At 32.7% G+C, this 61,286-nt stretch overlaps 2 protein-coding genes and 1 long non-coding RNA gene across 15 annotated transcripts; 2 read left to right on the forward strand and 1 right to left on the reverse strand.

Moving 5' to 3' along the window:
• Positions 1-2,184: 2,184 nt before the first annotated feature.
• LOC138855868 (uncharacterized) lies at positions 2,185-13,253 on the forward strand. Its single transcript, XR_011394990.1, has 3 exons — positions 2,185-3,063; positions 3,121-4,513; positions 13,060-13,253. It is a non-coding gene; the product is annotated as an uncharacterized lncRNA (long non-coding RNA).
• Positions 13,254-13,924: 671 nt separating this feature from the next.
• Mtl (Rac family small GTPase Mtl) lies at positions 13,925-19,243 on the forward strand. Of its 4 annotated transcripts, XM_036357215.2 has the most exons (6): positions 13,925-14,228; positions 15,793-15,908; positions 15,968-16,200; positions 16,265-16,425; positions 16,485-16,558; positions 19,025-19,243. In XM_036357215.2, exons 2-6 carry the CDS (start codon positions 15,793-15,795, stop codon positions 19,206-19,208), a joined length of 768 nt encoding a protein of 255 aa, XP_036213108.1. In that variant the 5' UTR covers positions 13,925-14,228; the 3' UTR covers positions 19,209-19,243. The 4 variants fall into 4 exon arrangements, with proteins under 4 accessions (XP_036213108.1, XP_014092150.1, XP_014092149.1 ...); XM_014236675.3 differs by lacking the exon at positions 19,025-19,243 and having other exon boundaries at positions 13,932-14,223; positions 16,485-18,336; XM_014236674.3 differs by lacking the exon at positions 19,025-19,243 and having other exon boundaries at positions 13,933-14,228; positions 16,485-18,336.
• A 3,908-nt stretch (positions 19,244-23,151) lies between these two features.
• On the reverse strand, positions 23,152-39,070 carry tau (microtubule-associated protein tau). 10 transcript variants are annotated; one of them, XR_004975397.2, is made up of 10 exons: positions 38,224-39,070; positions 37,990-38,033; positions 35,452-35,638; positions 34,686-34,888; positions 33,774-33,959; positions 30,794-30,832; positions 30,139-30,294; positions 27,893-27,955; positions 24,273-24,416; positions 23,152-23,667 (listed from the first exon to the last, which is right to left on the reverse strand). XR_004975397.2 is itself a non-coding variant. In XM_036357208.2 (8 exons), exons 1-8 carry the CDS (start codon positions 39,053-39,055, stop codon positions 23,602-23,604), a joined length of 1,695 nt encoding a protein of 564 aa, XP_036213101.2. In that variant the 5' UTR covers positions 39,056-39,070; the 3' UTR covers positions 23,152-23,601. The 10 variants fall into 10 exon arrangements, 7 of the variants coding, with proteins under 7 accessions (XP_036213101.2, XP_036213099.2, XP_036213102.2 ...); XR_004975398.2 differs by lacking the exon at positions 27,893-27,955; XM_036357208.2 differs by lacking the exons at positions 24,273-24,416; positions 27,893-27,955 and having other exon boundaries at positions 30,794-30,814.
• Positions 39,071-61,286: the final 22,216 nt, after the last annotated feature.

Genomic DNA, 61,286 nt, shown 5'->3' on the forward strand with positions numbered 1-61,286 from the left:
CACATATTCTTATAGGAAATTTACCGATCTACAAAAAAGGTCTGAAACTTTTTTTGGTTGTGTCAACTCAGTTGACCAGGCCTGAACTTTTTTGTAAAAAATTTTTTTTGGCCCACCCTAATATATAATATACAATATATTGTATGGTATGTGGGAATGTTTTTCAAAATTTGGTTAATATTATATCATTCATCTAATTGGATGATGTCTTAATCGCCTTTCAGTTTACGAGTACATCCATAATTTATACTAATCATAATACTTGCCGCCTGATTTCACATGTCTGCTATTAGGTCGTAGCATAGTACATACATAGATGGTGAAATGAAGTATTTTCCCCGTACTTTACTCCTAAAACCAATTTGTCTCAATATACATACCTTAACCCTATTAAAGTGTGGATTACGACCACTTTTCCTAATTTCCACAATTCTTCTTTGTGTAATGACTGAATTCGAACATTTTACGCGGCTATATGAAGATCCGTTTTGAAGGTTTAATTCCTCATAATGTTACCAATCTATACAGAGTGTCAAGCAGTATGTGTCACAATTTCTATAAAATTATCATTATTTTTTACTGAGACAAATAAACATAGCTGGGAAAACAATTTTTCTCATTACTCGGATGATGTAAATAGGTGAAGCCGTACTTATATTTTCCTTGATTAATTTAAATTTTTAAAAGTTTCCCATTCATAAAAAACAAAAAATTCCGATGAATGAAAAATTTTATTAATTTGCAAATGGGTTAAAAATATTTACAGATTTATATTAAATAAGAAGAAAATTGAAATATCAATATTTTCTTCTGTTTTTTTCAAACATGACAGAGGAGATATTTTGAACATATGAAATCAGAAAAACTCATTTGGTAAATATATGTCATATAAAGTACGATAGCGGTATTCTCACTGCTTTGAATACGTATTTGATTGATCATTTTTTATATTTTCTTCAACCCACTTCCTAGCAATAAGCTTTTATTAAAAAATACCGCTCGTTGTAAACAAATTGCATTGTAGCATTGTAACTCACGCATAAAACATGCAATTCAATACCATATTTGCAACTATTGTGTGAAGTATTTACCGGATAGAAATACATATTAAAAACCATATTTTTATCATACGCATGCATTCATACTAATAACAGCTTTCATACTCACTAATAAAAACATTCACGCATACACCCGTATGCCAAATAGTTTCAATGGAAGAATGCACAATATTTTCATCATTTCCACATGCGTATTCATCACAGAATGCACTTTTTATTGACAAACTTTTCACAATCAACTTAAGAAGCGACGACATCATAAGAACCAGCTCGAACGCTCAAGCGATATTGTGTGAAGAATTTTATGGCAATTCTATAAGCTTGAAGTTCTGCTATCCACTCGAATACTTGTGCCTTCGCACACTACTATCTCAGTTGAATTTAACGATATTCAGCAATTTGCGCAAAACTCACATAATTTGCCATTTTCCACGAAGCAAACTGTTTATATGCGCCAACACATACACACATACATGACGGCATATACATATGTATGCGTACCTGTATGCAAAGGATAACTGTGTATTATTTTATGTCAGTGTCTCGTTACCGCATTAGTTTAAAAGATATTGTCGCCGGCAAGTCTCCATGAGACAATAATGGGTAATATTTCTTTTTTATAACCGACTATTTCCGGTTTCACTTAAGGTGGGTAAAGGACAACTTCGCAATGGAAAGTTAGTTGAGGTGTGGAGTGGGAAATGTTAATAGTGGAACCACTCACGCATGCAGATATTTATAGTGAACTATGGAGTGCTCACAATTATCGTCCTTTACCGTTATATTTATATATATATAACTACCAACACATGAGTCTAAGTTATGCTTTTTCTGTTCACCGTCGTTTTCGATTTGCTTGTCAAATTCGCTGAGACTTGCAAAATAGTTTTTTGTCTTCGCAATAAATTGTGTAAGAAATTTGATAAATTACGCAATTCTTTGCGCACAAGTCAAATCTGACTTAAGTAATTTTAATAAGTCCACCCACTAAATTGCCTAAACATGGCAATTGTGCTATGCCGCGACAATCTAGTATAACAATTTCGCAAACTAACTCACATAAATTCTCAACCCGCAAAAGTGTTTAATTTACACTGTCGAAAAAAGTGTGTACCTGCATTCCAGCAACCAAATAAAGGCAACACAAAACGTCAAAAAAAAAGAAAAATTAATTGCTCAACATAATTAATCTACGCCACAGTAGTGTAGTCTCAGTCACTCCACTCTGGACCACCTAATCACCTGAGCGCACAGCTTACGTGCAGCCATGCGCACCAAGCCAGCAGCTACCCGACAATAAGTCACTCGGTCACTTGGATCAATAGAAAAACCGAAAAATATTAGAGAGCGAGAAAAAAAGAGCTGTGATGCCAAATTGTATGAAAAAGTGAAAAGAAACGACTAACAAAAATCGCTATTCATCATTTGAGCAATCAATCAATTTGAGCATATATTATCCGTAAGAATCGTGTTGCACGCGGCGCAGCAGAGTAACCAAAAACCAGAGACGAAACGAAACGAAACAAACGAGCTAAAACTGAAGCAAAAACCAAAAAGCGGAGCAAAAACGAAAAGTTCCAAAATAATCAAGTGCCGACTACACCATATAATCCTCATTATTAATCAGTCTATTAGACACAATTTGTTCCAGTCGGCAAGTCGCTTCCATTCAGCAGCAGTAAAATTTCTGACAACAGACGCCAAAGGCCAAGTGAGTGGACAAGAATCGATGGACGCTTTAGCAGTTTAGATTTGAGTTTAATGGTATTGTACGCTCTCAGTATAGTCTACAACCCCTTACGTAACTAAGTATAAATGCAATGCCTTTCGCGAGAGGCTTTCAAATTGTTGAAGAAAGTATAGACAAGTAACAGTCATGACTTAAACGTTAGAATCATTTCTGTTAAAATGAGCATAGATTATATTAGGAGGTACTCCAATATTTTGGGACCATAACAAAGATGACATTTTAAATATGTGAAATTAGTTTGCGGACATTTAAAAAGTAAGCAAATTTTCTTTGGTTTCTTTAATATTAGTTCCGATCAAAGAATAATTTCAGATATAATACAGTTACACCAACGCTTCTTTCAAGTTTCATAGCTCTGCTGATGAGAACTATGGTATTTCATAGAAGAGACATACTGAAAAATTCCCACATTCCAACATAAGGTATAACATCTTGAGTGACGCAAGTTTTGGTACTTGAAAAAAATGGATAAAAAGCCTATGAAGCTAAAAACATAAAAAAAAAACACGGAACGATTTTGGAATATTGGTTCGAAATGCAGTGACTGGGTTTGTTAAGATATCACTATAGTGTTTCTCTCCCTAAAATCACACGGGAGCACAATGAATCTAATAATGACATAAGTGCGGCCGCCTACGGTCTGAAGCTCCTGCGCTTCCCCTTTCAACCAACCAACCAACCTACACACGTGGGCTGCTTTTTTCAATCGTGACTCTTCTGAAATTGAGATTTAGTTTCGAAATTGATACAAAATCATGATCAATTTTCTTTTAGTGAATCGCTGCCGAATTGACAATGTTTACGCGTTATTACGGACGTTTGCGGATGCTTACGTAGCCCTAATTGCAGTGAGAACAGTCTAAATGTCGTCTGATTCGCCGCCATATGTGATCAACTCAGGATCATCACTAAGGCTCATGACCGTCACTCAGCGATTATTATTTTTTTCGAAACTAGGGACTTTTTAATACGACTATCAGACGCCTAGTGACCCAGATCTGAGTTGTGGGTCATCTTCCTTTCTTTCTTATATTTTCAATATGCATAGGTCTGCAGACAGCAACTTAATCACGTTAAATTTTTCATTCTAATCGCTTAAGCCCTTTTATTATATTCTTGACATGGTTATGAGTTACAGAATTTGGATAAACCACTCGGGAAATTTCGAGCCAATATTTCGGACAAGCATTATTTGCCAGTTTGTCATAGGAAAATCATTTTAAAATTAAAAAAGAAATTTTAAAACAAATAAAAGTTTAGTAAATCACAAAAACAGCTGGTCAACTGCATAAATATTACAAGTAATTTAATGGGTAAACGGAGGATATCAACAACTGAAGTCGACACTCACACAAAGTTCCTTTAGCGAAAAATTGGCATGTTTATTGAGACAGCTTTGCTAACGGTGATTCCAACTTAAACTGCTCCAAACAAATGCCAAACCACCAACGGAACACACATAAACACATACACACACACATTAGCAAACATGCACATCAACTCACACCAAAGCGCAAGGCAAAGAAATCTTCAGAAGTTGGAGCAGCAACAGAAGCAGGAAAGATGATGGCAACTTTAATCGATTAAAACAAATTTCCACGCCATTGTGGCGCCACGAAAACTAGGAAAAATCAAGAGGCAAGAATATTACAAGAAACGCCAGCGAACACACACACGCTGACGAGCTGTGGGAAAAACGGAAAAGGTGAGTTCCAAACTTAACACACTTCAAGCTGCAACTTGGAGCAACACTGCCGCTGCCAGGTTGACGCTTGCGTAAGTTTCGCAAGTTGCTTGTAGACAACGTTTAAATGGATGACCCTCGCTTCCGCTGCGATATCCTAGCAATGCGTTGCGCAGCTCAGCGTTCAAGCACTGTCCGTCCACACCAATCCATTCCTTCTGCGTGCAATTGTGCACTGGAGCATTGCGTTGGTTGGCGCTGTTGCCACGACATTCCAAGTTGTTGGATCGACTAGTCAACCGTTTAGCAGCAACAATACTAACAATGACAACAACATCCACAATAATGACAGAAGCAAAAGCAGTAACATAACAATTAGAGATGAGTGGCAGCATTGGCCATCCATTTTCGCTTGGCTGCGGTCAGGACAGTTTCGCACATCCTGAATTTGTTGCTGCGTGCGCACTGCCAACACAGATTATAGTTTATGACTGGCAATAAAGGTCGTCAGCAGGTCGGGCCAGCCGGTCAGCGTTTCGCACACATGCATACCACCACATAGCCAGTTACCGAGTGTGTGTCGTGAGCGCACTCACAAACTACTTGAACAAGTAGATAACTTACGGTATTCTTGTCGTATACTTAGGTGCTCAAGCGCTCACTGGAGCAGTTAGTCCACCGACCAATCCGTTTGGTTCGTTGTCCGCCTATTGTCCACTTTATCATGGTTGGAAATTGAACGCCAAGAATGGGTTGTAGAAGGATGTTAAGAGGAGTGGAAGTGCATACTTATCCGCGGTCTTCAGAAAATATAGACCAAGTAGGAATCAGCAGCTTTATCTAGATTATAATTGATCTAAGAGATAGAGATCAAGCATAGAGTCTATGTTAACATTAATGTTGGGGGCTGTCGAATATTATGTCAATATAATTGCTCACTTTACTCCAAAAACACATTTAACTTTGGTCAAAGTATAATACATCCTACCCCAACTCCTACAATAAATAAGTACCACTTTCAACAGCTATAAGTACAATAACTTTGAGAGAACTTGAACTGCAAAATATCTAATAGGCCTAACTCAAAAAGGCTATTAGTCAATGGTTCCTTCAGGTCGAGCTTTTAGCTATCTAGATCCGCCTTAAAATTTTTTTCGACAATCATATTCAATTTTTCTGATGGCCAACGGTTTTCTCGCTCTACTACATAGCTTTATGAACATTCCTTCAGCTCTTATATGATCTAAAAAGGTATGGATGAGCATATATTGTATCAGAAACAAGAAGAAACGTTAAATTTAATTGCACCGGTACACTTCACAAATAAAAAAATTTCAATACAATATCTTCATTTTGATTAGTCAGTTTGTATGGCAGCTTAATACTATATCTTGTCAAATAATAAATATTTTCATACAAGGACTTACAGCTATGTGCTAGACTGAAGATTGTCCCGTTCCCTTGGACAATTATTCGCGCCAAATTTCGTGAAGATAACTTGTCAAATAAAAATATTTTCCATACAAGGACTTGATATCGTTCGATGTTTGTATGGCGACTATATGCTAAAGAGGTCCGATTTGATATCGGCGATTCCGGCAAATGAGCCGGTTCTTGAGGAGAAAAGGATGTTTACAGATTTTCAGATCGTTATGCCAAAAACTAAGATTCTAGTTCGCTTATATGTTTGACAGACGGTCAAAAATAAGCGGTCGGTAGTACCTCCGACGTTTCTTTTCTTACAAACTTCGTGACAAACTAATTGTACCCTGTTCAGGGTGGAAAAATGTGGCTGCAGATTTTTCTCATAGACTCAAATCATTGAATCGGTGCATTTAAGATGTTATATGTAAAGTTATTTGATTACCAAATATTTACAGTTATTTTTGTGATATGTGGATAATACTATCATCTGAAATATGTACCGCGAGATCTTTCGTAAGAGAAGGGTATAATTTAAAGCTGTGAACAATGAAATATATGATATTAAATTATATAATTTTACAAATTGGTTCGCTGAAATATATAGTCACATATTGGATATTCAAGTGCTGCTTTGGATTAACACACTATTATTTGACACTTAAAATGTGCCTTATTTTGAATACACAATTCTCTCGAGATCTTTATCGAGGAGTGAAGTTTTAAAAAAATCAAAGGATTGCAACAATATCAAGAAAAATTGACTTGAAACTGCACACTCATAGCAAATTTTTCCTACCGAGACACAACCCACACCAATACACACTCAATCACACACAAAGGAGTGTCGAAAGGACATGGAAGAAGACAAAGTTTTTTTGCGTTGTCTTCAGCATTGCCACATGAATTGCTCAATTATTTGTAGTCAATTTGCGAATTAGGTTTCTTCGCCAGTAACTTTTCTAACGGAGAGAACTTCAAAGTTATTGTCGTGTGTGTACATAATTCCTGGATAGCTTTGTTTCTGCACTTTTTTACGCCAATTCATTTTTACTATGCTTCCTAAGTAATACATAAGCGTATACACATGGGCAAGACGAGACGAGAGATAACTCCAAATCTACAACTGAGCCGCCAAGGAGCACAGGCAAAAGCGCAAAACTCAATTGGATGTAAATAAGTTGATGATATAAATGATATAAATAAATGTAGGCAATTGATTATTATTGCGCTAATATGTAATTTTATCTGCTGCTTATATGAGTACAGTTATAAATATATGTACATGTAAGCATATTAAATATTATAATAGCGTACTTAACTAAATTGCATGAATGCTTAAATAAATCAAGTGTGCAAAGGTCCAAGTCATATTTTTACTTTATCACGAAATTATATATACATGTGTGTATACGAGTATATATCACATAAATGTATTATTAAAGCACAAAGAGTATAACCCTTAAATCAGCCCATTCAAATAACTCATGTTTTATATAAAATCATAACGAAATGTGAAACATCAAATGCAGTCGAGATCTCGCCGCTCTTAAGTATGTATATACATATATGTACTTATGTAAATTCCATCATTCCGAATGGTTTGAGATATTCATACGTCTCGTTACATATCCGTTTTAATTTGAAATAGAAGACTTTGCATTTGCATTGATTTACTATGTAAATTTATTTATTGCATAAGGGTCAATTTAATCCTGAAATTGCATCAGTCATTCGGCATTGAGTGAGTTTATAATTTGAATATTCGTCATGTACGTACATATGTACCCACATATACGAATTTGGAAAGGAAATATGCCTAATTTTTATTCATAATATATTTTATTAATTTTAAAGTCGTAAGCTTAAAACTTTTCTTCTTCTTCCAACAAATTAATGTGTCGCCTCATCGTGTTTTCCATGTCCCTTAAATATTAATTTTCCTTCTATATAGTACTAAACTTCGCGACCAATAAGTGTTAAGAGTTTAAGCCTGGCCCACACATACCTAAAAGCCTATTAAATTTATATACCATTATCTAGTTATCTGCTCCACATACAACCGATTAAGTATGTTGAAGAAAGCGGAATTTAAAAGGAGGAAAATCCAATTAATAGCTGTAAAAGCAATCTATCTCAATTAAATTGGCAAGCTAACCTATACATACACACACACGAGTATATGCCTTAAAAACCACACACGCACACATACATAGACGTATGGACCATAGAGCTTACTGTCAAAAAAGGAATTCAGCACAAAATTTACTGTGTGAAATGGAACAAATGCAAACATTCTGCACTCCAGAACCGAACACACACACACACACCCGTTATGTGTGCTTACAAAAGGAATTAGGCCAAACCATAGCGGATTTGCCACAAATGAGCTAGTAATTTGTTGCCTCAAGCGTAATAAAGCGCAACTTTGAGCCACCAAACTCTGAAAAAATTAAATTTTACTTGAATTTTCATAGAGTGCATTTAGCCTGTGAACCTGTTGCATTGCAATGCGTTTGAGAACCTTCGCACGCTCCACCAACCGCCGTTCACTCTCTACTTTGCGCTGCATGCAGGACGTCATTGAAATTATCAGCTCTTGTGTCCGCATAAATATATGTATTTATTGTCCTTATTTCATTGGGGCTAATAATTTCAGTGCCACAGCGGCAACTTAATTTAATTTCTCCAATTTTGGCTTTGATTGCTGTGGCAAGGATAATCACATGCAAAACAGCACTTACACACACAACAATAAATGCGGCAATACAAATACGGGTGCACAAATGGACGTACATACTTGTATATACTTATTGTATTTTATACGCCTGTCACATGGGCGACAAGCGAATAATTTGAATATAAATAGTGATGTACCGAATCTTTTTGGAATTTCGCTGTTCGAATACTTAAGTTTATATATAAGTTTATAGTTTCCTGTGCCCTTCGCTGATGTATTTCGTTTGGCATAAAAAATAGATAAAATTATGAACGCTCGTTTGTGGCTTATCAATTCTGTCTGTGAGTCGAAGAAATACAAAAAAACCGAATAAAAACCACTCTAAGCCAAATTGCTTATTTGTAGTCCATATGACAATAATGAAATATATTGCGCAATAAAATTGTCTGAAAAATATTTGAATAAATGATTTTTACGGGTAAGTTTTCTACAAATAAAATACGTTTAGTATGTTTTTCAAAAAAAAAATTATAAGAAAATGTTAAAATATTCGGAAGAATTTTTTTTTTATTTTATTTTAACCTTTTTCTTTCCCTCGAGAATTTTTTCTTATGGAAATTGAATCATTTAATAAAGCAACTAAATATTCGAGCGTAAATACCATATTTACATAAAACGTAGCGAATATTACCGAAATTCAGCAAATCACTGTTAAAAATTTCACATACATACATATGTAAATGCGCAGTTGCCTGTGAAAAGTTGAGCAAATAAATAAATATCCACAAACAGCGAGAGTTTTTTGCGCACATGTGTGCGTGTCAATGGTGAAAGGAATTCGTGAATCGAAATTTTAATAAGCCACCATTGGCAGGCAAAACCACAAAATCACTGTCAATAAAAGCTGCGAGGAGAAAAAGATGGCGCAATGCAATACCATACAAAAAAAAAAAGCGTAGAGGCGCAAAATTATATTTGCCATACGACTTTTTGCACACTTTTCGGCTTTTTTTCACACAGCAAAGATATGCACAGATGAATGGTGAACAAACGCATTTGATACGCAGTTTTTCTGCCTTTTGGCTACAATCATGAAACAAAGGTGGAAAGACACACGTGCACACAAACATACATACATATGTACATATATAATCAACAAATGAGCTGAATACCAGAGCGTGGAGACTTCGGTAGTGTGCGGGTGGTGGGCTTTTGGTGTGTGCCGAAATTAAAATTGCCATTGTTTGACATTCGAGCAATAAGCAGAATCCAGTGATGGTGCGTATCAGTTATACATACATATATGTGCTTGTGTGTGTGTGTGTGCACTAGCGCCTGTTGCATGCACCAAACAGCCATATAACCAAATTATGACAACAATTTTTTGTGTCGAGTTTTTTCGGGTGTCGCTCGACTGTTTTCGCATACGAATGAGTTAATATTGCATTTGGTGGCGAAGGAGGATATCATGAATGCAGTTTAAATGGTTGGAGGCCGTCGTAGTTTATTAAATTTTAACAACATCAAGCTAATATTTATATACAATATGTATGCAAGTGTGCGCGTGCAATTAATGGCGCATATTGTTCACTTTTGACAATATTGAGATATATTTTTGAGAGCCTGTTGGTGAAAAGTGATGTATTTGGTTGATCAAATTGTGAGTTTATTAAAGTGAAGAAATTTCTACTAATGTTGATATATTATTTTATTGATTTGAAGGAGCAAATAATTTTCAGCATACATTAGGGTGGTCCTTAAAAATTGATTGAAAGAATATAACATACTAAAAACTGTCAAGACATGTCACAGAGAATCTGGTGCGCAGATATTTCTATAGAGATTCAAAAAAACAAAAACGAAATCGAGTTGCTGAGTTATGAGATTTCACTAAAAAGTAACTAGTTAAATTTTTAAACTAATTCGTATGATATTCTACTTATCTTATTAATTCTATTTATCTTGTGTTTTTTATACTTTTGTCATAACTGTTCAAAGTGAGAGAGAGAGAGAGAGCACAGTAAGCAGTTTACTTATATATAGGAGGTTTATACAGTAAATTATCAATTTTTTGTGAGTAGTGATATTCAATGTTTTCAGCCAATATTTCTAAGAGCATTAGCAGAGGTCTTTTCCACGATAGTCAAGTTCACGCTACCTGAATAAGCCCCAATTTATTAAACTAACTGTCGACTCGCAGCATTCGTCAAAATTGTTAAATATTTGGAAATTTTTTCTTTCACTCAATAACAACAACGGAAAGACCTTGTTCAGTCTTGTAAATTGTTAAAACCGCACGCATTCTCTGGGTTTCATGTCTCGCAAAGTCTACAGGGTCTTTCTTGCTCATTAATTAAAAATAAAAATAACATAAAATACATTTTATGGCCCGAATTCTCAATGAGTAATTCGATTTTAGGAGTCTCAAGTCAACGAACCTTTTAATTTCTTCACCTAAAAATTGCAATAGTGAAAGTCCAGCGGCAAAAAAAATCGTGAAATATATAATAAAATGTATGAAAATTTTAAAAAGACTTTTTTTTACAAATAACAAAATAGCAATTAACGTACACACTTGCACATTCCTACAAGGCTATAGCTTTATCTTTCTCAAATATACATATATATGTACCTACATATTTTTATTTTTTTGTTTTTGTAATTTTTTGCACTTATCTTTTCCTTGTATTTGTAATATCAATTAACTTGCACTTTCAGTTTAGCATTCATAGAAAATTAAGTTCACTTGCGTCTAATTTAATAAAAAGCAGTTAACACGATAAGATTTGCATTTGTATTATCAGCTTTTAATTAAAGACAAGTTTAATCTACGATAATCGTATATACGAGTGCAAACATACATATGTATGTACATATATGTTCTCACATACTACATAAGCGCAAATCTACCATATACAGCGCAGCGTCACCCAAGTAGTACGAGCACAGATCGCCAAGGCTGCATGTTGCACACATTCTTTCCCACAAGTTCTAACTGTTAATTGGAACACAAAACTTTTAAATTAAAATCGTCACCAGCATCTCCCACTGGTGCATGTCTATTCAACTCCATTGCAATTAAACATATATACACTTGCTAATAGAACGTTATACATATGTATTTAAGAAGACAAAAATTATTGTAAAACAAAAAATTGTGGCCAAAAGGATGTTAATGTTTGCGCCTGAAGCATTTTTAATTAGTTTTTGCGGTCAAATGGCAACACTTGAAATTTTGAACGGGTTAGAAGTTTGTGTAGAAAAAAATAAATGTTTAAATTCAGGAAAAAAAAGAAAAAAATGTTAACTTTGGCTGTTTCGAAGCTATGATACCCTTCACACGTCAATTTGTAGGACAGCTATATGCTATAGTGGTCCGATCTTAACAATATTTCGGTAATTATAGCACTGCCCTGAACAATAATCTGTGCCAAATTTCGTGAGTAAAAGGTTGGCAAATGAAAAAGTTTTCCATACAAAAACTTAATGTTTATCACTGAAGTTGTATGACAGCTAATTGTTACAAACATTCGAACAAAAGTATATACTCTGTTCAGGGTATAAGGACATAGAAGTTTGTTGAAGAAAAAATGTTTAATTTATAAAGAAAAATCGTAAAGAGATCCTTATTCAATACTCTGAGTCCACCGTTAGTTATACCACTTACACACATGTATACATATATTTACATAGCGACACTGTGTGCAACTCGATGACAATTGACAGTACGAAGTAACACATTAATCGCCTGCTGCACCACTACCATTACTTTTACCACCCCCTTCAACTGCGCGTCTTTTATGGCACACTCATGTGTACCACCAAGTGACCCGTTGTAATTTGTCCAAATCACATCAACGCCAATAATAAAATCCTGCACCCTTCGTCGCACAGTCGACAGTTTGCGTAAGTGGTGGGGCCACAAAGTTACCAACCGGTGTGTGTCCATCAATCACAATTTAGCTAAAGTGTGGACATATGTTGGGAATCAGCAAATTTTTGGGGAGGAGTTGTTAGTTGTTCCACACAAGCATACATGTATAAGTTAGCACAGAAAGTTTTATTTCAAAGTAGACTTTTCGCGCGAAGAATTATTGGAGGCTGGGAAAATTACAAAACTTGTCTGCGATTCGAAGTTCGAACAAACATACATTATAAGCACATTTATAGTTGCTTGTAGCTGTTATTATCGTCAGTAGAATGCTGATAGACGCTTCATAGAAATAGTTCGGTTTATATATATTATAAAAAGTTTTAAATTCAATATTTAATAAAAGTAATTTTTTTATATTATAATTATTAAGAGAAATGATGTTGGAAGTTATGTTGGCTCTCGTGACAATTCCGACAATAAATAAATACTTATTGCGAATAGAAAGACTAAATGCCGGCACATAACTAATTTCCAACTATAGTATTATTTATATTATAAAAATTATTTATTTACGTACTTACATATTTTTAGTTGTATGCAATACTGGAATTAAGAACAGTATGGCAAACACATTCATAGCTCCGTGAAAGTGAACTTACTCGGGAAGGAGTCTTTAATGTCACGCAACTGCAGAAATCAGCATTACTTACGGAGCAGTTCAACTCAGCTTCTACTCACGCGAATGTAAGGAAATAACACGAAAAAGCTAATAAATGATTATCTGTACACACTATTTGTGGTATATTATTTTTAAAAAACACAATAAAAAGCTGGATATATTAAAAATTTATTTTTTAATATAGGCGCAAAGAACGGAATTTAATTTCGTTAAAGACAACTGTCAAATGTGAAGGAAAAGGAAATGGAAATAAACTACAGTACCGAACATACCCACCCATATACAAGCCAGAGAATGTAGATATAAAATTTAAATTTACATTCTCTGCAAACATGTTTTGAATTTATTTCATTATGAGTTTTATTTATTTTAATTGTTCATCATTAAGTTATTAAGTAACAGAAATAAAAAGTAATCATTATACACTACCTCATCAGTTGATCAAACAATTACATATTAATTTCTCAATATTTGCTTTCATATGATTATATTTCATTATGGGGCTTATGCGTAGTGCACTTTAGGTCACTCGGTCAATAAAACATTTCCATATTGTATATTAAACATTTTTTTATATTTGTACGAAACGTTTTAACTGGTTTTAATATATACGTTTAATTATTAAAATAATTAATTTTTCTAAATTATTTTTCGCAAAAATGCCTCAAATAAACACACCACAACTCGTGACTTGGCAGCACTGCATGCCGAAAAGGGTGTGTGTAAATGTGTGTGTATGAGTGCGCACACGCATTAATAAGTAAATCCAAACTGCGATAAAGGAAGTCATAAAAGCGAAGTAAGAAACAAAAAAAGTAGCAAAGCTAAAGTTGCAGCAGCATTTATTTTACACAGTTTTTTATATAAAATTAAATAAAAATTAATATATTATCAACGAATTTTATAGTAAACAATCAGTTAAGCGATTGGGTAAAGTAAATCGAAAACATTTTAGTACAAAATTGTGGGGCTAAAGTGAAAGGAACGACGTAGCAACACCACCAGTAGCAGCACGCAAAAAAGTGGATTAAGAAAACAAAAGATTGTGCAGCGGAGGAGCTGAGTGCGTTGCAAAAGTAAGGTAATAGGAAAAAATACTCGACAAAAGAACTATATTTATATACATATGCAAATGGCTGTGTGTATATGGTAAAAATTGTGACCATTGCCGGACCACTCCTGTCCATTTTCCGTATATGTATGCACATACATATATGTATATAAATGTATATGGTGAAATTGTAAATACTGCCGTTGATGAAGGAGTAGTGGCTTAAATAACGAAAATTAATTTCTCAATACGCTGACTAACAACATATAACACTTGAATCCAATCAGCCTTCAAACGCTGGAATGAAAACGTTGGTGCCACATTGTCGCATTGCCACAACCTACCCTCTACACCAGGCGCTTCAGTATGTTTGTGTTGTTGCGGAAAACTATCGCTTTTAGGTGACTTCGATGTTGTGATAGTCGCAATGATTATGGCGCTGATAGTAAACCTAATTGCGTTCGTTTCGAAAATAGAAAATTTGGCCGACAATAATGTGTCTCCCCCCATCGGGCTGACGTCGCTGGCAGAAATAGAACATTAATGCTGCCACTACAATCGCCGGCTGACGCTCTCGCTTTGGCGTCCAGGGCGGCGTGCTTAACTTATAGGGGGACAAGATCTATTTCGGTTGGTGTGCCGCTATATTTTTTTGTGTGTTTCGCGAATCATGTCGCTGGCGGCCGTTGGCGTTTTGCTTTTTAACCAGCTATTCACTCAAACAGATGCCCATTATATTTCGTCGTCTTTTATTGCTCTTTTGATTTGTTATTCTTTTTGTGGTGTTGTGTTTGATTTCCTCATTTGTTGTTTGTGGTGTAGGCGTGTTTTTATTTCTCGTTATCGTTAATTTTTTAAAGCTGTTTTGCGTTCATTGCACATTATTTTGGTAGAGTATCGTTGGTTCATAAAGTCAAAGTTGTGTGTAGACTTTGATAATTTAGGGATCGGTGAATACATACTCTTATATAGCTTCTAAAATGTGATATTACATTTTTTGCGATAATGACACATCGGCGCACCTTTTCTTCATTATTCCTTCTAGCAATATAAACTGATGAATGTGCATGTGTTTTCGAATGAGAAGGATATTGTGCGAAATTATTACTGAATTTCTAATTAATTTCAACGTGCTTATAACTGAACAACAATTAAAACACACCTTGATAAACTTTTTTATTTTGAAATACTTATAATAGTTAATGTGCCTTAAAATAAAATAGAAGGTTAATATCCTTAAACTTCTATTAAAATGTCATATGATTTCCTCTTAATACAAGGCATACGAATGCATACATATATACATACATATGCGTTTGCTAATAATCATTCTGACATTCCATGCAAAGAAAAACGAAAGACAATAAATGTGCTCAAGTGGCAAATTGTATTTAATTAACTGTACCACACTCCACCAACGCTGCAGGCTATATATGTACATTTCATTGTTCCACATTCGCTGCTGAAGTTTAATTTATTTGATTACACAATTTCCACAGGCCACACTGTCTTGCATTCATACCCAACTTACTAATACATGTTTACAATTGATAAATATATTTTACAATACGTTTTTTGCTTTGTTTTTTCGCAGATGTCGACAGGAAGGCCCATTAAATGTGTCGTCGTTGGCGATGGCACCGTTGGCAAAACATGCATGTTAATTTCATACACCACAGACAGTTTTCCCGGCGAATATGTGCCTACAGTGTAAGCTTTGTTCAAGTCCATAAAAGTCATTTATTTAACTTGGTATACTTTCCGTCCAGCTTTGATAACTACTCTGCGCCCATGACTGTAGATACAATACAAGTGTCGCTGGGATTATGGGATACAGCGGGTCAAGAGGACTACGATCGTCTGCGCCCGCTTTCATATCCACAAACGGATGTATTTCTCATATGCTTCAGCGTGGCCAGTCCATCCTCATTCGAAAATGTCACATCGAAATGGTATCCTGAAATAAAGCATCACTGCCCGGATGCACCGATAATATTAGTCGGTTAGTTGCACAAAATGCTTCAACTACTTCAAATTCATTTAATGATTATTGTCGTTTTATACAGGTACCAAAATTGATTTGCGTGATGATCGCGAAACGCTCAGCACACTAGCCGAACAGGGTTTGGCACCGTTAAAACGTGAGCAGGGTCAAAAGTTGGCGAATAAAATACGCGCCGTCAAATACATGGAGTGCTCGGCACTTACGCAAAGAGGATTGAAGCAGGTATGTTGCGCTGGTGAAATAGATGAAGGCGATTTTTGTTATATATTACATATTTGCAGGTCTTCGAAGAAGCTGTGAGAGCTGTGCTCAGGCCAGAACCACAAAAGCGTCGTCAACGAAAGTGTATAGTTATGTAAGATATGCACCTTTTTTCTATAGGGAAACGAAACATCAAATATTTAACAAAAGCAAACCACTCATTTACCTTAAACGGCAACAAACACACAAACACAATCAAGGAGTCAACTCGTGTCTAAGAAATCCAACTCGAATATTTATTAACTAACTGATATAAGTTTAAAGTCCGCCATTATCAAATGTGTAGGCAGCGGACAACTTGAGAAATGTGTTGTGTATACATTTTTTTTACGTTATTTTTCCTTGTTTAAAAAGTTTTAATTTTTTTATTAATTTGCGAAATAATGATTATTTTCGCTCTCCATCATTCTGCATTTTATGTTTGCAGCTTTTGCTATGGGCAATAGATGTTCCAGCGCAGATTTTCCGAATTAAAAACTGTCTTAGAATAAGGTTATTTACACACACATATGTATGTAAACCAAGAGCAGCTTATTACCGTTGTGCAGCTAGTATTGGTTTGGAAAATATTGCCTGCATAGAAGCAGCAACAAAACAAATTTTAGTTTAACTCTCAAATTTATTCAGCTGATTACTCTTTGTTACGAACTGCAACTGGACAAAAGAAAATAGCTTATCTAGTCAATTGAGTAATGAAAAAAGCAAAAAATATAAAAATAAAAATTAAGTGAAAAGTTGAAGCTAAATAACAGCTAAGTATATAAAGTTGTTGTATAAAAAATATTGAACGGATAGAAAGTTGGTTGAGCGCATTGTGGCGCATACCGAATTGAGCTTAGACAAAAGAAACAAAAACAAATTGTCACTATGTGTTGTGACAAAGCAAATTATAGCACCCACTTTAGTTAATATCCTAACATTTATTTTAGTGACTTATTTTTGTTGTAGACACCTACATATTAACATTTGTAGAACGATGCACAAATGTACACTCTATTAGTAAACTATTGAAAAGAATTAGTTTCGTTAAGGATTAAAAAATTAAAAAAAAATTCTGTCTTTCAAACGCCGCTGCACACATCGTCCCCCAGCGCATGCGCTCACACAGCTGCAGCGGTATTTTTTTTTTTTTTTAATAAGCTACACTATTCAAACTTGCATTTTATATTAATGATATCAATTTTTTTTTACGGTTTTAGTATGTTAACGTACATATACATATGTATGTATTTATAAACTAAAATGCACGTTACAATTAAACATTAACGACTGTTTATTATAATATTTTTTATTTTTATAACAAATATATTTTCATTTGCCATTTTAACTATTTATTATGTATGCATAAACATTATGATTTAATTATTGCTTATTGCAAAACAGTTACTATGTAGAATGTGAAGATATAATGTAAAAATCTATTTAAAAAAAGTTCGTTACACGAATTTTATATAACTGAACAAAAATAAATAAACGCAAATAAAAAATTCAATATATAATCTCTCCTTTATCTTATACATTCAACAACACACACTCATGCATTACTCCGATTTTATAATATTTTACATCTTGTAAACAAATTTTTGAAATTATAACCTCAAAAAATTTTGAAAAATGTATTTAAATGTTATTTGTAATTTTGTATGAGTAAACAAAGATAAAGAGAAAAACAAATGAATACATATTTACTTTATATATTATTGTAATAATAGTAAAAAAATCAAAAATAAGAAAAGTAACGGCAGTGAAGTAGATTTAATAATGTACGTATAAACAAAATGGAGGAGAAGAGCTACTGTGAAACGAAGCGAATATATATGTATACTATATACATATATGTATATGTAAGTGAATAAAGTAAAATGAACAAAAGCGAATGGTGAATTTATTCCAAATATTAAACTAGAAATTGGGATATTGTTTAACAATATAAAATTTTTTTTTAATAAGTATATTTTCATACTCACTTGATGCCAGTAGGAATGTTCGTTACCATATTTTCAATAACCTACAAATTTGAGGAAACATTTTTTCACCTATTTTTATTCACCAAAGTCTAAAGTCTAAGTACTAAAAAAATTTCTGTTTTCACCTCTTCTTATGCAAATTCAGCAAACTAATTCCTTAGTACAAAAACAAAGTCCGATTAACGTTATTTATGTTTCTTGCTTTATTTCAACATCTTGATTGTAATTTAATGACATATTTATTTTATGCAAATTTGGTGAATATTTAAGGTTTTTTTATTGTATTTAATGAAACTCGTTGCCCTTTTATTCAATTTCGTCTCTTACACATCGCGACTTGTATTGATGAAGTCTCCTTTGCGGCTGCGCAAATGATTTTCACAAAACACGATGAAATTTTTTTAGAATTTGTGTGTATGTATGCACTGGTGTTGTCATTTAATGTATATTGTATGCATTTAAATTCTTGAAGACATGTCTGGCGCATCTTGGAACTCGAAACGGTGCTGCTGACTAGTTTCTTTCATATAATTTATATTTTTGTGTACATATGTACATATGTATGTATACCATAATATCTCTAACTAGTATAGACGGAAGGGCTTTGGATGTACCGCTTGTCCTTGTTTTTTCTTGGGCCCAGCACTTTTGGGACGTTTTTGTTCCGCATTCAGTGAAGGCATTGATACCGAGAGCACCAGGCACTCAGCAGGCAGCGACATGGATGAGGTGATTGTGGTGGCGCGTTGCACCTTTTGCACCTTCCAGTGCTATTAGAAGCGTCATCGTGTTTGAAGAGGGATGTAGAAAAGTAGAAGAATTAGATTTCATTTCTAAATATGCATTCAAAAATCATTAAGAGTTTTTTAAACTATTATATGTAAATTAAAATGCATGCAATGTAATTTTTTTTATTTTAAATGTTTATTTTTTATTATTGTTTAACAATTAATATGAAGGAAAATATTTTCTTCTTATTAGTTTTATTTTTTTTTACCTTTACTTTTACTATTTATTTCATTTCACTTTAATGATATTTCTCATTTTTTACTTTTATTAATTTTCTTAATATTTGTTATTTCAACTTAATCAACTTCGTTAAATTATTATATGATATATATATATATATATATATTTCGATTTTAACACTATTTTGCTTTGCCGGCTTGTTTAATAATATTTAACAACATTTATTATGTTTAATAATTAGAATGTGTAAACATTTTATGTTCATAATTAATTTAGTTAATTTTATTATATTGTTATTAGTTTGTTTGCAGAATTTCATGTGTAATATTGATTATTGCATATTATGTAAAAAAAAAATTTTGTTTTAATTATTAAATTTTTTTTCTTAATGTTTTGGCTTTATTTTAGTTAATTTATTAAAAATTTATTTGATAATTTTATTGTTTTACTAATATTTTTTTTATTTGTAATTTTATATCTTTATTTTTAGTTTTATTTTCCCAATACAATTTTTTAAATTTATTGAAGGCAGAAAAATATTTGAAACTGCGTTTTTAAATTTATTTTAAACAAATTATTGGGTTCTATTTATTAATTTTTTTTATTGTAGATAAAAAACATTTTAGATTGTTTGAATGTAAAAATAATAATTTTTTTAAATTAACTAGAATACAATTAATAATGTTGATTGTAATAAAACAAAGCGAAAACCATTTTTGAGAAAGGTAAACAAAAATAATTTATTTAAAAATTTTTTATTTAAATTTAAAAAAAATATTTTTTATTAAATTAAAAAAAAAAATTTTTACTCTTTTCAATAACGGGTTTCGCTTTGTTTTATTAATATTAAAATTATTTTTTGTATTGTTTTTTTAATTTAATTAATTATATTATTATTTTATTTTTTGAATATAATTAGTTTTTTACTTCTTTAATTTTTTTTTTATTTATATATATTTTTCGCGTTATTTAATAAAATTAAAGTTTATTTTAATATTATTATTTTGTATTTTTATGATTTCAATACAAATATACAACGTTAAAAATATTTTAAAAAAGTATACAATGAAAAAAACTTACTACCTTAGCGTGTTGCAGCAAATTGTTTACCAATACATTTCAAGTTGGCCGAATTTTTATTTGCCTTGGCTTGCAAATACATAGAGATTTTTGCTGGTGTGGTTCATTTTATTTACTAACGGTGATTTGCAGAAATTTGCCATAGCTTAAATACAAATGTTGCTAATAATTTTTGATGACGACGAGGTGGCTAAATTAAGCTACAAAACTAAAGCAAGACTAATTTTTCTTCAAAAATCGTACTTTTTTATGCATAAATTTAAATATATTTATAATAAAGAAAAAGTGCAATTTTGATAATTTTTTTAGACAAATCAATTTTATTTGTAGCAATGTTAGTTTACAATTTTCCACATGAATATGAATGAAGTTTTCGGTTTTCTTGGTTTTAGTTTTTTTTTTTGCTTGTTTTATTTTATATTATATAAATGTATCTAAATTGAATTAATTCTGCATTGTGTAGTTTCCATAATACACATTTTGTTAAAATATTATAAATTTTACAAAAATTGGATTTGTTTTTATGCAAAAAAAAAATAATAATATTATTAAAACTGACTAATGGCAAAGGCGCGGGTGTGAAGAATGTAGCGGAAACTATTTTTGTCGTTTTTTAATAATTTCATTATAACTTCCTATTGAGGCTCTTTCAGCATAATTACAATATTTTCTTTTTTCCAAATGTTATTAGATTATTTATGTAGCTTCCCTATTTGAGTGCATAAATATGCATAGCGATCCAAACAAAAACAAAAATTATTTTGAGAATTTTCGTCATATACTAAAGATTTCATATAAGACTGAAAACGAAGTGAAGCAAGATGCCAAGCAGATATGGATCCACTATGTTCTCAGTCTAACGCAAATTGAGCTTATAATTGAAAATCAGTAAGACATAACAGTCGCCAAATTTTCAAAATCGTAGGGCTAATAAATTGTCAGAAAGTGTCAATGTATGTGTGTGATTGAATTACTTTTGGTGGTTTGAAAGCAATACATCTTGCTGTAATATTATAAACTGTGTCTATGTAGTAGGTATAATTGAAGCCCTGCAAGGAATATCTAACTGAAATTTGAAAGTACTAATAATTTAAACCATTGAGTTAAGTATTGTAATAAAAATTCATAAATAGCACAATAAAATATTCTCTACAAAAAATGTAAAATTTTTTTTAAATTTTCCCAAATAGGTTCTTTTGTGATATGTTTTCCAAAATATAGCCTCTTGTTATTATTACTGCTATTTTAACACACCAGATTTTCCCTACAGGGCATGTACGCTTGTGTTGTTTAGGTATATACTTGTAGGTGTAACAGTTATTTATGTGTCAATTGTATACACATTATATATAATAATATTTAGTATTTTTTTAATATCGACTACTACATAACAGATCATTCACATACATATATATTTCATTTATTTAAATTTTTGTTTTTTGGGTAAATAGTAGCTTTCTGCCTAAGATTTTTATGGCTATATGTTGCATGTATATAAATAAGTAGGTGTAAATATTTGCAAGATATACATGTATGAATTATATATATATTCTTTAACCGATAAAATGTTATGTGTTTAAAAAAATCATGTAGACGCTTAATAAAAAAGTGTTATTATGTAATTATAATTTATGCCAGGCCTTAGACGTTTTTGAAATACCTGCTGCTTCCAATTGATTGAACTCTATTTCAGATTTTGCTTTAGGTTAATTTTAACTCTAATTATCATATATATAATGGTATCACGGAACATGCCTCGGAAGTAGCTGCACATTTTGTTCCACAAAAATATGACGTCCATACATATTGATCGAACTTTCCTCAACTTTATAAAATTAATCAGAACCATTTAAAAATTCTTAATTTCTTTTATCTAAGAAAACCCGCTTGAAAGTTAAATATTTGCTGTCAGCTAATGGCAATTTGTATAACTGAGATTTTGATCTGTGACCTCTTTATTAGCTTGGCTCTCATAGCAATATTTCATAAGGAAGAACCATGATCAAGTACAAGAGTTATAGAGATGGAGTTTACGCCAATTTTTGTCTGTTATTTATTACGGTTTAGCCTGTGACAGCTGTGACCAATAATTAAAAAAGAAAATTGCGGCGGTGACGTCATAGACGATAGAAGTGTTTACGTTTTTGTTTATTATTTACAGTCCATTTGAATTTTTCTATATTGCTTCTATATAGGGTATGACGTCACGTTGACGCAATATTGTTTCTATTATTCTTGGAACCAATACGTCAAAGAAAATACCTTCTAACTAACAATTTAGTTAGTGTTTAATAAACCCAGTTTTTTATCGGTGCGGCCGTTTATCCTCTATTCTATTTTTTCAGCTCTTTCACTGTGTTCCTGGCCTAAAGCTAAAACCAAAGCAAAATTTTCATATACCATTTTGAAAAAATTTTATTCGATGGTCGTGCATTCTCATGGGTCTCCTAAATACTAATAATGGCATTATGACACGCTTATAACTGTAATTTATTTAAGGAAATCTGCTTGGCTATTTGTAAATATGTATGTAGGTATGACTAGTTTAATTATGTAAAACGCAAAGTTTGCCGCTTAACTTAAGGTGTCTAAACAAATCTTCAACGAAATAACTACTGTTGGTGTAAAATATATGTTTGCTTCAAATAAATCGTAAGTGAAAAACGTGAAATTTGTGAAAAATGTTTTATTATTTGCAAATTGTTTGCTACATTTCAAATGCACACCGATTTTTTACGAGTAATAACTGTTTCTCCAAATACAATACGGTAATTTTACATATTTTGTGGTTGGTGATAATACAATCTCAACAATTACAGTGTTGCTCAAATGTATGTATACATGTAATTTTGAATTTTCACTTCAAAATTTTTATTATTTTTTTTTATGTATTTTTTCTGTTTTAATAAATATGTATTCAATCGTATGCAATTAATGCTAATAATAATGCTTTAATGAAGTATGTTTTGTTTTGTTTTTGTTTTTTGTTTTTATGTATTTCTTGTTCTTATGTTTTATTACTTTGTAAATATGTATGTATTTAATGTTGTATTTTTTTTCAAATTGCTGATAATTTTTTGTTTTGTTTTTTTGTTTTGCTTTTCTTTCGTGCTTAATTTGTTTAACTCTGCTGATTTAAATTTTCATCGGCACCAGTTGTTGAAGTCGTCATGGATGGTTGTGGACTCTGCGTTTAAGAAGAAATGATTCAAATAAAAAATATCAAATCATAAACTATCACCACAAGTTTCAACATTCAAAATTACACTGAAAAAAATTATTTGATCACAAAGAAAAGAAAACAACTGACGAATAAAACCGTTTAAGAGGAATGTCAGAATCAAGCAACATATGCGAAAATGAATAGAAGCAGAGGATAATGGAATGCAGTCTGATGAATTATTTTACATAACATACGATAATAAGTATATGGAAAATAGAAATGAAAAACATTATTGATTAACATTTAGAGCACCCACTTAGACGATTTATGTGTTGCTATGTACAGTTTCACGTATATATTACATATATATGGTATGTATAATATATAAACAGATATTTGTATTAATGCATGTTTTTAAAGCAAATGAGGGTCCATGGATCGCAGGTACAAAATGCAATATTTGTGTTATATGTAGACTTGGGCTTGTAATTTGAAAGAGCAACAAGTAGTATGCAGTTGAGTCTGCTTAGTAGTTATTGGCAGGGTCTCTATAGATATTAGTCATTTTATGCATGAAATTATCATTTTCTCTGTTTAGTTCTTTTAAATTATATGCTTTTCGAACTTACGTTAAACGACGTTTGTTGTTGGTTGAGTGAATATATAATTATATATTAGCAGATATACTTTTATTTAGGTAGTTTCGCATGACAGTTAGGGACTATCAGTTCAATATTTCATAGTCATATTCAGTAAAACGTATATAAATATTCCTATAAATATAAATAGTTAACTTATTTCTCTGTTACGCACAATTATTATAAGTTGTTTTAATAAAATTATTAGTTATATAATTGCTTAAGCTATCTAAGGACGTTATATTTCTAACCGTTGGTTGACCAGTGTTACCACTTTTAAGTTAATGACTGTTGATCAGAATATGATGGTACATATGATACATACATATATGTAGAAGTATGGCATATAAAATGTATTAATCAGTTTATTAAAAAAAAATATTAAATATTATAAAAATAATATTATATAGTTGTAACATATATTTAAGAATCGGATATATATACGCAATTTTAAAATGTCAAAACTAAAAAATATAAGTAAAACAAGCAAAAACTTCGACTGTACCGAAGCCATAATTCTCAGGCACATTTCTTATATAAAAGGGTTTAGAAAGATCTTTATCTTGCTTCCGATCTTTCAGTTTGTATGGCAACTATATTCTAGTAGTCCGATATGGACAATATGTTCAGAGATGCTAGCGCTGTCCTGTACAACAATCCATGTCAAATTTCGTCAAGATATCTTGTCTAATAAAAAACTTTTCCATACAAGCACTGGATTTTGATCGCGCAGTTTGTATGACAGCTATATGCTATAGCAGTGCAATATCGGCCGATCCAATAAATGAGCTGCTTGGGGAGAAAGGGAAAATTTCAGATCTATATCTCAAAAACTTAGAGATTAGTTGTCGTATATACTTGTACGAATACGAGTAAAAACAGACAAACAGTGTTTGTCAAACTTTATGCCTCTTATAAATATCGAAAAAATAGTTAGAAAACCGTGAAAGTCGGAAAAAATTTGAACAAATATAGTGAACAATGTAGAAACTACCAATATTGAATTCAGTTGCCTTCGGCTCCACTTTATACACTTTTTATTTAACATTCCGTTGCGGGCATAATTAAATCACTAAAGATGGTGCCAGAGTCGAATTTCGATTGATTTTTGACAACTTAATTCACTTGGAAAGAGGTTATGGTCGTAATAAATAAACATAGCCACAGACGTGTTACTAACAGAATAGTATATCTGTTCTGATTTGGCTTCACGCGATATTTGATATATGTATATTCGTAAATGCAATGACACTCTGTTTGCAAAAAATTATTTACTAGCAGGTGGCGCTAGCGTCGAGTTAGTTGAAAAGATTATATCATCGATTGAGTCATATTAGTAATTTATTTATGTATATAAAGGAATTATTTTGTTATACGAGTGCTTTTTATAAATTGTTCGTGTATCTAATAATGAGAAATCCCTTGTGTTTTTTACTAATAATGGCCAATAAATGGACTGAATTTTTGTCAGAAGTGAATCTAATATAAATTTGTTTCATAATTGAGTAAAAATGTATGAGTTCAAAATTATTTGGAACTTTGCTGCAGTAGATGGTGAAATTTCTTAATTCGATACAAAAAACTTGCTGATTTATGGCAGTATAATTGTAAAATATATATGGTTAAAATATAAAAAACAAAAAAAAAATATTATCTTAAGTTAATATTCCGTAGTTTTCTAAGTCATAACTGATATCAAGAAAATTATTTGGAAAATCATCGATGCATTATTATAGAAACTAAATCGATCCCATCCACATTTATTATTTTCTGAGAAAAAATTTAAATTAATTTAAAAGCGTAAATCTTTATTTATTAATCAAAATATGGATAAAAAATTACGGGAAAAATTTAGATATGTGTTACAGGGGCGTACGCAAAGAACCTTCCTTTGCAAAACAATAAAAGAAAATATATTTTCACAACACTAACTATTTGTATATTTCTCATCCCTTTTTAACATGATGCAAAATTTGAACAGAAGACCCCTCCTTAAATACGTTTCTGCGTACGCCACTGATCAATAAGAAGAACCGATTTTAATTAAGTAATTTTTACAAATATATTCAAATTAATATAAATTTATTTGAATTTCTCTTATGGTTTTAAGGGACTAAAGCAGTCTAGTTTTTATTTGAAAAAAAAAAACCATAAAAAATTTGGTTTTTCTTTTACTTTCTCCATCAGGCTGAGAGTCGCTTATATAAATAAACAAAGTCGCACAAAAAGTTTAGATAAAAATCCAGTAATTTTAAAATATTTTCTATTTAAAATGGAAAACTCGCTAAGAAAACAAAAGTGTAAATAAATTGAATTTGGAAATAGTAAGGCACTAAGACAGCTACATATAAAAAGTGTGTATGAGTGGATGAGTGTGTTGTTATTTGGCAGGATTAATATTGTTTATGATTTCTTTGCTTTCGTTAATGTAAAAATAAAAATAAAAATAAAAATTACACATAAATTGGTCTACGAATGGTGACACTTAAAGTGCTTTTCTTAAAATATAATTTCCCAATATATTTAATAAGGAAAATCAAGCAAATAATTGAACTGATTGATTTTCTCAAGTACCAAATCTCCCAATTGTAATTATAATATTTTTATAGATATACCTACACGTATTACACACTAGTTAACTTAATTTTAGGATATAATGCTGAAGAATGCGTGTCTTGCGCTCTGTTGCCAGATCAGCATTGGCCTGGCTGCTTGAGCTGCCAGTCAGCGCTTATTTTGCTACTTTAACGAGTGTTCGAAACAGTTATATATGATTTGAGTCATACTTAAAATAGTTATCTGACGTAATTTGCTAGCCTAAGTACTTAGAGATAAAAATACTGTCACCTACGTGTATACTTAAGTAGATGTGTAGATATATATGTATGTATGTGTGTGCATGTCTATACATTTGTATGTAGGATTGTATATAGCATATTTAGTGTAAGTAAGTTCTGTTTAAGGTTTGCATTTGAACAAACAAAACAAATATTGTCTAAGTTCAAGTGAATAAATTCTCATTTGGCAAAAATATTTTTTTAAAGTTTTTTTTTTGGTTTTTGTACAATTTCCTTTAACTTTTGTGTTAACCGTTCCGTTTTGTGTGTGTGTGTGTGAGTGTATGCGTGTTTTAGGTTGAAAATTTCCAACTCTCTTCACTTACAGCGAACCTAAGTTAAGTTTGTGTGCTTTGTGGACCTAATATTGATCTATTTAATTTTTATTTCACTGCAACAACTTTCGCTTTCATCAAAATTTTGTTATTTTTCAATGAAAATATTTGTTTGCTTTTATATCGATTTGTTGTAGCACTAGTGAGCTAAGCGTTCTTGTGACGTAATTTTTTAAGGTACAAAATCGTATTTTGCTAATTGCGCAAAATTAGGTGCCATTTTTAGTTATTTGCTATTTTAGCCCGATTGCTTTCGTTCAAATGTACGCTTTTGCATTATCTTTAGTTCTTTTTTGCCTTATTTGTTATGAATTTACTATGTAAATATATATGTATTTGTATATATAAATTTTATGCTTGTTGTTGTTGTTGTTGTTTTTGGCAAAGCATTTTGCAAGTAAATTCATTTAAAGAGCGATTGAAATATTTCATTACACACACAGTCTGAATTGCAAAGGCCAAATTCTAGGTGGATGGTGGCTATAAGGCGTCCCTGCGGGAACTATAAATAAAAGTAAAGAGAGAAAAAAGAATAGAAGAACGGGATTTTGCTGGTTGTATAGTTAACGAATTGACATTTCATTGAAATTCAATTAAATGGAATTTTAACGGATTGTATTAAAAGTTGAATTTTGATTTTTGTTCGGAAACCTCTCTTGTTAAAAATATTATAAATATAAGTAAATTATTTACTAAATTATAATCACAACACACTTTTTATTGTAATATTAGTAACAAAAATAACGATATAAAATTACAGCATTTCGTATGCAGGATATCGAATTATAGCGATATATACCTTTCTCACTCCCTCTCCGTGATTTACTCAATTAAGGCTCAATTACAAATGCTCAAATGCAGCTTGCAGAAAAGACCGTGGAGTTCAATATAACAATTAATGATGGTTCTCTTGAAACAAATGATATTCCTCAATTTGGTAATAGTTGTGATAAGGCAACAGATACTAATGGACATAAATATTTCTGGAGTATATCGATGTCCTTTTAACAAGTTGTTTGTTGCAGTAATATGATAAGAAGTCTCCAAATAACTTTAGGAAATATCGCTTTAGTAATAGTTCAAAGCCAATATATGTATAAGATTGGAATGATTAGTACACGATGACCAAGCTGTCATGGGATCCGCGGATTAATTTACAGAATTGAACCAATTGAACACTAAAATGTTATGTATATATTAATCAGGGTCACATATAATTTGGGTACTAACTTATATGTTGACTATTTTTCGACACATTTTTTTGACTATAACATTTTCTTCGCCACTAGTTTCTAACGCTACTGAAATATCGCATCAAAATTGTTTTTTTAATTGAACAAAATTGTGGTTTCGAGTTTTCAAAAGTCCTGCATACGAAAATATGAAAATTTTAAAAACACTAAGTAAAAGAAAACTAAATAATATAAAGAAAAAGCTTACCACAATAAAAATAAATAACAGTGGGAGTAAAGGGTAAAAACTGATAAACTCGTTTTAAATAAATGATTTTTTGCTCAGCACCAATAGGTCTATTGTGGACGGCACTGCTTTCAATTCAGTTTTTAATTGTTAGTGCTATGCTAAGCTTATGCAGGTTATCGATAAATTAGTAGATCGTTATTTAAACAAAGAGTTGTGGACAAATTTTGTAAATATTCAGTATTGTAACTAAGACAGCGAAACATATTGTTTTCGAATCGCTTGCAATTTTTTTGATATATCCACTAAGTAATTTTATTTTTGTAATGATTAGGTAACTATGTATTTTAGTAATCAGTAATGTAATTATGTATGTGTTGGTATTGCGTTAAGGTGCTTTTGCTCAGTAAATGCTACGCTCTCTATTTGCCTCCAAACTCTAATAACCAAACTTAACTTGCACCAATTAATAAACCTTGCATTACATTTTGGAATATTTGTGTGCAAGCAGGTGTGCGATTTCTTACATAGTATATATGGATATGTATATGTGCGCTATATTTCGCATGCGTATAGTGAAGATGAGTGTCGTTAGTGTATTTGTGCGAACTTATTAATACTTAAATGTTTCTAATTGCTAGGCAAATTAGTACTAAAACAAAGTTGATTGACTTTTTTTTAATTTTTATTTTTTGTTTCTAATTTTTCGTATTATTTTTGTAATTTATTATTTGTTTTTTCTTCGTACTTGAACTTTGTTTGTTGTAGTGGATGAATTAATTTGAAAGAACATAACTTTTTGAACTGTTCAATGGAGTTGCCGGTATAACGAAAGCAAGCCACTATTGCGATACAGGGTGCATGGTTGTCGTATTAACAGATGTGATACTAAATAAAAACTCCTAGAAATGAAATTGGGAGCGGTTTAAGAGAAAATAATTTTGAAAAAATTTGAAAAAAAATATTTTTTATTTTAAAGTTGTAATTTTAAAGTTGCAACCGCTCTCACTTCAGTTACAGGGTAAATGCTTTTGATTACTTCCAAAACCCAAATAACCAAAAAAATAACTAAAATTTAATTAATTTCGTAAATTATTTAAAACGCATCAATTTTACTTATTACATAATTAAAAATGAAATAGGTGGAAATTAATGCCAAAAAAAAAAACAAAAACATACAACAAATATAAGTAAACTCGTATTTGCTACAATTCCAATTCCAAGATAATTTGCAAGTATCAGAAATGTTAATCACATGGTGTTTACCTGTGTCGGTGGTGTCAGTGCAACTGTATGCTCAAGATTTTTCAGATAGTCCTTATCATCGAAAATTTTTCGCTCCCCACCACCGGGCTTGTGCTTAATGTTATCCAAAGAGCCCACTTTGCTTTGTGCCTTAAGTTCTACCTTTTGAGTTTGTATCTGAAAAGTACCCGATTTTTTTTTGTATTGAAAATCTAGAATTTGCAAAATTTTAACACACAGTAGTGTAATGTGGACACAAACATTTGTTTTGTTCTTTTGTATGGGTTGAAAAAGAGGCATTAAAAAATAAAACGAAACATGAAAAGAGAGTGACATTTCTAAGTTACGCAGATAAAACATCTAAAACGGCCAAATAGTGCAAAGAAAAGTGCGAATTTTACGAGGTGGATGCTAAAATTCCAAGCGTAGAAGAATTCAAAAATTGTGGTAGAGAAAATTTAAGAAAAAATTGTTGTAAACTTGAAAAAATAAACTCCTCAACGCACACTACTACGCATCTACAGCGCCTGCTTGTGAGCTGCGAGTCGTGTTGTGCCGTTAGCTTTGCGTTACTTTATTTTGAATTCATTAAATAATAATAATACGCTAAGGACGGTACGAACAAAAATTACATTTTTGTTTTTACATATTTATGAAATTCACACAAACTACTTACATCCTTGGCGGTTGTGCTTTCCTTCAAGATTTGCGAATGCTTACATTAATTTTATGTTTGTTAAGTTTTAGCAGTTCGTAAGTATAATTATTGTTTTTATATAATCATAATTATTGTTGTTTTTTATTGTGATTTTAGTTTGCCAGTATCAATCAATCAATCAAAGTTTGTTCAGTTTCGAAACATAAAATGCAGAAAAAGAGAAGAAACAAATGAAGTACCATAAATCAAATACTAAGTAAGTAATAAACAAAACGATTGCCACAAATTGCTAAGTACTGCTCGGAATAAAAAATTTAATACATATTTATGAATATATTTACAATAACATAAGTATATGTACGTGTGATTAAATAACTTTAAACGCTTATAATATTATTACGGAGCTAACTTTATTGGTGCGGTTTTCCAAAAGATGGAGTAATTTTAATATGATTACATTCCAATAATGCGGAAATCGTCTGTCCCTGTGCGTCTTTTTCAGCATATGTAATTCATTTGAGACTAAACAACAAACATTTTTTCATTAAATATTTCGAATTTTGCGCCTGAAAATGACTTTTGGCAGGGAGTTCTTCTTCATTACTTTAATTTGAAGAAAACCTCACTCGAAATTCGTTGTATTTTGGTGGATGTTTATGATAAACATGCTCTAGCTGAGCGAATGAGCTAAAACTGGTTTGTACAATTTAAGTGTGGTGATTTTGACTTGAAAGACGAAAAACGTTCAAGCTCATGTTGCCAGACCGGTTCAAAATTATTTGAAAATCAGCGGCTGGGAAGCTTTATCTCAATCGCCTAATAGCCCAGAACTTTCTCCATTTAACTACCATTTGTTCCGGTTGATGCAGAACGCAACAAAATTTAGCTTTATTTATTCTTGGCCACCAAGCCGGCGCAGTTCTTTTGGGATGGAATCCTCAAATCGCCAGAAAGATGGGAAAATGTTTAAGCTTCAGATGGGAAATACTTTGAATAATACTATTGTACATGTTTTTCTTAAATAAACGTTCAAATTAAAAAAAAACCGCAGGAATATAGTTAATGATCCAGTATACGTATTTAATCTTTAAAATATAGTTATAACATACTCTTTATGACTTTCATTTGTTAGTAGCTCTTAATAGATTTTATTATTTACTTATAACTTACAATCAGATAATATTTTAGTCAGCTCTTCGAACTTCTTAGAGAGTAATTTAAATTAGCTTAGGTATGGCATAACGGATTTAAGTGAAGGGGCGTAGTATATTATTTACTCGTATGTACTTATATATGTATTTATTTTGTGATATTCTCACAGAACCTTAAAGGCACTAAATAACCAGATCGCCGAACTAGTTTTCTGCGAGAAATAACGAAACTTTCTTTATCTGAACATCAACCGCTCTTGTTCTTTCCTTTGGTTAAAGGATTGAGTGAAACCGTCGCGTTATATATTATAATTATGAACGTACAAACTTAATTTATAAAAACCAAAAAAAAAACTATAACTTACAATAAGTTATGAAGTTATTGTAAATCCTATGGAACAATATAAAAAAAATATTCTAAAGTTCATAATACAACTCTAACAGCATATTTATGCTCATTTCGAATACTTTTGCATTGTTATATCCGACTGCGACCCAAGGACTCCTGCATTTATAAGTTCTATCAACAATTTACATATATAATTTTAAAAACAAAAAACAAAAAAAAATGTGTCAAAATGTATTGAAAACTAATAATTTTCTTATACATACTATAAATATGTAAATATGGAGCTCAAACTCAGAATTAAATGGGTCTTTAAGGGATTATATCCACAGTAGAAAATTAAAAAAATTTTTTTGCTTGTGTATCGATTTACATACATACATATATTATAATTCAAATATTTTCGACAATTTGAAGTTGATGCGGTTAATAGTTTCGGAGATATGCGCGTATTTGTAAGAACTTTTCAAAATTTTTTTTAATCGTCTCCCAAAACTTAAAATGCGTTTTTCGCGAAGCGCTGTTTTCAGAGTCGGTGAGAAATATTTGGCTGTCTTGCTACGTTAGCAATTATTAGGTTGTAAAAACTATATATGCTTTCTTCAGTGCAAATATTTTCGAAATAACTAACATATTCGCGATTTTAGATTTTTCTGAAATTCAGTTAAATTTTTTATAAATACAAGAGCAGAAGAGATCGAATCATCATAAATTGAAAATTTCTGAAGAATAAATTGATGCAATTATTCTCAACTCTCCGGCCACATGTCGGACTGTCTGTTTGAATGCAAACTGGTGCAGTTTTAGAGATAGCTAAGTGAAATGGTTTCGGTATACAAAGTATAAACGAAGCTACATATATTTTGTAATTCGGAAATGTTTAATTCTGAAGTTCTTCTTATTTCTTGCTCCTGAAGCCACGCTTGCTTCTTTTTTTAGAACAATTTTAATATATGTATAAATTCTTAAAGGCTAACGAAATATAAAACTGTTGTTGAAACCTTTCACACAAATATGAATCAGTATCCATGAAAATACCTAAATTATGTAAAAGCAATACTAAATCTACTTATGCATATTTATATAATACAGCTTAAATATTTACAGTAAATTTTCATTCATGTTAAATTACATTCCAGCAACTCTAGAAAATCAATTAAGCCAAGAACGTAGCCAAATCTGAGTAAGAAGATATTAAACCAAACAAACACATTCAAATTTCAACGCAGAGCCAATTCACTTTGGGCATGCAAATTTTTCAAAAATATGCTTAAATACAGAAATTGCTTGACCAACTTCAATACGAGCATATGTATGTACATAGCATAGCATTCCATTTTTAATACAGATAATTCGTATGTAAGTTAGAAAAGATAACTCGAGCATGCTGCCGAACCATTCAACAAATACAATTGTACTTATGTATGTATGCTTGTAATCGCCTGACTGTATCGTTACTAAAATTTTTTCAAATTTTCTTGAGCTGTTGCGAACACCTTACCTTAATATCACCACCGCCCGGAGCGTGCTTAACATTATCCTTCGAACCGACTTTCGGTTTAGCTTTGTCTTTGAAGTCCGTTTTAATTGTTTCGATCTTCTTATCGCCGCCGCCTGGCTTGTGATTGGCATTCTCCAAGGAGCCAATTTTCGACTTGGCGTTCCATTGCAGCTTTGTCGAAATTATCTGTGTTGCCCATAATATTACAAATTAAAGTATAAAGTGGTATTTTTTACAGTTTAAAACTTATTAGTGCAGACATAGGACTATGAGCGAGTATAGAAAATGGAGCTTAAACTCATCAGAAATTAGATGATTTCCACAAAAAAAATATTTCCTCAATAATTCCAAATAAACCTTTCGAATCATCTTACAATTATTTGTAGACAGTTTGTCGTTTTTTTTTTATATGGAACGCATCAAACTAATCGACCGTTAAAGTAGAACATATGTTCAATATTTTCTCAAATCATAAAGAGCTAATCGAAAAATCAATGAACTGTGAAATTGATTCACCACAACAATGTATGTATGTATATGTTTATAGTAAATGTATATAAGATGAATGATAAATGAAAATTGTAGACTATAATTCTTAAAAAGTGAGAATTCTCAAGCCAATTGTTTAAATCATACACATACATATATACGTTATAAGAATGTACAATGTGTAAATCGGTGATTTTTGGAAGTGTATACAAAACTACAAGAATTTCATACACAAAAGCTGCAAATCGCTAAACTACAATTATAAATAAAATTTCATGTCTTTTCAACTTAAATAAAAAAATAAAATTATTTTTTGGAATACTTGAAAGATTTTCAAAATCTTAATTTCACTTATTTGTTTCAAAATCGCTTTTAATTCGTTATTTATAATGTATACTTTTATTTTAGATCTCTGCCTCTTACCTTCTTTTCTCCCCCACGTGGCGTATACTTGTCATTTTTCGCCTCAATTCTGGGCGCGGCTTTTATTTCGATCTTCTTGCTCTCGATTTTCACATTGCCACCACCGGGCTTGTAGCCGGCATTATCGAGCGATCCAATTTTGGAACGCACGGCTTTGAGATTGGGCGAAGGAGCGTGTCCGACCTGTATTTTATTCATTGGTACTGGGGAAAATTTTAAATTGTTATTTTACTATTTATTTATTACAAAAAATTTAAAACAAAATAATCCGCTGAGTAATTATTAAGTCAAAAATTGAAAATTAGTTAAAAAAGAGCAAAAACGAATGTGTAGACAATTAAACAAATACAAGAAGATCTGTAGAGAGTGCTACACTAAGACTTTCTTAATATAATTTTGAGGCATGTCCGATTGTCTGTATATACGAAAAGTTTTTGAGAAATCGATCTGAAATTTTGCACAGGTCCTTTTCTCCCTCAGACGCTGTTTATTTTCCGGCACCACCGATATCGGACCACTATAGGATACAAACTGCCACATAAATTGACCGATCAAAATCAAGAGACTTTAAAAGCTTTTGTATTAATTTGGATATTTTCAATATTTCAAAGTAAGCAAAAATCCTGAATATTGAATCCAACCGCATATATTACTTATTAGGAAACTTTGAAGGTTAAAAGTTCAGTTTAACGTATTTCGTGTTCTGAACGCTTTCCGAAAAATTTATTTGTACATAAAAATAAATAGTGTAAAAGATTTAACCCACCTTTTTTAACTGGCTCTGGTTCGGGAGTCTTCAAAGACAAGCGATTTCGTGATGTCGAACGTGATTTGGACGATTTATTCGATGGCGTTGCGCTGGGCGGACGAGAGGCGCCTGTCTTCTCGCCCTTCGAAGTGGTAGACGTCGGTGTCTTAGCCGGAGAACTTGGCGAACCTGGGCCGTTGCGTTCCTATAAACGAATTAAAGAGTATTCTCTTATTTATTTAAAATTACAAATTTTCGAAGAGACGAGAAGGCACAAGTCAACGTCTCTTCATATATGTATGTATGTATGTATATTTGTTTGCGTGATATTTCAAGTACGCCGCGCAAACCGTGTGCTACAATTACAAAATTCGTATCGTCTGTAATCACCAAATGCATTTTTTCGCGCATTTCAAATTTCGCGAAAATTCGCTAAAATATATTTTTTATTAAATGCAATTTTCTCGTGCGCTATGCAAACTTATATGACTTATTTCGTTACACCGCTTGTGTACACTTCGACATTTCGACTAAATCGAGCATTATGACTTCAAAGGACGAATGTGATTTTGCAGGAATTCCACATTGTTTTATCGATTCAACTCGACGCAAAGTGTACCACTTTTGGTATTTTTTTTTTTGTGCAAAAGACAGTTAAATAAAATATCATGCAAAACAAAGACAAAAAACTTATAAATATACACAGCACAACAACAGCAAAAACACAAGGAAAAATGCGAAAAACATAAATAATATTCCTACACCCTTCGAGCGCCTCAAAGATGATAATTTCGCGCACCGCTCTTTCTACAATTCTACCCCTCACCGCGCCCATTAACGATGTGCCATTACATTCTCTCTACTCATCAATAAACATTTGTTCTGAATTATCCTTCATGGCTTGTGTCGACTTGTTTGATTACTTGTTTTGTTTTATGCAAGTTTTGTTGCTTTCTTCGCTTTTTATTTTTGTTTTTGCCAAGTAATTCTTTGCCGTTAGTTTTACTTTTATTCAGTTCAGCGAAAAGTTTCTTGACTCCAAACTCAAGTTGCTCACACACAACAAAAACATCCTTGCCGTGTCACTGGCAAGGTAAAAACCATTACAAACTACCCGCCTGTTCTCACCTCTCTCTCTCACTCTCTCTACAAGCAGACAAACAGTTATCTCTGAGACAGGTCGTATCACCATGAACAGCTGTTGAAATTAACACACTTGTTTTGGCGTTCGCCTTTAACTGTGCGCCGATAAGTCTTCAATAATATTGTTAGCGCACAATAAATTGCAAATAAATTTATAAATATTTTATTACTGCACAGCAGTTAAAAATTTGTTTGCTAAAATTACGGTTTAGTTATAGCGCTGAGATCGCTCGTTCGGCACTGAGTTTTAGAATGGAATGGAGCAAAATTTTCAGCCACTGTTTCACAGGCCAATGCTCCGAAGCAGCTACCTCAACGAGGGCAGGTCAACCAGACATGCATGTGTGTTGCAACTGCTTTTGGGTATGTGTCGCATGTGGGCGGGTTCGCTATTGAAGCGTGGCGCCATTTAAGCGTTGAGCAACATCATTCAAGAATCACCGATGTTCATCACAAGCACCTACATTTGAACAAATGTATTTATATACGAGCATAACATTCGTGTGTGTGGCTTTGAGACGGATGCGTGTATGTGTGGGCCGCTAATATGAGATTTGAGATGTGTGTTTGTAGTTGTGGATCTCAATCGCTTTTCTTTCATTTCGATGTCTCAGTTATATATACATATGTATATGCCACATTTTCATGATTATTCCGCTTGCCTTTTACGGTTGTTTTTAAAAAGGCAAAGAAATTAATTGAAAATTGCTGCCGTTTCCTTAGCGAAGTTGCCCAGTAAACAATTAAAAGAGAGATACATAGATCGAAATCTGAAATTTTGGACCGGTTTAGACATTTAAGGCCTTCCACATTTCAAATAGCTTGGTTTATGTTTATAAAGATAAGCTAGTACTGAGAACAAACTCCCCATGTAAATTTGATATTTTATGCGAATAGCTAACAGATATATGACTGTCCATAATCTAAGAGGTATTTATATTACTTTAAAATTCAATGTATGTATATAAATCCTCATATTTAATATTTTTGCAAAATTGCAAATACTTATGTAAGTGTTACAACAGTCTCTGTTTCTGATACTGAGACATATTCCTTTTTCTGGACTCTAGCTGGAAGATATAAAAAAAAGAGAAAAACCCATTCTAAAAATTATTTGGCAGAAAAAGTAACGGTTTGCAGCAAAGGTGTATGTAGTACAAATAGTCATAAATTCAAAGCGCCCAATTAACATACACAACAAAACTCGCAATTTAGCATACAAAAATGCTTACTGGGTTAGACTTGAACTAAATAATAATCGTTTAATTGCTGTTTGGTCAATTTGTCTAAAATTCGCCAAAAATGTATTTGGTGTTTCGAAACATCCCGGATACATAAATACATACATATGTATGTATGTACATCAAAAATAAAATAACGGAAACGAGCGTTTATGCTCATAAATGCACTCACCTTCTCCTGAGTAGACTCATCAACCCCGCTGTCATTGTCCCCCTCTGCAACGAAATGAATTTATTAATATTTAATTGAAAGCGTCTGAGAAGAAATAAATTACAAATAACGAAATGCCTCAATACTTGCAAAACATAACTCTAAGAGAAAGTGCCTTAATTTATGCGTGTGAAATATAATGATTTATATTATATAAAGTTTAACTACCGCCTTTGCAATATGTCATATTCTTACTGTGGGCACCCTCTTTTTGTTGCTTGTCTTTCTCCGCGCCGTTGCTCAGCATTTCGTGTATGCTCGACAATGTTTTCACACCATTCGCATTTACCTCAGCTATGGGTGCAAGTGTCTCGCCCATACCGAAGTTATCTTTCAGTGTGTCCACTCTGTCCTCCGATAACGCTGGACCCATTGGATCTTCCTTCAGATTCGGTGTTTTACGTGGTGTTATCGCCTGACCCATGACCACATCATCGTCATCTTCATTGTTATTCGAACCGGCTGAGGGTGGGCGCGGTGGTGGCTGCTGCTGTGTAGGTGATTGCTGTTGCTGCTGATATGACTGCTGTTGAGGCTGTTGCTGTTGTTGCTGTGGCGGCTGCGACTGTGGCTGTGCGTGTTGTTGGTAAGGTGGACGTGGCGGTGGTTGTTGAGCGCCAGGTGGACGTGCAAATGGCGGGCGTGTAGGAGGATTCCCAGGATAGGGATTTGGTAGACGACCGGTAGGCATTTGTTGCCCTGGTACTCCACCGGACCAGGGATACGCACCAGGCGGTCGTGGTTGACCCTGTCCCGGTGGGCTCATAGGACCACCATTACCACTAGGCGGACGCATTTGTAAATTTTGTAAGGGAGGTGGTGGTAGCCGTTGTCCACCGGGTCCAGGCCCCATCAACAGATTTCCTCTGCTGTCTGTATTACGTAACGGTGGTGGCATTGCTCTGAGCGGAGGGCCACCGGGGGGTCCAGCCATATTCATAGGAGCGCGTGGTGGCGCAGCCATCGGACGTGGCGGCATGCCTGCGCTGGGGAACGGTGGCCGTGGTCCACTAATGGATGGTCGCATCTATACGGTTTCAATTTGTGTTCATTTTAATTTTTGGTTTTAGTTTATATATAATATATAAATAAATGCCGGGAACATATGTTTGTATGTGCGAAGGACGAAAGAAGTAAAATATGCCTGTACAACAACTTAACGATTTTAAGCCACGAAAATGCGTAACAGTCCCGTTGTCTAGGTATGCAAACCTACATAGTGCCCCGACTCTTTATAGCTCGAGTTAGATATGTAGAGCTTGTTGTGCTTGTCATAAATATGTAAATCTTGCTTGGCTGTCTACTGGCATTTGCTACGCGACTTATCCAAATTTGTTTATATTTTAATGGTATCGTATTTCGTGTGTCTTCCAGCGACATTTTTGTAAAGAGTAGGAGATTTGACCTGAATAATGAATTGCGCTTGCAATCAGAGCTGAACGAATGGCTACAAATCGCTTATTGATTCAACAAATGTCGATTTTTATATTCCCACCTAACAACGCACATACTCACAAACAAAGGTACGTACCAAAATATTGTTATTTGTTGAATTTTAAATGTATTGCTCAATAAGCAGTTAGAATATATTTGCATTTCCACAAAGCAAGTCCTGCAAGATGATTTTGTAACAGTATTGCCTGTTGTATTCCTTAACCCTATGTCACTATAAATCAACGTCGGCTTCAACAAGGTCATTATTACAATGAATATCGAAAGCACTATTTTTATTTTCGTACAATTTTACTGCCTCATTTGAATAGCAAATTCTTGTGCCCAAAATTAGCATGGCGGTGACACAAATCTATATGCAAATCATGTAACAAAAAAGGATTAAAAGTTCTGCAGAATATGTCATGATGTGACGAGACAGTAAAAAGTTTCGATACAACGTCACCTTTGTGTATTAGGTTAACACCCACTTTGATTAGGAAACTGACAACCACAGTAATGCATATCGCCCAGAACTATTGTTTTGTGTTGTGTTTTCTTATTGTTAAAAACTATATGTTAGTAACAAACTGCTCAGGCCGGGTATGGCTGCTTATATTTATAATATACGCAAAGGCGTGAAAACTCATTATTAGAGGTAATTGTGAATAGATTACAATTATATTTGATATCTTATTATCTTACTAATCACGCTGAAAATACCCTATCTTATATTTGAGTGGCAGTGAAGTTGTTACATATGTATGTGTTGTAGTCAGGACAACCTTCAAAAGGCACGTTTAAAAATTGCACAACTGACCGACAATTCGTTCAGGAGATATAGAATTTTCAATTATTTTATTTTAAGTTGAGCTTTGGTATTTTAATTTGCCACAAGAAGATATTACGGAAGAAAAAATCAAAAAAAAAAAATAAAATAAAAATTACTTTGTATGCCGCTAAAATGAAGTTGATCGGGAAACTCACAAGATTTCAAAGGAATTTTTTAACATATAGTTCATGACCACGAGTATTTGGGTGTGTGAAAATTCTATGTGAGGTGATGGCCCCTCGAGCTCTCAATCGAATGATTTATCATGTCACAAGTCAATTAAATCAATGACAAAATTGCATGTATTAGACTTTGAATTGCTTCCTCAGCCACCATTTTGATCGGATCGGACCTACAGCAAGATGTTTTGTTTTCACAGCTCAAGACAATGGTCTCTGGAAAGAAATTACCACGGATGAGGTCTATTTCTAAGCAGAATAATAATAGTGAAAATGATATCCAAACGTTTAAAGATCGTCTTAATCACTGTAACTGCCAAAAATTAGTTTTTCTTTTGTTTTTTTTTACTTACTCACTTAATCAATGTAGATAAAAGTCAATGTCATAATTATTGATGAAATGCTTTCCCTTTATTTCGTTGAGATGTTTTTCTCACGAACCGATATGTACAGTATAAAGGGGACCCGGTTTCTTACTAATGATAGTCAAAATCATTATATAATATTAGGTATGCTGGAGCTACGCGAGCGCCTTAATTGATTTCAGCCATTACAGGATTGTGGTAAGGAAAATATGTAAGTGGGCATATATGTACATATGAGGTGTGCTCAAAGAAAAAGGTGGATTTTGATTTTTCGCGAGCTGTATACATTCGATTATCGATATTTGATTTATATTATACAAAACCGTAATCATGCCTTAACCACCGTATTCACCAGATTTGGGTCCCTGCGACTTTTTTCTATTCCCAAAACTGAAGAAACCAATGAAAGGAAAGCGTTAAGCCACAATTGATGAGATCAAGTCAGAATCGAAGAAAGAACTGATGGCCATACCGGAAAGCGCATTTCAGAAGTGCTTGGGGATTGAAAAAGCGTTGGCACAAGTGTATTATATTCGAGGGCCATTACTTTGAAGGGGACAAAATAAATATTGATGAATATATAAGTACTTTTAAAACAATTCAAAATTCACCTTTTCTTTTTAACACAACTTGTATGTTCAAAATTAGGTCAATTGGCAGCACGAAGATTTCCTTAATTAGTACTTGGGGACTAGGAATGGTATAAAGTGATCTCGACCATTTTAAGATAAAAGTTAACATGTGGCAATTAGCTCTTTGTTTAAAGTTTTATTTCAATCTTTTTATTAAATTAATTATAAAAACATAATACAAATACTCTGCAACGTATTAGGTCCAATTCGGTGAAATGGTATGTGACATATGAAATTTATCTTAAATGGTATGTAGTTATAATAGTTAAACTAATTAGAAGACACATATGCTCTCTCTGGCGGCTGTGATCTTCTAACAGTTTGTCTTTCCAATGAAATGATTTACACTTTATCACGGAGACAAGAATTTCAGTGGCACAAAGCATTTAGTGAAGGTCATGAAGTGATCGACAACTAGCCTCATGCATGCGATAGTATCAAAGAAATAGCGGACAATCTAAAAATCACGTAAAAACGACGTCGAGTAGAGCTCGCAAAAGAGATGCTTGAACCCGTAGCTGAGGACCCTCCATTCATCACGTGGGTTTATGAATAAACAAAAACTGTAAAAGCAATCATGCGAGTGGCACGCCAAAATTGAGCCGAAACCAAAATACTACGTCCAAGTCTGTCAAAAATCACGGTGTTGCTCATTAAAGCAATTCGTCGAATGATAATGCACGATAACTTACTATGATTGTGACTGACTATTTGACCAAATACAAAGCGAGAGCCATCGCATTGGTTTTATTATTGGCTTATTCGCCAGATTTGGCTCTTTGTGACTTCTTTCTGTTTTTGAAACTAAAAAATCCTTTGGAGGACGCGAAGTCTTTCGCTGCAGGTAGTGAAATCGATCCCAACCGAGACTTATAACAAGTGTATGGAAAATTGGAATAAGTTTCGACATGTTTGCATTACTCTAAAGGAGTCTATTTTGAAGGCGATAATAAAGATTTGTAATAAAATACGTGAAAATATTGTTTTATTTTCGTCAATCCGGAATCCCAAATAAAGTATGGTTATGAGTAAAATATGCATGAAATATTAAACCATTTCACATATTACAATATGCCATAAGAATCGTGCCAGCATTTTCAATAAAAACTTTGAAAGCTTAGCACGTCCTTAGTTAAATACACTTACATACATATATTCCCGTATATATTATTGAGTAAAAAAAATAATGTTTCACAACTTACCGCCTCTGCGTCCCCCATTATTATTAGAATTCAAATGAATTAGAGTTATATATATATATATATATATATATATATATTACTTTTATTTAAATTCAGTTTCCTTTTTTTTATAATCTCTCTTTAACTCACTTTCCGAAAATGTATTTTTTTTTATTTATTAAATATACTTCAATTTTTCGGTCCGAAAATATGCCGCAGCCTGCATATAACCTTCAACTTTTTTAAATCTTTAATTATACCTAAAGCGATGTATCAACTTTCATCATTTTATAATGCAAATTTTTAATTTAAATTTATTTATATTTTCTGCTCTATTCTTACCGTTGTTTTGCTATAAAAGTTAGTGTTTATAATTGAAATCACCCAATGAGATGATTTCACATTCGATACTCTAAGTCACTTTCAAACTTCAATGCACCAATAAAGTAGCCATTATAAACAAAGGACATAAAACCCTTGGTGTATTTATAAATTCACAGGGCTCCTCTACCCTTGCGCTAAATATGACTTAAGAGCCCAAGAATATCAATTACACATATACGGAACAATGCCATCATTACTGACCATTAATGTTCACTGAGCAGACGCGCTGACTGCGCATTTCGCTACTTTGCATATTCTAATGCGCCGGATAACACTTTCTGCATTGTTTTGCCTTTTGCCTTTTGACCTACAAACTTGTATGCAAAACATTTCCTTTTTTACGACTCACACATGTGGATGGATGTTTACCAGTCAGAGAGAGAGAGAGTTACGAGTAGCTCGGCTGCATTTCATGTTGACAATAAAGTTGAAAGTTGGAACTATTGAAACTTGAAAAAACTTTGCTATTGCTAATTTGCATGCGATTTTCTATTTGAGCCGATTGAATAGGAATGCGCATTCACAGCCGAACGCCTAGCAGCTAAAGCTTACTTAGACGCTCGCCATAAATACCCTTTCAAATCCCCACACACGCAGCATACATATGAACATTTCTACTTGTAAACATTTGTATACGAATGTGTGTGCGTGTGCTTTCATAGGGATATCTAATACTACAACCACAAATGGCTGGCGGGTACGAATCGCACGAATAATTTCAGTTTGCGGTAAAGTTTTCGACGCCATTGTTGCGGCAATCGACTTTTGATTGTTATCGGCAGCGCGGCGCAGAGCTGTTGTTGTACAGTGGTGTTGTGTAGGTTAATATGAGAAAAAGAAGTTTATAACTAATATTATAAGCTGTCTTCGATTCGCCAAGCGTTGGAGAGTAGTCAATCGAATAAACTAAACCAGTTGTTCAAACAAAATTCTTCTTTCCACTAGGCTTGCATTTTCTATAACCAGCTATAATTAATTTCAAGTTTTATGTTTTGAAAATCTGTCAAAAAATGTTTATAATTTAATTATTGAGAGCCGTCTACAATGTGTAAAACAAAACTTGGTAGCATTGCAGATAACGTTTATACCACTTTTTCTTGTATCAATTCAACTCCAAAACTTCGTTGTTGCTTTTCCATGTAAAATATTTAAGGAGAAAGAAGCTGCCAGAGAAATGAAAAAAAAATTACTGGAAATTTAAAAGTGTTCCGAAGAAAGTGAATTTGAACTGAAAGGAAAATTTTTAAGTATATAAAATATCGAATTTCTATAAATTACATTCAACAATTTCGCCTTCTGTTTCTGGATATTCTGGATATTAGAAATAAATTGCGAGTTCAATATTTTTAAACACCTGAAATAATTAATATTACCAAGTAAATTTTGGATAATCATTTATATAATTAAAGTTGAAAAAGTGCTTCCGAAATAAACGCATGTTCAAAGGCATGCGATAGTGGTAAGATCTTGAACTTGATGTTTGCTCCATCCATATGAGAAAATATTCTGAAAAGCCTTTTAAGATTTTTAAAAGGATTTCACCATCAATCCGCTAAAAAAAATATTAAAGGATATAGATAGAAGTTTCCTTCAATCGATGGATACGGGTTTCTACCACTACAAAGATCTTAAGTTTGATCCGAACACATTACCGGCCTAAAAATGCTTCTTTTATATTCTTCATTCACGTGGTACCAGCTAAAGACTTGCTTAACCTTATAGCTGTTGGAAACCCATAAAACATAAATTAATAGGTATGTTTAAGTTTTTCTTTATGAGAATGTGATAGTATTCCTGTTTAGTTAGTCAAATTTTATCGCGGTGTCTTTGGCTCGAAATCCGCTTACTGTAACAAAGTGTATCAAAATCTTTTCATTTGCTAAAATAACTATATAACTATTTTATACATAAGTAAATCTATAAGTCATATTGCCTGACATAATCACATACTCATTTGCAATAAATTGAACTGGAAAACTTTGTTGTTGTTTTCTGGCGTAATTGTGTAAAAAACAAAAAAAAAATCAGGGTTCAAACCTAACTTGCTGAGGTTTGACGAATTAAACGCGACTGAGTTTAATAAATAAATAAGCATGAAATGAGTATTAAAACATGAAAAAGAGAGTATTAGAATACAAAATAAAAAAATATGCTTGTGAAAATTGAAAATTGAAACACTGTGCCTATTTTGGAATTTCCAATGCGGCGTTATTTGGTGGCGAAGCGCGCCAATGGATAATATTGGAGAAATAAAATATTATTGAATAAACAAACTTTGAACATAACTGTAATTGTTAATGGCAATTAGAAAAGCTATTACCATTTTGCGTTCAACACTCTTTAAAATATCTGCATTAAACAATGAGTCATAACAAATAACACTTTAAACAATAATCAATGAAGCCATCGCTATATTTATGGGCAGCAAATTTAAAATTTTAACAAAGAATAACTTAAAGTGTAATTTTATTGATTTTTCATGCTTCCACCGCAGGGCAATAACACTCGAAGCCAGTCAGGATAATGCACTTTAACCCACTGAAGGGTCAGTTGGCACTTGCAACGAACTCTTTTCTACAACAGACCTATTTTTAGCGGCACGCGATTTATCCAAAAAAGTATTTATATATATTTTGTTACAGCTGCACGTTCTACACTGGTAAATTATATCGTCTTTTCGTTAAATTTTAAAATATTGCAAAATTTCTAAAATTTTTATTCACTTTCAATCAAAAGCTCGCAAAACCACACGAAATTTTACTTAAAACAGAGTCTTGGAAATAGTTGTATTCACTTCTAGGAGTTTATTAATTTTGGCAGACGAACAATCAACCGTTAAACGCGAACGCTCAGACACGACTATTCGTTCGATTTGCTAAAGGAATGGAGTTTCTTAGAAATTTGTTTTGATTTTTACGTTTGCGGTTCTTCGCTGCTCGAAGACTGTTGGAAAAAGAAATAGGCAAACATAAACGGCTCCTCCACCCCAAACAAAATAGGTCGCATTCCATACCGTTACAAAAACAAAACATAGTAGAATAGTAGTAACTGCGCTCGTAAACTAAAAATGTCCTTGCGCAGTTTGTTTTTTATTAGTGGCGAATTCATGCAATCGAACACCCACCCGACCGACCCATCGCTTTGCGATACGAATAGTTGAGAATGTCTATTGATATACAAATTTACCGCATTAGTTTTAATGCGTGCACATGCATCCGTAAACGCCCCCACAACGGTAAATCATCGTAGTTGGAGTTAGACTAGGGGACTAAATCATAACAAAATGAACGAAACGAAATTGTGCATCGGGTCGCTTTAAGGAAAGCCGAAAGGCGAAATATGGAAACACTCGTATGGAAATAGTTGTGAAGGGATGGCGGCAGGTGGTACCGGTGAATTTTATAGCTGTACATACGAATATAGTCATATTGGTAGTGAGGCGTCATCGGGTTGATTTTCTGTTGGTGAAGTCATTAAATCGAGTCCGGAAAGTTTTCACAGTAAAGTGTGGAATATTGTGTGGACGTTTGTTGTGGAGGATTTATTTAAATAGGATAAATAGAATTTAAGAACTAATACTGTGGATAGAAAGTTAAAAATTTATTAATTTTTATATTCAATGGAAGCATTGTAGACAGAAATAATATAGTGATCTTGCATTTCGAAGACCAATGTAAAAAGCACAATAAATTTCAACGTTGTCTGAGACTGGTTTTAGGTCAGTATAATCCTCAATTCAGGATAGCTGAAAACTAGACTTTGACTTTTCAGCTCCAAGATAAAAAAATTGTGAATATGAGGAAGAATTTGATTGGTAATAGGAAACCCTTGCGATAGCTTAGTCAGAGCGACAACATAAAGGGGATTTTTCATAAATTTTTCTTCATAATAAAAAAAAAAAAAATCTTGCTAGCCATTGAACGGGTTATAAAAATTTAACAACTGCATGCGATTTGACGAGGACTGCGAGCTTGTTAAGAACAATAATAATGAAACAACCTGTCTTGTCTAAATCTTGTGAATTTATAAAATATTTATGTTATTTTTATCAAATGTTCACTGTAGAAATAACTTGCTGTTTCTTCCTATAGTCCAAAATTGTAGCAACAACAAGTAAGGAAGACTAAGTTCGGCTGTAACCGAACATTCTATGCTCTCGCAATTTTCAAAGATTTTCTAAGATCAAAGCCAAGAATATATTTTTGTTGCTAGTAAAACTTTATGTTAAAACATATATAATAGGTTTATGGGAGCTAAAGAAAACTATTAGCCAGACTTAAATTTTGTCGGTATGGCAATAGATCTATTCCGCTCATATGCAAATCAAACCTAACTTAAGTTGCACATGCACTAAAGTTCGTCAATATACCAGTTAGACAGACTGGAATAAATAAATGCAGAAATGATTTATCTGAACTTGCTTTTATTCTTTTGTTCATCCTTGGAAGCTGGTTCATTGAAAAATTTTCATATCAAAATTCTTGAAAAAATACAAACATCAACTATATTAGAGATGAATTTCAATATAAAGGGAAGTAAGCAACAATATTATTAACTTGAATTAAATAAAAGAGTATGAGGACACCTCAAATAGCAAATATTGTACTTACTGTTACCAATGAGGAGATAGACAGTACAGATCATACAAAATTTGTTAACCTTAATCCGTAGATACTTATTGGAATGTGACATGTGAGAACAGACCGGTATTACTAGTGAAAGATGTGTCTGAGTCTGAGTCTGTGTCTGAGCATAAACTTTTTGTGGAACTTCAATATTTCAGACAATGCCTGTAGGGTCTTACGACCGCAATAATACTGGTGACTTTCCATCGTTCGTTAAGCTTACGTAAGGCCTAGGTGTCATTCCTGGACTGAGAAGAGAACCACAAGCGAACAAGAAAATGTTTACCTGCGGCCATTACGGTACTTTTGTTTGCACGATCATCAGCTTCCAAAGATTCGACTAAGATTCGCGACCTACATATATCAGTCTTATAAAAAATTATCAATAAAATTTCGTCTTTACCATTCTATATTAGTAGTTGTGGAAGGATATTTCATACAGCTTTTTATATACACAACCCTTTACTAGCTGAATATGAAGTCGCCTACTTACAAATAATACTCTTTTAAAAGTTTTTTAATTTCGTTGCTGTCAAAAAATGTCTAGTATTTAATAATTGTAATAATTTATATAAATGGCTCTCTAGTATATAACAAATAATAATTATACTCTTTTTACCTCTGAACAATTGTTGTGCAAGTATTGAAGTCGAGTTTTGAAGATCATAAGACTCACCTGAAAGTAATAAAAATTGGAAAATAATTGAATGTTGAAAATTTAATCAAATAATTGATTTAAATTGTAATGTATGTATCAATCAAGCTTAAACTTGTTTAAAATTAACGGTAATGTCAGCCGGAAGTGCTTTCAAATTCAAATTAAACTTTTCACACACATATGCGTGTTTACCGCTAGAGCGCCGCTGCACTAAAGCTTTATGAGAAAGTGCTAAAAAAGCTGTCAGCGAAAAGCGAAAGCTCAATATTACTGTTACATACACTGTTAATTAGTTGTCTTTCTGATATCTCTCATCAAATTGACTCATTTCAACTCACCGCACACACATACATGTGTAAGCCAACACGAACGCCATTGAATAAACCGAAAATGCGAGTGTTAGAAAATGTCAACAATGAGTGGTCAGGGTGCCCCCTCAGACCCGCAGCAGACATATGGCTTTGTTTTGTTTTTGCTTTTTCTTTTCTCATCTTTTACATGTCAACAACAACCCTTTTGTTGTTGCGATTTTTTCTAAACACTATAATTATGCTGTATGTATACTAATACTTCTTTAAAAATAAAGTATGTACCGTTGTACAAAATTTTTGTTTAAATTGATTTCATTAGCTTCACTGTTTTTCTTACGTTTTTTATTCAAGTTCTTCTTCACCTTATTCACTTCGGTTGCTTGAGTTCTTCCCTAAAGCACTCTTTGCTCCATTTACATGACTAATCGCTGTGTTGTCGCTCGGCATGAGCGGGGTGTGCCAGCAGGATTATACTAATATACATATATGTATATAGGTATATACAAGTATATAGTTTAACAACAACAACACAACTTGAAGAAAATAATGTAGTTAGGGGTGATGTCTAAATGGGGTGGGCCCAAATACACACAGTGGCGTTGGCGATTTGGTTCTTAAGAGACTAAAGCCATTGATTACATATGTACTTATATGTATGTATATAGGTGTGTATGAATGTGTTGGCAGACACTATAAAACATTTGCATTGCGATGTCATCATTGCCACCTTGTTTGACGGCTGAATGCGCTGGCGCAGTGCGCAATTAAACTTATAAGCTCATAATGCCATAGCTTCGGCTCGTATATTATACTTTAACTAACAGTAAATATGTACATATGCATGTACCTATACAAAAACTATAAAAAATGGTATATATGTGTACACATATAGATATGTATTTAGTATAACAGTGCAATATTGGAAAAAGAAAGCAACAAAAACTTACTATAGCCATATGTGTTTGTGTTTAGTGTTGTCTGTTTGTAAGTATGTATGTACGTTATACCGTCACCAGATGACGACAGGTGCTAACTGTGCAAAAACGCATGCTAAATTCATCGAACTTTTAATTAGCCAGTAATTGAGACGCTCAATTGGCACCTTTCAAATACCTGCAGAACACTTTGCTGCGCTCGCCCGCTGTTTTTTGCATTTAAGATGGCAGGAAAATGCTTTTACCGCAGGGCTCATATATTTCCATATATCTACATACGTATGTATGTATGTATATCCCTAAATAAAGTGTAAAAAGTAGGCATGTTAACAGACTGAAGACAGATGTTTTTCATTATAAATTGAAACCTGCCATTTACATGAACCTATCTCAATAAAGCAAGGCTGGTCAGTCTTCGTGGTACATTGACCCATAAGAGCTCAAATAGCATGAAAATGGATGTTTTTATTGCAATGTTTTAAGTTTCATTTATTTATTTTGAATTAAGTTAAAGCTAACAGAAACATTATTATTGCTTTTGAAATAACTTCAAAGAGAACTCAGTTTAGTGTTTTCTTAACTTTTTCTGAGATTTCAACCCAAGAGTTTTGCTAGACTATGAACTTCAATAGCGCGTAAATATAGTTTAATATGTGAGGGTTAATTCAGCTCCCTTTTTCGATAATATCGGGGAAACATTTGATGCTTTATTACTTATAATTTTACGGCATAATATTACATCCTATTCAAGAAATGGAGAAGAATAAGGACCAACTTTTGCCACGTGTTTTCTACCCCGAACAAGGTATATTAAATGCATCACGATGTTTGTAGCAACCAGAAGGAAACGTTGGAGACCCTGTAAGTTTATATGTATGTATGTATATAAATGCTCAGCGGAATGAGCTGAGTCGATTTAGTCATATCCATTTGTCTATCAGTCTGTATATACGTGAACTAGTCTCTCAGTTTTCGAGGTATTGTCATTATATATATTATTATAGCTGCCATTAAAACTGATCGTTCAAAATTAAGGTAAATATCTTTTTATACCCTTTTATGAACCTGTATGAATCTTTGATTCATTTTATTGTTATTAGCCACATAGGTTAGCTTTTCAAAAATGTTTCAAAAATATTAATTAAGTAAATTTAGTTTCGTAATTATTCATATTTGATTAATTGCTGCTTGAATAAAATGTGATTTCATTCAGTAATCTACAATAGTGCGAGTACGAATCCGCCAAATAATGCATACATACATATGTGTGTATAAATTCAAAGTCTCTGCAAAACTATTGTACAACAGCTTGAAATAACGCTTAGAAAACATACATTGTAAAAGAATCGAGAATTTTTAAAAATGAAACCCCGATATTAAGAATAATGACACTCTGTAAATGCATTTTTTTTTTTACTTATTTGTTAAATAAAATGCCTTTATCGGAGAATTAGTAACATCATTAGCAACATTATTCTTAAACTTCTAGGCAGGGCAAGAATGAAGATAAGTATTGAACAGAAATTAATATAAGCTGAAATTCACTATTTTTTAATAGCTAGATTTTCGGTTTTTTCGCATGAATACCGTTAAAGGTAGGACATAAATCATACAGTAATTTTCATCGTTCTTGAGTTCTAAGTACTTACTTTCATTACTCTAAATTCAACTTTGCATTGAATTTTTTATAATTTTCTGCTGTTGCAACCATCATTGAACCATAATTTCCACGTAAAGCGAAACATTGGATAGAAGTCGATATTGATAGATGTTCATCATAAAGATATGGTTGCCCACAAAAGTTACTGATTTCAATAAGTCAGAGCGCAATGTCACACTGTGAATTTAACTATCAGTTGAAGTACAATTTCTGCAACATATCGATATAAAAGATGGTGCAACCTGTATATAGTAAGTTTAGCTTTACATATATTTTGTTAGTATACTTCTACTTGTTTATATAGTACACAAATGTTACTACATTTCCCAGTGTCACAGCTTATAATTTCAGGCAGACAATTACAATACTAACGGTATACATACATATATGTTCATATGTATATAATAATAAATAAATATGTTTTTCACTTATTTACTAAAAAAAAGCTCGCTTAAGAATTTATACTGCTAGTATTAACTCCAAAAGCAATTATATACAGAAGCAATTTATTACCCATTGAGGTCATCCAACCAAAATTACTCGGACACCATTTGAAGCACAAATTGGAAGCGAGTAAAAAACAAAAAAGAAGTTCATACACAATACTCGTATATGCGCAGTCCTTTTCGGTTTAGGGTTACTTTCGTGCAACGTATTTGGAAATTATCGATTGTCTGGCGATTGACAGCTACAGCTACGCGATGGTGGCTCCTGAAGCACCGCACGCAACGGAATGCCATTCGATCTGTATGACCAAAGCCAATACATAACCAAGTCTATATATACGGGTGTGTACGGCAGCGGCAAAACAAACAAAGTGGGCAAAGTGACCGACCAGTAGTGACCAAAAGCGAGGCATCTAACGCCAACAAGCGGTGAACACGAAAATGGTCATGCATAAATTATGAACATCAGCGCGGTAATTATCCTTCACAACATCATCATCGGCATGGCCATCAACATGGGTATGTTGTTGCGCAAGCTGTTGATGTTGATAAACATGTTGATAGCCGCAAATGCTCGCTTATGCTCGTAAGCAACTCGCTGGAATTAATGACATATACAAATATACAAATGTACTCATTACTTTTTATAAATATAATTGCATTTATGACTTGCTTTATTTTTACTGTTATCTTGATAAACGAAAGTGACTGAATTTTCCTTAAACGTGCTGTGTGTTTGTATGTATGTACGCGTCGGTTTGCTTCTCAACGACTTTTGTACTTGTGAAGTTTTCCGTTACATGAAAACTTTACAAATTGAATAGTGGGATTTTTGCCGCTTTTCCCGTTGCCTTATTTGCAAAGACGCCACCAGCAAGTCCGCTTATGGTGATATGTATGTTATGATGACTTGTGTGCTTTGTGTACTCCCTTGTAATTGTTATTGTAACACGCATACTCTGGTGCATATTAAACGCATATTCGCATATTTATTAATGTTTCCATATTTTATACAATTTATGTGTATGTATGTAAGTGTGTAGTAGATTTACAGAAATTATTATTGTGTATAATGTCGGCGTATAAGATGAGCGAAAGTTTTTGAAAAGTTTCTCATTTCCTGCGCTCAGCCCTGACAAGTATACCTCAATCTTCGACAATATGTTAAAATAGCCAAAGCCGACTTATGAAATAATGGGTATTTCGGTATCTACTAAAACCTGTATACATATTTTCTCTTAATTTTATATTAATTCGAAACTTCGAATTCCAAAAAATCATTAAAAATAAAAAAAGCAAATGAATTGTTTCAGTTCAACTAGTTACTTTTAGTGGTTAGTGAATTTCAAAAAATCTATTGTTTTTAATATATAAATATCAGAAGTACATATGTATATTTTAAAATATTCTCCGAAAATTTTAAATTAATTCGACAATGATATTGGAGATATGCGCGTATTTGTAAGAATATTTTTAAAAAAATGTCTGACTTGCAGCTCGATATAGCACCTTAAATGTCGCACTAAAGGTGAACAATAGATAGATTATTATGAGGTTTTGCACTACGACCTAGGGTCTATTGTGCCCTAAACAATACCTTCCACATAAAAATAGATTTTACATGTTTCTTTGCGACTAATTGCGGATTCATTACGATATTGTCGCAATATTTGCGTGGTTTTTGCATCAAAACATACATACATATGTTCACTGTAAATGTACTAACTTTTCTTAGTTTCGTCTTTACAATACAACCTGTAGCTACTGTACACTTTGTATAATTTACATTACAATTACATACCTGTGTATACTTGTTGTTGTGTGTATTTTTTATTGTTTTTGCAGAAAGTTTTATTAAACACAGCAATTTACACGCAATAATTAAATTTTTCATATACTTTATTGATCAAACTATGCTAGTTGAGAAATGACAACAAAACAAACGCGAAAAAATTAATTAATTTATGCGTGAAAAATTTAATTACTCAAAAATTCAGAAGGCGAATATAATATTTTTCAACTCACTAGAAATCAAAATCGGTATTAAATTTTGTTAAAAGATTCTTATATGTATTTCTATACAATTTTTAGGGGAGATTAAGGAGACAAATTTCTATTAAAATTCTAAATTCAAACAAAATATTTCACAATCTTTACTTTAATGGCGTTAAGAGAATTTAACGAATTAATTTTTTTAAACTTATCGGTCAATTTAAACAACATAAAAAAAATGGTTGCCTTCTCTTTAAAATTTGTTAGCCAAAAAATTGATATTTATATTATGGATATTGTAGATGGGCGTAATCGGACTATTGCCACGCTCACAAAATTTCATTAAACAAAACCTAGTGCTATAACTAAATTTCAGATTAAAACACAACACTGTAATTTGGTACAACAGATCGCAGTGGTATACTGCAAAAGATGGCGTGGTCCCGCCTCCTAATCAGCTTAATATATACATCTCACAAACCACCACAGCTTTATTAACCAAACTTGCTGAGAATAGCAGCAAGATCTAGTAACTCTTTATACGTTGTGAATCCCAATAAACGGTTATGTTAAAAACTACTAAAAATGCGCTAACTAAATACGTCAAAAGCCTAAGATATCACAACCAATATGGTTCAACAAAGCTTCATGTGAGGGGATGTCAAAATTGAATAAGAGGCCTGACACCGAACACTTTTTGATGAAATCATACGCATATTTACCTAATATATCTATATAAATCAATAACCAATTAAGTTATCAGAATTAAACTTTCTACAAATACTGTTTTTAAAATATTCCATCTTACGTCTAAATAGTATAGAAATCGGCCCATTACTGTTTAAGTTCCCAAATACCGAATATATGGATTCTTTCATTTCCGCCACAAATAGATGAAATCGGGTCAATCTTTTTCCTATGTCCTATATATCAGTTCCAAAAAAAATTCTTGCGGTGACAATCATAAATCCTTGGAAATTCATCTAAAATCAATCGGATTAAAAAAAGGTCCCGTAGATGTAATAAAGAATTTTTAAACATCCGGTTGATCTAATATCTTTATAGCGGCCAATCTGTGAAGTATTTGTATAAAAATGCAGAAGCATCTCTTTCTGAAAATACCCTAGCATCCAAATACTATTTATATTTATATTTATTTAATAATTGTTATAATTCTGGTAGACTTCATGTTGAATATGTCGGTTCTGTCTTAAAGGGTTTTCTAGGGAAAAATCTGTTCTGTTACAAATAAATTTATGTATTATCTTTAGGTTAAGATAATAAACAATGAGAAGAAACGTGTTTTATTAAGAAATTATATAATATCAATATAATCTATGAGTTTTTGGAAGACATCTACGTTACAGTTATAATATAAATATATTATGTAATTATATAATAATTATAATTATAATTATAATTAGAAGAAGAAATTTTTTTATTCCTTATAAAACTTTTTTTACTGAACTTTACCGCCTAATATCCAAAATAAAAGTATTTTTCTAGCACTGATCACCCCTTGGAAGACAATTAGCAAATCCAAACATATATCTGCCTCAAAAAAATTTCAAAACGTCCATCAGAAGTTGGAGGCGGTTTGAAGAAAGCCCTTCCATTAGTCGGCTTACAAAAGCTAACACCACAAATAATCACAAATATTCGTTAAAGTTGAGAAGCTAGTTAATAGTTACACCTCAAATACCAAATATATACACATGATATAAAACATACTCATAAGTTTATATGTGTACATACAAGTACAAGATTCGCGTATATTTTATATTTGATCAAGCAATTGCTTTGTTGATGTGTGTCTCTATGCGTTTTAATTGAATTTGTACTAGAAGTAACTGAAAATGAACCGCTGTTTATAAATATATAGATATACATATATATGTTTATATATACATATATACATATATACATGTATTGCAATTATTATCGGAAGAAAAGTGCTTTATCTAATTACCGATATGGATACATACTCATATCATGCACATTTCCACCGCGTAGGCGCTGTGCTCAATGCGCTTTTACTTGATACCTATTGCGGTAGTTGTTGTTGTTATTTTTTGTTTTTTGTTTTCTTTATCTTATGCGCTCTAATTGAGTGCATTCACACTTCGCACAGTTTGGCCCACATTGCACGACAGCCAAGACACAAGTGCATGCAAAATTTATATGTACATATGTATGTGTGAGTGTGTGCGCCTAGTAAGTCATCAACACGTTCTAGCATTCATTAGCCTGCTAAATCACTTGAAGGGCACTCACAGTGACCGACGCGAAAGTTTTGCTAAAGATAGCCACGCTCCACTTCCACTGCCGTCGGCGCAACGCAAGTGAAAAGTGGCCACACATATATCTGTGTGTGTGTGTGTGTAAGTGCCTCAAGAAAAAAACATATGTATTTATGTGCCTATGGTATTTAGCGCTATCGCGTATTAGATATGTTTCACTGTGGCATCTTTGACGCTTTGAAGCCACAAATGTACCCTTTGAAGAGTTGCAACAAAAGGTGCAGCAACAACGCCAAAGCTGTTGCATGTAAATTAAATGCGCTGAGCAAGCGTCGGAAATACTTTAATGTCTATAAAAGCTAACAATTTCTACATAGTTGAGTTTGTGCCGCTAAGTAAATATGCAAATAATATAGTTATGCGCCAACATACACACAAACATGTACAATAGAAATAGCCTGAAAGTCGGCAAGTTGCACTTAAATGCGGCATGCAAATTAGCTAAGCAACAGGTAATTGATGCCAATCTCATACTAAAAAAAAGCATTGCTTAAAGAGTGCACCAATGTGGAGGCCAAGTTGAAATTGCTGACTGCACGTATATATGCACACGCATATGTATGTATGCATAAATCATTTCGAGTGGAAAATTCTATGAGTTGACTATGCGTTTGCATAAATCTCGCGATTTTTTCAATAGCAAATTTCAACAATTAAATTATACTCAGTTCGAAATCTCCAGCTGTGTCTGTCCACTCAACATTTCAGCCAATTCTCATGATTTCTTAAGCACGCAACTTCTTGAAGCAATTAGAGGCTGGTCGCTAGTTTTATAAGAACAACTGATGACATAAGTCAGCAGCAATTTTATTTACATATTTTTTGCACTCAATTCATTGCTAAGGTTATTTATTGTCTGTGAAAGCATTTAAGATTTCCTAAATGGAATTAAATAGTCAATAAAAATTTTTTATGCCATATATATTACGACAATATATGACTTTTAAGTTAATTTCTTATAAATTTCGTGTTTAACGTTTCGTAAATAATGTCTGGCTTAACTGCTTGGCTTGAGACACTCCTTTGAATTAACTTTACATAATCGTACATATAATCTTGTATATGAGCTCATAGCTCCATCGGCAGTAAAATTTAAGATTTGAACTCAAACTTTATAAGTGAGGCATTCATGCTCCGTTTCTAAACACAAAAGTACTAAAACACACAAATACCATACATACCATACAATATACATATATAAGTATACATAAATATATATATATATATATACATATTTATACTCTTGCAACATGTTGCTAAAGAGTATATTAGTTTCGCTTACCCAACGGTTGTTTGTATCAAATAAAAAGAATCGAGTTAGATATAGAGTTAGGTATATATAAAAGATCAGGACAAGGAAACGAGTTGAATTCCGAATTACATAAATCTGCAAATTTATAATAAACATTCACGAATAGTGCCTTTGAGGCGTGCCACCTTACCACCAAAAATTGTCCTAATCTGACTAAAGCTATGTCTAGACTGAGATACCGAATGTGTGGACCATAGTTCCTATTGCGAACTTTTTATCTAAAATATCGATCATTCTGTGAGCTATATTGTAGAAAATATAAAGGAGGATATGATAATATTAAACCAGTATGTCAAAAAAGCGTCTGGATCGAATCAATAATTTTCTAAGCCCCCCATATGAAATAATGAAACGATTTTCGAACTTCCGGCTGACTTTATACCGCATATATCGGCAAATATGTGAGTTATTTTAATAAAATTGGAAGGGAGCGCATTTTTTGAATAACGGTTTATTTTTGTGCCTAAAATAAATAAAATCGGCTGAAAACTGGCCCTAAACCCCTTATTGCTAATATCAGGACTTTCAAACATCCGATTGTCTTTACTTCTTATATATTGGTGATGGTATGTGAGGTAACTTAATGAAACTCAGAGATCATCTTTTTCTGTTAGCAATATATATTGAATTCTTTTACAACATTTTTTAGTATAAAATTATATAAATTTGCCACACCTATTTCCCCTGCTTTGATCATTGCAAGTTGCATGAGTGTATATGTTCGGTTACTTCCGAACTAAGCCCTTCCTTACTTGTTTTCACATGAACTCTTTCCCCAACATACATAATAACTAATTAAGGCCAGCATAACCAAATATCGATTTTATGAGCACACGTGATTGCACCAAAGACATAACGTATCTACATGCACGCATACAGACATTAGTACTAGGTTGTTGGGAGAAAACATAACTTTATAGGTGTGATTCTTCCAACGGAAGTTCAAATTGAAATTTCAATTGCTTTGCTAATTTGTATTTTTTTATATTGGATGTGGCAGGCGACCCAAGGTAGAAGATAATGTGTTTTATGTGATACAACCAAATCGATAATTTCAAACAATAAGAGAAATATATTGTTGTATATATGTACATCATAGATATTTGGTCGCTTATAGACACTGCAGTAACTTAAACCATACTGACCGGACTTTAATATACATTTATAATAAAAAGCATTACAAAAAATATTTTTTTGCATTTTATGTTTATATAAGTAATATCAGTTTATACTGAAGTGACCTTGATGCTTTCTTGAATGCGCCACTGCCGGTCCAACGTTATCAGCTTCTTGGTAACAGCCTCAGAACCTTGAACCCCAAAATTTTTCTTTACTTGAACTTTACTTTACTCTTGAAAAAGGCAGCGATTTAAAAAATGTCTTTTTTGCCCATGCATTTCAAGCTAATAAAGAGTGTAAAAAATCGAAAAACATGTTTTGTGAATTAATAACAATTTACAGATCTCGAATATAGTTTACTTTCGCCACTTTTGGGAAAACGCGTTTAAAAACAAATGATAAAATGTGAATAGAAAGCTCAGGGCTAAGTTTGGTGCTCGATATCTCGTAAACCAACATGCCTTCGATCAAATTCTGCTCCAAAGTACAATAGTATTCTTCACCCAGTTTCATATAGCTCTAGAGGACCTACCCTTGGAGAGCCTTTCTAAGAGGTGTTTTTCAACGAATTTTTCAGAGTATCAAGCGTAAACCCAGCTTAATAGATATATTTGTCCAGTCCATTTAACATTCAAATAAGTGTGACTAAAATATTTCTATAACCTGGCTGTTTTCTATAAAAAGTGTCAAAGATGTCTACTTATGTATGTAAATATATTTCTTATAATTAGAAATAAATATGCCAGTGTACTACTGTTATACTTACGAATTTGAATAAAAAAATAATCAGGTTCAAGTAGAATACGAAAGCAGCTGATAAGACACACAGCCATATACGAGTATTTATATGGTATTTACTTCAAATCGTTCTTTTTTTAATTGATTACAAGCAATATGGATTATAAGATATAACAATTAAATGTATTCTTAATTTGAGATTAGTTTTTGACGAAATAAATCTTTCAGACACACCTCTTTTATCAGTCAGTTTTATACGGCGACATCAATGGGATATTTAAACCAGTTTGCCCACCTAAGTGAGTGATAACTGATAAATCGAACAAACAACTGGTGTTAATGAAATAGACAAGCACTGATAGAACTGAGTAGAGAAAGCTAACGAAAATACTATTTTATTGAGGTATTCATATGTATAACCTCTTATAGATAATTTAATTGCTTAATTTTGATATTACATCATATATTTAATATATAAATTGTTTGACTAGAAAGCAGCAATAGAGGTGCCCGAAAAAATCGGTTGAATATAATCAAACTTACTCGGTTTTGTCTGTAAATTTCAAGTACTTGAATGAATCAATCATATCATACCGATAAGTCTTACACAAAAAAAAAACGTTAACTTCGGTTGCAGCGAAGCTATTATACCCTTCACAGAACTTGATTCCGATCGGTTAATTTGTAAGGAAGCTATATGATATACTGATCTGATCTGAGCAATTTCTTCGGAGATTGCATTATTGCCTTAAATAATAATCCATATCGAATTTCATGAAGATATCACGGCAAATGAAAAGTTTTCCATGCAAGCACTTGATTTCGATCGTTCAGTTTGTATGGCAGCTATATGCTATAGTGGTCCGATATCGGCCGTTCCGACAAATGAGCAGCTTCTTAGTGAGAAAAGGACAGGTGCAAAATTTCAGATCGATAGCTTAAGAACTGAGGGTAAAGTTTGCATATATACAGACGGACGGACGGACAAACAGACGGGCATGATTAAATCAACTCAGCTCATCATGCTGTTCATATATATATTTTTTATAGAGTCTCCGACGTTTCCTTATAGGTGTTACAAACTTCGTTGCAAACTTAATACACCCTGTTCAGGGTATTATTACAGGGAACTCACTGTTAAATGAAAATAAGTAAGCTGGGCCAAAAATTGCGGCAGTTTTAGATATCTGCACATCTCTCTTTTCGTTAAAGCGCACAAACTTTGTGGCAAAATTTAACGTTGGACGGGATATCAAATTATCATCTCTCTTTCTCTATCGAACTAATTGAAAATTGAAATTCTCATCACACAATTATCGATGCCTTCATTCGATCTTCGCCACACATACAACCAGACAAATAGTTCTCAAACAGCTTGTTGTCCACGGCGCTCGGCGCAATCTTAAAACAAATTGACAGATAAATTAGAATTGGCTATTAAAAGCGACAGGAGGTGGCAAGCGTGCGACCGAAGTAAGGTTTGTAAAAGATATAAGCGCTCAAAGCAAAGTCAAATACAACTTGCAAATTTGAATCTATACAGAATGTGTGAATGTAAGTGTAACTAATATATGACTGGGTAACAAATCGGTAACTGAGTTGACTGTACAATATAGCTGCAATAAAACACCGAGGGAGGTAAATGTGGTAATCATAAACACTTTCATATTGCAAATTGCCAATGGGAGAATATTTAAACTTTTGTTGCTTTTTCATACAGTGTAGCGAACAATTGCTGAGAATTAATCAGAACGTGCGGCTAAATATACAGTTGACTTTAAAATTCGTGCTCGTAACCCGAATGTTTGCGGCAAAATTGAGTCCAACGCGCGGCGCATGGACTTCATCTAAATATTTTCATCCAATTGCATACTCGTATGTATGTGCGTGTGTATGTCAGAATTTATGTTGTATACAAGTGGGTGTTTGAGCATTCACAATGTGCGCTACAGTTTGTGGAACGAATACATGCCATAAATGCAATAATTAATGCAACATAAGAAACAAGAGAAATCATAAATTACTATAATCATAACCCCAAATTGACATACATACACACACTGACCACATTAAGCACAGTTAATTGTCCAATTAACAGAATTAAATTGTATTGCTGAGAATAAAGAAATTAAGCCTCTATAACTGGAACAAAATGACC

This window comes from Bactrocera oleae, chromosome 2, assembly GCF_042242935.1.
Source record: "Bactrocera oleae isolate idBacOlea1 chromosome 2, idBacOlea1, whole genome shotgun sequence".
NCBI lineage: Eukaryota > Metazoa > Arthropoda > Insecta > Diptera > Tephritidae > Bactrocera > Bactrocera oleae.

Excerpts from the sequence above, each read along its gene's own strand:
- Mtl (XM_036357215.2), top strand. The coding sequence starts at position 15,793 with ATGTCGACAGGAAGGCCCATTAAATGTGTCGTCGTTGGCGATGGCACC. Across the intron at positions 15,909-15,967 it reads GGCGAATATGTGCCTACAGT|CTTTGATAACTACTCTGCGC; the intron begins GTAAGCTTTGTT and ends CTTTCCGTCCAG. Across the intron at positions 16,426-16,484 it reads CGCAAAGAGGATTGAAGCAG|GTCTTCGAAGAAGCTGTGAG; the intron begins GTATGTTGCGCT and ends ACATATTTGCAG.
- tau (XM_036357204.2), bottom strand. The coding sequence starts at position 39,055 with ATGCGACCATCCATTAGTGGACCACGGCCACCGTTCCCCAGCGCAGGC. Across the intron at positions 30,833-33,773 it reads CGGGCGGTGGTGATATTAAG|CATTCGCAAATCTTGAAGGA; the intron begins GTAAGGTGTTCG and ends AATTAATGTAAG. Across the intron at positions 27,956-30,138 it reads CACTGACACCACCGACACAG|TTCCCGCAGGGACGCCTTAT; the intron begins GTAAACACCATG and ends TTTTATTTATAG.